Source organism: Microtus oregoni, unplaced genomic scaffold, assembly GCF_018167655.1.
Source record: "Microtus oregoni isolate MIOR12 unplaced genomic scaffold, Mior012 000000F_ref0000247, whole genome shotgun sequence".
In the NCBI taxonomy this organism is placed as follows: domain Eukaryota; kingdom Metazoa; phylum Chordata; class Mammalia; order Rodentia; family Cricetidae; genus Microtus; species Microtus oregoni.
In genome coordinates, this window is record NW_024543059.1 from 14213067 (window position 1) to 14284534 (window position 71468).

Sequence of the window (71468 nt, forward strand, 5' to 3'; positions counted from 1 at the left end):
CACAGGGCTTAAATTTCTCTTTCCTCTGTAATTCTTTTCCCTATGCCTTCCTCTAGGTGAGAACTTCCAGGTAAGGTACATTTTTTAAAAATACTGTTTATTTTATGACTATGGGTATTTTGTCTACACACAAATATCTTAGTACCACATGCATGCCTGGTGCTGTGGAACATCTGGAACTGGAGTTACAGATAGCTGTGAGCCACCATGTGGGTGATAAGAATTGAACCCAGGCCTTCTAAGGGCACAGCCAGTGTTCCCAACCACAGAGCCATTTCTCCAGCACCCGGGCTACATTCTTCTTGGAAGCCTATTTTGCCCAGAATTAGTGTAAGAAGATGTACAAGGGGGCTGGAGAGATGGCTCAGAGTGGATAACAGCACTTGCTGCTCTTGCAGAGGACTAGCGTCAGTTACCAACACTTATAGACAAGTGGCTCACAACCTTGCCTGTAACTCCAGTTCCAGGAGATTTGAGATTCTAGCACCCTTTTCTGGCCTTTATGGTAACTGCAAGCATGTGGTGCATATACAAACAAGCAGGTTTTAAACATTAAGCATGTAAAAAAAGAAACGTCTTAAAAAAAGAATAGCTAATACTTTTTTTTCCCTAAATTTAAGGATACATATTGGGGTTGAAAAGTTGAAAAGGTTGTTATGCACGCTTCTCCAGTAAGCAATTTCCTGAAGCCAGTTTGAGCTGACTCAGCTGGAGACCACCACCAACTACTATTTTTCTTTTCTTTCGTTTTGTTTTGTTTCTTGAGACAGAGTCTCACTGTGTAGCCTTAGTAAGCCCGGAACCCATTATGTAGACGAGGCTGGCCTCTAACTCATAGAGATCCAACTGCCTCTGCCTCCTGACTGACTGCTGAGATTAAAGTCGTGTGACACTGTGCCAGGCTACCTCCTGTTTTTCAGTTCTGTTTTCCCTGTCCGTGGGTCAGTCCGTTCCAGAGTTGACTTTATTGTAAAAGCAGTAGCACCTGGGTGGAAGGGGACCCAAAGCTGAGATTTAAGTGCTCCCATGGCTAAGCTAATAGACTCTCAACCTTGTTCATAAATTCTTAGCCCTAACGTAATAACTCTCACCCACACAGGGGCTCTTTACTTCTTAAGACTGCAAGCTGTAAGAACAGATAGTAAAAACGCAGGACCAGAGCCGGGCGATGGTGGCGCACGCCTTTAATCCCAGCACTCGGGAGGCAGAGGCAGGCGGATCTCTGTGAGTTCGAGACCAGCCTGGTCTACAGAGCGAGTTCCAGGCTCCAAAGTCACAGAGAAACCCTGTCTCGAAAAAAAAACAAAACAAAACAAAAAACAAACAAACAAACAAAAAAAAAAACCACGCAGGACCAAAGTTAGTAATGGAAGTTGCCGGATACTCTGATTACAACTTTGTGGGAATTGAAGCGTCATGAGGGACGGTCATGACGGAGGTACCCCCGGGGACTTGCCCCAGGTTACTTGGTTGGCTCATGACCAGGAAAAGGAAGATTACTCTGCTGCACACACACCGTGCATTCTGGAACGTTTTGGTGGCAAACGCAGGCCCTGCAGATCCGAGTGTGTTGGGAGCTACTATATCAGGGATATCTTCTCCAGGCCCAGTGAGCAACAAGACCTGCCTCCATCACCAAGAACGCACCCAGCGGAGTGGGCAGGAGCAGCCGGACCCTGACAATCGGCCTGGCCACGGCCACTCGGCGGAGCGGGGCCAGCCCGGAGCCTCTTCCTCCGGGACCACAGTACATCCTCACGTGACCCTCAACCCCGCGGAGCTCGGAAGCTCGACCGCACAGACCAATGCCAGAGAACCTGGCAAGCCGAGCCAGGAGCCCCAGGCTTCAGCAAGTACTACATTTTCCAAAGGCGTCCACACCCAGACTGACAGCAGCATTGACCAATAAAGTATGAGGACGCCTCAACGCCTATTTGCTTGAGGCGAATCATTGGCGACAGGCGGGACCTTCCTACAGCCTTGAGGCGGGAGGGTGCGAAGGGAGGGGCGGTTATAGCGGGAGGAGGATCTTGCCAAACCCGCCTTTAGGCGGGAGGGGGTCTCGCCAAATCGGGGCGCTGAGCACCCTGGGCCTTTGCAAAGTTGTCACTCACGCCAGGGGCAGAGGTGTTTATCCTCATCTAGTGTACCGGTGAATAACCAGTATGGAGCTCTAAGTCCAGGTGACACTTTCGACCACGTAACTTGGTTCCTGTCAGGCGAAGCTGCATCGCACGGCCCACTTCCTTCTTTCCTGCATGCCCAGGCTTGGCTGGTTCAAAGAGCATCCTCAACACTAACTCATCAGTAGCCAGCTGTGGGGAATCTACTTGGGGCGAGCACGGGTGGAAAATGCTGCTCTGAACGACCCAGTCCCCGCAGAGCAGCGAGCCTCGTGCCGATGCAGGTGTGCTCAAAGTCCATGTGTGGGAGTACTACAGAGAGGCTGCGAGAGCCCAGAAGGGAAAAGGTGGGACGCCTCAAGGAAATGGGGCAGGAAGGCGTTTAGCACTTAATTTTTTTATCTTGGGTTTTTGAGGCTGCCATGGGTATCTGTAATCCCAGCACTCAGGGGGAGGCAGGAGAATGGAGACTTCTGGTCAGTCTGGGCTACCCAGTAAGCCCCTGCTTCTAAAATAAAAAATTATTGTTGTGTTTTTCAGTTTTGATGTTAAGGACCAAACCTAGTACCTGACCGATGCTAATCACATGCCCTGACGCTGGGCTTTATTCCTGGTCCCTTGCCCTATTTACCAGGTGAAAATTCTAAAACTCCAGGTGTGACTCAGCATGGGAAGGTCAGCTGTGGAGAGGTGAGAACAGACAGGTGGGAACCCAGGCCAGCACACAGCTAGCTTCCAAACTATCCCCTGGAGCTCCAGAGTTGCCTTAGGGACCGGAACTGTTTAACAAAGGCCTAGGCCAGGAGACAGTTTGACTGCCCACCTCTCCTTGGACAGGTTTTATATCACCAAACTGAAGGACTGGGCACATTGTCTACTGGAGTGAGACCTTTCACCCAGTAGCGTTTCTCCCAGCGCTGCTTCAAGCAGGTGTTACACGCGTTACACACCCAGAGTTTAGGCGCTTGCGGGCCGCTGAGAGGACTCCAAGGACAAGTGGGCTCTGGGGCCACTGCCTGGGGTATGAAATGTGGAAAACCAAAGGGAACTGATTTCTGTCTCTCCATCGGTCCCTCACAAAGTTTTATATCCATTTCCTCCGTGGCTTTGGGTGATTTTGTCTGGAGTGAAAAAATGAAAAACAAACTTTTTAAAGCCTAATAGAACCCTCCATGTAGACATTCCCATGGCCATCTGAGAGACAGAGGGTGGAACAAGGCAGCAGTTCCTGGGGAGCTTCCTGGTTATGAGGTAGAGACCTCCGCCCCAAACGGGATAAAGGGCCAGGACAAATGATTTGCTACATGGAAGGACTAACCAGTTATGATTGTGACAGCCCTGCTACTGACTAGGGGAAAGAGGAAAAGAGGAAAGGGGAAAGAGGAAAATGTGTTGTTTTTATTAGATATCTGTTCTTTCATCCATTCGTTATTCTTAGTGCGTCTTGTGCTTTGTTTTGCTTGAGACTTAAAAAAAATTCTGTGGGGGGCAGGGAATGAGTGCAAGGATGCAGAACAGAAGTCAGGACAGCTTCTGGGAGCCAACACTCTGCTTTTTCTGTAGGACTCAGGAGCTGAAGTCAGGTCGTCAGGCTTGGTGGCCATCTCCTTTACCCACTGAGCCGTTCCCTGCCTGTGACATTTCTGTCATGTAGCACAGATTAACCTAAAAGTTGGCATGTGGCTAGGGTGGTCTTCATCTCCTAATGCTGAGGTCATGGCTTTGAGTCACCATTCCCTTCCTTATGGCCTTCATAATAATGTGAATGCCCAGTGTATGTAATCCAGCACCAGAAAAGATGAGGCAGATCTACAAAACTGAGGCTAGCCTGGGCTATTCTCCCAGACCCTGCCTCATAGAAACAGAAATAAAAATGAACGTTTACAAGAAACTATTACAAGGTAGCTAAGTGACCCCAGGGGTGTGATTAGCAGGTGCTAGTAACGGACTTACCAGGCACCCCAAGTCTTCACTGTCCTGGAGTGAGGTACTTACCTCAGAAAGTTGTCAGGGAACGAGAGATCAGTAGGAGCTTACACAGACACTCGTCTGTCACTGCCCTGCACCCTTTGGTCATGCTAAGATATTATAGTATGTCTCAAACCATCATTACAGACTGACTCGACTGTAAAATAGTAAAATCAGAAGTGTGCAATACAACCTCTGTCTAGAGCCAGGTCTGATGAGCTTCCCACGCTCTACCCACAGGTGCAGAGTGGCACATCGGAGAGCTGCAGCTGCGCTGTGTCTGGATCTGGGTGCCAGGTACAGAGGTGTGTGCAGCTTGTGAAACTGGAATAAGTGGGTGCCACCTATAGAGGTGTGTGCAGCTTGTGAAACTGGAATAAGTGGGTGCCACCTATAGAGGTGTGTGCAGCTTGTGAAACTGGAATGAGCTATACGCTTTAATGTACTCATCTGCCATATTTCAGTAACATCTTCAAAATAAGGGAACTGTCTCAGGATATAATTATATTCTGGCTTACTGTGTGAGAGTGGCTTGGCATGGTGGCACAAAAAAACTGTAGTCTCAGTACTTGGGACGCAGAGGCAGGAGGATCACTGTTAAGTATGAGGCCAGACATAGCTGCATAGCAAGACCCTTCTGTGAGGGCTGTTCTTGGTTATCGACTTGACTATATCTGGAATTAACTAAAAAACCCAAAAATGGCTGGGCATACCTGTGTGGGATTTTTGCTTAAATCATATGATGTAGGAAGATCCATTTCTAGCCTGGATCTTTGAGGTGGGAAGATGTACTTTTAATCCAGATCTTTTGAGGTGGGAAGACCCCTCTAATTGGAGCTACCGCTTCTGCTGGAAGAGCGGCTTTTCTCTTTGCCTGCTCCCTCTCACCCTTGCCAGCAAGTCCATTCCTGCACTGGCCTTAGAGCCCACTTCTTCAGGATTCCAGCACATTCCGAAGACCATCTGAGACATGCAGCCTAAACTACTGGATTCTTGGACGTTCCACTCATAGGCCGCACTGTTGGTTAGTCGGACCACAGCCTCAGAGTCATTCTAATAAATCTCCTTTATATCGAGAGCTTCACTCGGTAAGTTCTGGATACTCTAGAGAACCCCTGTCTCAAATTTTAAAAAACCAAAAATAAGCGTAAAAGTAATATATAATCTCTTAAGTTTCACTTTTTATCCAAACAGGAGTGTGGCAGTGTGTGTGGGGGGGGGCGGATCCAGATTTCAAACTACAGAATCAGCTTCAATAAAGATGATGGTGGGCAGCAGAGTGCTTGCTGCTCTTCCAGAGGACCCAAGTTTGGTTGTCAACATGCGCACGGGGGCAGCTCACCACTACTTGTTAACACCTCCAGCTCCAGGGGATCTGACACCCTCTTCTGGCCTCCTCAGACACCTGCACATATGTGGTACACACACACACACACACACACACACACACACACCCTTAAAGAGGCTCTAGAGATGGCTCAGCCCTTGCTGTTCTTTCAGAAGGTCTGGGTTTGTGAGCCATATGGATGGCTCACAAGTGTCCATAACTACAGGTCCAGGAGATCTGAACCCTCTGCTGGCCTCTAAGGGCACTGCACAAACATGGTGCACAGACGTACATGCAGGGGGAATATTTATACACATAAAATACAACTAAATAATGTAAAAGAAAGAAACCTTTAAAATAAGAGATACCTGGTTTCCAACTGACTTTTGACTATATGTGACATTTCAAATATATTAGTTGCTTCACGGGGATGTTTGTTGATTTCTACAGATATTGTCAGCTGTGTGATTTATACAGGTAAGTACTGACCGGCTCTGACATGGTCATCATCTTATCAAAGGACAATCTAAGGAACCCAATCCATTTTCTAAATTTGGGGCTCCATCTGCCTCTTGAATTTGCAAATATCTCTATGAAGAGAGCCAACTAGGAAGTGGTTATAGAGTTGGTATCGCATGCTGAGCTGGGTCCTGAAAAGAGTTTGTAATCCTAGGACAGGTATGAACATTTAAAAACAAGACAGAAAAGAAAAAACAGTCACAGATTCCTTTGATAATGAAACTCTGAGGTTGGCTACGTTGGTGCATGCTTGTAACCCAGCACTTGGGAAATTAAGCCACGAGACTCAGAAGTTCAAGATCATCCTTGGCTACACCTGGAGTTTAAGACCAGCATGGGCTACGTGGGAATGCTCCCTTCCTGGCAGGCAGCTCTTGCACCTCCCTGGACAGATTCAAGTATCTGTTATTTGACACCTCATAGGAGTTTATAGTTTCCCCTACTATCTAGCACAGTGATGGTAAATAGCATTCAATGATTGCTTACCAAACAGGCAAAGGGACAGAATCACTGATGGCTCCTACAACCTACTTGGTTTCAGTCTACCACCATCACTGCTGAGAACATCCTCATTGTCTGATTCCTAATAGATGGTCTCAAGACCATCTCACTCCCCAGTGTGCAGGTCAAATCTTGAGTGACAGGTAGTTGGCTGGCCTGGATCTGTATAGCTCAGACTGGCTTCAAACTTGTGATCTTTCTACCTCTGCCTTCCAAGTGCTGGGTTTATAAGATCAAGTCACCGCGCCTGGCTTGGGTGACAAACATGATGTCTGGCTCACACATAGCCGCGGTGGGTATCTAATCCAATGGTAGGTTCTTTGAGACCGCTAGCTCTTTCTTCCTCAAAGTCTCGGGCCACTTTCAGCCTGGGGCAGGAGATAGGTGTGATATGGAAGTGAGGTACAGGTTTGCAAACAGTGGAGGTCAAGTTCTTTTTCTTTTTTTCTGAAACTGGGTCTCACTATGTAATTCTGGCTGTCCTAGAACTCATTATGTAGATCAGGCTGGTCTTGAACTCAGAGATCTGCCTGCCTCTGCCTCCTGAGTGCTGGTACTAAAGGCGTGCACCACTATGCCTGGTCAAGTTCAAGCTTTTAACACACATTAAAAGATAAGACTCAAGAGCTGGGCATAGTAATCCAGGCAAGTAATCCCAGCACTCAAGAGGACACTGCAGGAGGCTTACAAATTCTAGGCCAGACTGAACTAGATAATTCAGCTCTATTTAAAGGAATAAAAAAAGGCAGAGTCAGGGAAAGAATGGGACTCCACTTGGCAATATGCAACATGCATTTTTTTTTTTTTTTGAGACAGGGTTTCTCTGGAGCTTTCGAGCCTGTCCTGGAACTAGCTCTTGTAGACCAGGCTGGCGTTGAACTCACAGAGATGTGCCTGCCTCTGCCTCCTGAGTGCCGCACCATTACCGCCTGGATCAACATCCATCTTTTAAAAAATGTCCTTGATGCCTCTTATGTAAGAGGTGCTGGCTTCACATCTCTCAGAAATGCTGTACCCAGTCTCTGTTTCCTCATCACAACTCCCTTCTCCAGTTAACACCCCTGTCCTCACTTTTCACAGGTTGGGATCCTAAGAATAAAGCCCTGTGGTAGCAGCTTTAAGTGTGAACTAACTGTGAATTGCAGGGCAAACTCCTGATTCATAATCAATCTTCACCAGGGGTTCTCTCTTTTTGAAGGACTTATTTTTATGTGTATGGATGTTTGCCTGCACGTATGTATGTGCACCGTGTACATATAATGCCCATGGGGAATCAGAAGATGGCATCAGATCCCCCAGAACTGGAGTGTCACGTGGTTGTGGGTCACTGGGCAGGTGCTGGAATTGAACCAGGGTCCTCTGGAAGAGCAGCAGGAGATCTTAACCACTGAGACATCTTGTTGCCTCCACCATATTTCTGATACCCTCAAAACACACAGTTCCTTAAAAAGAATGCCCTTGGTACACAAAGCCTGCAGGGCCGTATTCTAGTCCACATACATGAAGCCAGAAGTATGCTGGAGCAGGAGAGACTGCTCAGGTGGTAAAGCTTTCACATGTTGTGAAAGCATGAGGACCACAGTTCAATCCCGGCACACATGCTGAAAGCCATGTGTGGTGCACACGCCCGTAACCCTGGCACTGGGAGGCAGTTCCTGGGGCTGTCCTGCCAGGAGCTTAGCCTAAGCAGTGTCCCAGATCCTAGTGAGAAACTGTCTTAAAAAAAACAAGGTGGACAGCTTCTTAGGGATGACACTGGAGGCTAAGCCACTGGTCTCCACAAGGACCTGCACACACATCAACATACACTTACACACACACACACAAAATGAAAGCTGTAAGGGGCTGAGCTGTAACTCAGTAGTGATGGTCTGGTATGCATAAACTGAACGCGGAGGCACACACTGGTAATTCCAGCACTCAGGAGGTGGCAGCAGGAGGATCAAGGTCATCCTCAAATACATCATAATTTCAAGGTCAGCCTGAGCTAAATGGGACCCTGTCTCTAAAAACTGTGTATGTGTATGTAAACTATGGCCAGGGAGCAGACAAGTACACAAGTACACAGAGTGACTCAGAGATGCTTATGTGGGTCACAGCACACAGCCGGAGGTCAGGTGTCAAGCTCCAAACACAAACTCTAAGTGTCTGAGTGTGCGCCCACAGCCAATTTGACATAGGACTGTGCAGACACAAAAGCAGGCACACGAATCTAAGTGGACACATTTCCTGGCAGTCACTGTCCCTCTTACCCGCTGGGACATCAGTTCCAGGCCATACTTGCCCAAACTGTGTTCTGGACACTTTCTGAAACTATGCCCGTACACAGATGATTCTGAATTGGACAGCCATCGTCCTGACCTGACACAAAGCCAGTAGGAGGGGAGCCTGACAAGGGGAGGGGAGCCTGCAATGCTGGCAGCTTAGGGTAAAGGCACCTACAAGGACAAGGTGATAGCCAACAATCAGAAGCACACAATAGGGTCCAGTATTTCCTGCAGGGCTCAGCTTGGATGCAGACAAACTGTCATCCCATATGGAGAACTAGCTCCCCATTTCAAGGGAACAGAAGCACAGAGGAAAGTAAAGGGGGGCAATCAAATCATGAAATATAAAGACCCCACCTACAACCTTCCGCTCCCATACTCCATTCTGGAACTGCACAGGACTCTAACATAACAAATACCTAGAAATGAGGACAAACGGTAAGGTTCTGGCAAGAACTCCCACCGGGCATTTAGGAAAAACGGCTTTTAAAAGGGACAACATTGAGGGCACTGGGGAAAGCTCAGAGTCAGCTCCAGCATCCTCCACTTTCCTGCACTTCAGTAAATTTTCTCTTTCAGGTGAGTCCTCTGGTGTGTAATGAAGTTGGAGCTATTGCTGAAGCCCTTGCCACAGTCGGGGCATTTGTAGGGCTTCTCTCCGGTGTGAATTCGCTGGTGTATAATGAGCACGGAATTCCAGCTGAAGCCTTTCCCGCACTCAGGACACCTGTACGGCTTATCTCCCAAGTGGGCTCTTTGGTGCATCACCAGAATGGAGCCCCGGCTGAAGCGCTTGCCGCACATGGGGCACGTATAGGGCTTCTCACCCGTGTGCGTCCGCTGGTGCACCACCAGCTGCGAGCGCTGGCTGAAGCCCTTCCCGCAGTCGCCGCATTTGTAGGGCTTCTCCCCGGTGTGGATGCGCTGGTGCTTGATGAGGTTGGAACTCCAGCTGAAGCTCTCCCCGCACGTAAGGCACTCATAGGGCTTCTCGCCCGTGTGCACGCCCTGGTGCGCGATCAGGCTGGAGCTCTGGCTGAAGCTCTTCGCACACACCCCACACTTGTAGGGCTTTTCCACCATGTGCGTTCGCCGGTGCGTGGCCAGGTTGGAGCTGCGGCTGAAGCTTTTGCCGCACTCGCTGCACCGATAGGGTTTTTCTCCTGTGTGCGTTCTCCGGTGGGTGATGAGCGCGGAGCTCTGGCTGAACCTCTGGCCGCAGTCGGTGCATTTGTACGGTTTCTCTCCGGTGTGGATTCTCTGGTGTCGGATCAGGTTGGAGTTGTAACTGAAGCTTTCACCGCATTCCTTACACGCATAGGGTTTCTCTCCGGTGTGGATTCCCTGGTGAGTATTAAGGCTGGACCGGTTGCCAAAGCTCTTCCCACACTCGGGGCACGAGTACGGCTTTTCGCCCGTGTGCGTGCGCTGGTGTGCGATGAGGTTGGGGCTCCGGCTGAAGCTCTTGCCACACTCGGCACACTGGAAAGGCTTCTCGCCCGTGTGGATCCTCTGGTGGGTGATCAGGTTTGCACTCCGGCTAAAGCTCTTCCCGCAGTCCCTGCATTTGTAAGGCTTCTCTCCGGTGTGTGTAGTTTGGTGCCTGCTGAAGTTTGAACCATCGCTGAAGCTCTTCCCGCATTCTTCACACTTATAGTATTTCTCCCCTGTGTGGGTCCGCTCGTGGGTGATGAGGTGGGATTTCCGGCTGAAAGTTTTCCCGCACTGAGGGCATTCATAAGGCTTCTCACCCAGGTAGGTGCCCTGGAGGCCTATGAGCTGGCCAACTTCCCTTCCTCGGGAAGGTACGTCCCTGTGGTCCTCGCTGGGGGCATTTCCCTGGGCGCCCCCAGAACCATAGTCCCTCTCAAAATCGCTCTCCCCATCGGATTGCTGACCACCTTCCCCTCTGGGTATTTTCAAGAACATCCCCTGTGATTCCACATCCTCAAACATGTCTTGACTTGAGTTTTCTCCGTTCTCACTCTGTATCTCAAAGTCTGAAATAAAGGAAAACACACAATATCCGGTCAGTTTTCCATGATAATGAGAAAAAGAAGCCAAAGAAGAAAGTTAAAGGGCAGGGGCAGCAGACTGGCTCAACGGTGCTGGCCGCCAAGTCTGATGAGCTGAGTTTTGATATCTGGGACCCACACCGTGGAAGGAGGACCAACTCCAGCAAGTTGTCCTCCAGCCTCCACACATAACACAACACACATGCACCCTTTTAAATGAAAGTAAAGAGGGCTGGGAGATGGCTTAGTTGGTAGTAAAATGGCCATGTGAGGTCTAGCCACATTTCTATTATTCAGACTAATAAACAGCTACTTAAGGTGAGGTGACCAACCCTGTGACTGAGAGCCTATATGTGCAAATTCCCACACTCAGGCATGCCTCTGTTAGGTGGCATCTGGGTGCTAGCTCTGCTTTTATTTCACTTTCCAAGAAAGCTGGAAGAAAGAGCAAAGATTTTACTCTGTTGTTCTTATTGTTCTTTTGAGATGACAAAGTCCATAAGTGGCCAAGATAGGGCTAAGGCAGAGGATGACTTTGAACTCTGATCTCCCTGCTTCCACCTCTTCAGACGTGCTGGAGATTATAGATCTGCCTGGTGGTTTGTATAGTGCCAGGGATAGAATCCCAGGGCCTCCTGCATTATATCTAAATCTATACCTATCTATCTGTCTGTCTGTCTGTCTGTCTAGATATACCCATGTAAAGGGAGGGGAGAGTCTACTCTGCAAAGTTGTCCTCTGACCTTCATACATGTTATAACATACACAAATAATAAAAATAAATAATAAAAAATTGTAAATGTATGTGCGTGCCTGACAAGTTTATGCATACTATGTACACTGAGGTGCCTGTGGAGCCCAGAAGAGGGTATCAGATCCTCTAAAACTAGAGTTACAGGGAGTTGTGAGCCACGCCATGCGGGTGCTGGAAATTGAACCCCAGTCTCTACAAAAGCAGCAAATGCTCTTAATCACTGAGTCATCTCTCCAGTGCCACTTCTTTCTTTCTTTTCTGTTTTGTCTTGATTTTAGAGACAGGGTTTCTCTGTAGCCCTTGCTCTCCTGAATGCCCTCTGTAGACTAGGCTGGCCTTGAACTCACAGAGATCCTCTGCCTCCCAAGTGCTAGGATTAAAGGCCTGCACCAAGCTCAGCCCCCTTATTTATTTATTTATTTATTTAGGTTTTTCTTTTTTTTCCCCGTTTATTTATTTATTAAAGATTTCTGTCTCTTCCCTGCCACCTCCTCCCATTTCCCTCCCCCTCCCCCAATCAAGTTCCCCTCTCTTGTCAGCCCACAGAGCTATCAGGGTTCCCTGCCCAGTGGGAAGTCCAAGGACCACCCACCTCCATCCAGGTCTAGTAAGGTGAGCATCCAAACTGCCTAGGCTCCCACAAAGCCAGTACGTGCAGTAGGATCAAAAACCCACTGCCATTATTCTTGAGTTCTCAGTAGTCCTCATTGTCCGCTATGTTCAGCGATTTATTTAGGTTTTTCAAGACAGGATTTCTCAATGTAGCTTTGGCTGTCCTGGAACTTGTCCTGGTCCTGTAGACCAGGCTGGCCTCGAACCCACAGAGATCTACCTGCCTCCGTCTCCAGAGTGCCAGGATCAAAGGGGTAAGCCACCACTGCTCAGCTCTGATAGTATTTTTTAGAAAGACAATAGTTAGTGGCTTGGGCACAACTCAGAGCTAGGGCATTAGCTTAATACACACAACTCTAGGCTTAAGCCCTAGCACTAAAGAGATCACACTGAGGTAGGAGCCAGCTCTTTGTGGGTAGTAAGGAAAAAGACCCACGGTGAAAACTACAGTGACCACATATATTGCAATGGAAACAGACGTGAGGGTAAAACCTACGAGACTGGGCACCCTGAGGAAGTGAGAACAGGATTAAAAGGAAGCAGGTGACAGGGACTTCAGGAAGCTCGGGCAGAAAGTCACCTCCTCAACGTTCAGACTCACTTCAGTACCACAGTGTTTGGGAACCGGGATAAGCAGGGCTGGCTTCTTTGGTTCAGAGAGGCCGTGTGTGTGCACATGTGTGTGTGCACATGTGTGCGTGCATGTGTGTGTGCATGCATGTGTGTATGCATGCATGTGCGTGTGCATGCATGTGCGTGTGCATGCATGTGTGTGTGCATGTGTGTGTGTGTGTGGCTAAAACAATCATGCAGGAAGTTGTTCACACAGAGCATGAAGCCGCTTCTGTAAAGCAGAGAAGTCTTTCATTCACACACAGAGCAGGGCCTTAAGACTGAGAAAAGTGGCATTTACCAATAAAAACAGTAAATGAAGGCACTGGCTCAGGGAAGGAAGAGAAAGGAGACTGTGGGAAGAGACAGAGGGACAGGTGAAGGGGAAGCAGGACAGGGGCAAGGGGGTGAAGTAGAGCTGGAACGGAAAAGGCACAGGAGAAAAAGCAAAAGGAGAAAGGAATCAACACATTGGAAACGAAGCTATGGAAAGATCCAAGTGCACGATAGAACCTTAGTGAAAGAAGAACCAGTAAACATGTTCTTTGAGTTCTCAAGAAGAAGCTAGAACAAATGAACACAACCAATTCTTTTTTTTTTTTCCAGCAGAGTTTGCTGGAGATGGCACCCAGGGCCTCGCACATGCGAGGTGAGTTCTCCACAATGCACTAAGGCCCCCACCCCACAACAAATTCTGAAACATTTCATCTATAGGAGGTGGGAGAATGAGCACTTAGTGCTAGGAGACCTTGGACTCAACTCCAGCAGGAGCCTCTAAAAGAAGGAAAAGAGGAGTGGAGTCACAAGGAGAGAAGTCATGAATTCTAAATAACTTTTTCTTTCTTTCTTTTTTTTTTTTTTTTTTTTTTTTAGGTTTTTGAGGTAAGATCTTTCTACAGACCCCTTAGCTGTCCTGGAACTTATCATGTAGATAGGCTGGCCTCGAACTCAGAGATCCGCCTGCCTCTGCCTCCCAAGTGCTGGGATTAAAGGCATGTGCCACCACATCTGGCTATGTTCTGCCTCAACCTAGCTGCCTGAAAACAGCAATGAATTCAGTTATCTGTTTAAATGACCACCATGCATTTCACTGTGTAGGGTTAGATCTGCTTAAGAGTTTCATATGGTATATATTTCAAAGATTCAAGTGAACTCAAAATCATTTTGTTTTGTTGAGATTTTTATATTTTTAATTTTGTGCATTGTGTGGGGATATACATGTGAGAACAGGCGTCCAGGAAGCTTGCTAGAGGCATGGGATTCTCTTGGAATTAGAGTTACAGGTTTTTGATACCTGGTGCTGAACCAAACTGGTCCTCTGGAGCAGAGCCGTATGCCCTCGTGACTGCTAACCCATCTCTTCAACCCTAAGAGCTGAGCTGTAACAGTCCAGCTCTCGGAACAGTGCTCAGTACCTTCCAAGGTAACAAAGAGGAATACGAGCTGGCCGAGGTTTGGAAGAGTTCTTACCCAGCAGGCACAAAGCCTGAATCTGAGCTCCAGCACCTATAATCCTGGCAGGGTGGCTCACACCTGAGCCAGCACTCAAGAGGGAGTCAAAGGATCAGGAGTCCAAGGTCATCCTTGGCCACAGACACAGTGAGGCTATCTTTAAAAGAGAAAGGAAGGTAGCAAGATGGCTCAGGGGGTTGCTGCCAAGCCTGATGACCTAAGTTTGTTGCCCAGAACCCACCCATGTGGTAGGAGAGAAACAGCTCCTGAAAGCTTTCCACATGTGCATCATATGTGCGCACACACATGCAGACATGAGGCAATGTGTAAGTATGTGCTTATAGTCATTGAGGGAACAGTTAGCCACACAGCAAACTTTGAGTAGATAATGTCTTGGCTGTTGCCACTGAACATCAGACGATGCTAAGAATGGCTGGAGAGCTAAGCTCTGATTCTTTGGCTCATCTATTGGACAGGAACAAGTAAATGCAATGATCCCTGTTCCTCACTAATGCAGGATAGGCTGCTGCTTCTTCAAGGTGCAGAGGAGCCACCAGAGATATGGTTAATATATATTTTGCTTCAGCGGGGCTGGAGTGAGAATGGCTGTGTGCATTTCTTCCAAGCTCCCTGATGATATTAACACCATTATTCAAGAACTATCCTTTGAGTAAAAAAGCTACACTGCACATTACAGAACCACCAATGGAGCCTCCAAAACCTCTGCCTGGGAACTCAGCTGCTCTCAGCGGTAGAGGACATGCTTAGCATGTGGAAGTCTCTGAGTCCAATCTCCAGTACCCTTGGCATGGACTCCATGTCCCCAGGTGGCTCCAACATCTGTCAAAGTCAGGATCATCCACAGGGCGTGTAAGACCCCCAAAGGGCTAGTCCCACCCTTAAAGTTTCTCATTTATTGGTTGTGGAGTGGGATTTACACTTTTAACGGGTTTGACACTGCTGGACCAGGGGACAAACACGGCACTGATGGTCTGAAGACCTTGCCTGGAACTCAGTATGTAGCCCACTCTGCCCTTGAATTTGTGATCCTCCCATCTCAGCCTCCCCAGTGTGGGGATTATAGGTGTGTGCTGCCAGGTGTGACCAATATCAAGAATGTATCAATCTCGAGACTAATAATTTGCATTTCCTTCCCCGTGATATCTATCAGCATGATTTAGGGTGATGGGATACCATGAGGCCAATTCATCTGTCAAGAGAGCATTATCTCGGGCTGGAGAGATGGCTCAGCAGTCAAGAGCACTGGGTGCTCTTCCAGAGGACCCAAGTTCAATTCCCAGCACCCATATGGCAGCTTCTAACTGCCTGTAACTCCAGTCTCGAGGGATTCAACACCTTCACACAGACATACATGCACACAAAATATGAATGCATGAATGCACATGAAATAAAAATAGAGAGAGAGAGAGAGAGAGAGAGAGAGAGAGAGAGAGGATTATCTCCCCTTCCAATCTGATGAGACAACTACATTGGCCCAGAGTTGGGTGGGGAATGTAGTCATGGCATGAGTTCACTGGTCTCCTCGATCCTACAGGTCTTTCTCTGTCTCATCATCTCACAGAAAGATGGGTGAATTCTGGGACAGCAGTTAGAGCAGTTAAAAGACAAACTGTTGCCGGGCGGTGGTGGCGCACGCCTTTAATCCCAGCACTCGGGAGGCAGAGGCAGGCAGATCTCTGTGAGTTCGAGACCAGCCTGGTCTACAAGAGCTAGTTCCAGGACAGGCTCCAAAACCACAGAGAAACCCTGTCTCGAAAAAACAAAAAAGACAAACTGTTCCCAATTTATACCAAGAATGATTAGAACCAAAAATTGGGCCATAGATTTGATGACTTCTAACCTCAGGTATAAACCACATGGAATAGTTTAACTGCCAACTATTGGAATGTGAAATGTTTGGCCAATTTTGGGAGGGGACTAGGTGCTAGTGAAAGACTTAGAGGCACCTTAGCACTACTACACCCCCCTTCCTGGGAACCAGGGCCCTGGTAACCAACCACGCGTGCACGAGAGCTTTGAGTACTTTCCATCTCCATTGTAGTCTTTTTTTCTATAGACCCGGACCCTGGAACTGGGGTGAGACGACCTTGTAACCGTCATAACATTGATCAAGGTTCCTCCTTGTAACCATGACATTGATCAAGGCTCCTCCTTGTAACTGTTACAACATTGATTAAGTAGAGTTAGCTGACCGTTAAATGAACTAGTCAAAATAGTAGACAAATGATTTTTGGGCTTTCCCTTTGATTTTGTACTACCCCTCCCTGATTTTGTGTTTTTTTCCTTTAAAAAAGCTTGTAATAGACAAAGCAGTCGTCCTTCTCCTCTCGAGGCTGGGGGACCTCTGCCGCGGCAGAATAAAAATTCCTCTTGCTATTGCATCAACCGAGTTGTGAGTGTCTCTTGGGGCGACCTCCTCCTTGGTGGGGCTTTAGGGCCCAACACTAGGTCCCACAAAGAACCCCAAGTTCCTATGTAGTTCAAACTGACCTCTAACCTTGAACTCTGCTCTGCCTGAATGCTAAGGTTTCAGAAGTGTGCCACCAAATCTAGCTCCCTAGAACTGGAGTTACAAAGGGGTGTGAGCCATCTGATGTGGGTGCTGGGAACCAAACTTAGGCCTTCAGCAAGAGCAATAGTGCTTTTAACCACTGAGACATCTTTTCAACCAAAAGACAGATCTTTTATTTTCTTTTAATTTATTTTTATTTCACATGCATTAGTGTTTTGCTTGCATGTATGTGTGAGGATGTAATATCCCTTGGAACAGGAGTTATAGACAGTTGTGAACTACCATCCAGTGCTAGGAACTGAATCCAGGTCCTCTGGAAGAGCAGTCAGTGTTCGTAACCACTGAGCCATCTCTCCAGCCCCCAAAAGACAAATATTTTATTTTATTTATTTATTTTTTTTGCTTTTTCGAGACAGGGTTTCTCTGTGGTTTTGGAGCCTGTCCTGGAACTAGCTCTTGTAGACCAGGCTGGTCTCGAACTCACAGAGATCTGCCTGCCTCTGCCTCCCAAGTGCTGGGATTAAAGGCATGCGCCACCACCGCCCGGCTAAGACAAATATTTTAAAAATATTTATTTATTTATTATGTATACAATATTCTGTCTGTGTGTATGTCTGCAGGCCAGAAGAGGGCACCAGACCTCATTACAGATGGTTGTGAGCCACCATGTGGTTGCTGGGAATTGAACTCAGGACCGTTGGAAAAGCAGGCAATGCTCTTAACCACTGAGCCATCTCTTCAGCCCCTAAGACAAATATCTTAAAAGCAGGTTGTTTTTTGTTTTTTTGTTTTTTTTCTGGAAAACCCGAGTCTCATTCACCAAAGCCTTTGAAGGGGGAAACACAAACACACAAAGGCAGTGGCGGCACAGGCCTTGATCCCAGCACTGGGGTGACTACATTCAAGGCCACTCTGGTCTACAGAGAGAGTTCCAGGACAGCCAGGGCTACACAGAGAAACCCTGTCTCAAAAAGCACCGCCCCCAAAACACATTCTGTTTTTTACATCAATAATCTGTAACCAGTTAGAGAAGTTAACTTCTGCTTTGTATGAGTGGTCTTTGGATAGGTCCTCAGTAGGCTGAGACATGCATCAAACAAGGACAGTGTGGTCACTCAGCAAGCCCCAAGTCACTTGAGAGATAGTCTCCCCCAGGAGCAATGATCAGCCTGTGACCTTTATGTTATGAGCATTTGCCTGCATGTGCATATGTGCGCCATGTGCATACCTGTGTCCCAGAGAGGACAGGAGGGTACCAGAGCCCCGGGAACTGGAGTTATGGATGTTCGTAAACTGTCATCTGGGTGTTGGCAACTAAACTCGGTCCTCTGCAGGAGCAGTAAGGTGTCTCCTCAGCCTTGTACTCTGAGGTTTGATCATTCAGCCTCGTTTTCCATCAAGGGACACTGTAACCCACAACAGCCAGCTCTTCAGCTTGAGAGGTTTTCACTGTCTTCCCCAACCAATGTGGATTCTCCATAACTCTCCAACTCCAACCTTGTCTGCTCAAGGAAATGTCGTCTCACACCTGCGGCTGGTCTAGAGGGCACCAGATGAAAGGGTGACCCAACAAATGATACTTAGGCCACATAGGGACCATGTCCTTGAGTCTCTCTGATTTGAGAAGTGGGAAAAACACTCCAAAACTCATAAAGATGCTGCTTTAAAATATCTTTATTGATACATGTTACATACTCACTGGGTTTGCTGAGCCTGAATGAGGGGGCTTCTGGGAATGAAAACAGTGTAGGCTAAGGGAGCTCCTTCATGAAGCTAAGCTGCCTGGCTTGTCCATTGGCCTGAGCATTTCCCTAACAGATGTCCTACCAATCTTCCTTCGAAGAGTCCGAAGTATCCCTGGCTATGCTTTGCCAGACTTGAACTTGACCCAATTTTGTTTTACAGAATTGAAGCTTAGGGGTTGGAAAGGTAGCTCAGTGGTTAAGAGCTCAGATAGCTCTCACAGTAGACTTGAATTGGATTCCCAGCACCCATGTCAGGAGGCTCACAACCACCTATAACTCCTCTAGAGTAACTCCATGGGCAACTGCTCTCATCTATCACACCTCTGTACAAACACTTGCATATATAAGTGAAAATAAAAACACATCTTTATAATCAAAGCTTAACCAGGTGGTAGTGGTGCACACCTTTAATCCCAGCACTCAGGAGGCAGAGGCAGGTGGATCTCTGAGTTTGAGGCCAGCCTGGTCTACAGAGTGAGTTCCAGGACAGCCAGGGTTACAAAGAGAAACCCAGTCTTTCTTTTAAAAAAAAAAATATTTATTTATTTATTATGTATTCTGTCTGTGTGTATGCTTGCAGGCCAGAAGAGGGCACCAGACCCCATTATAGATGGTTGTGAGCCACCATGTGGTTGCTGGGAATTGAACTTTTGGAAGAGGAGGCAATGCTCTTAACCACTGAGCCATCTCTCCAGCCCCCGAGAAACCCAGTCTTGAAAAAAAAAAAGTTTCCTATATTCATTCCAACAGTACTGACTGAGTTCTTACAGTGAGAGGGAACCAGGAAGAGGAAGAAGAAGAGAGGACAAGGTCACTGGCCTTTGGGAATTTTGTTAAGTTCCTAAAAGAAATAAGAAGAGCATATAAATAATAACAATAAAAAGATTGGTAAAAAGTCAAGACTGAGGCAGGAGAATGATGAGTTCAAGGTCAGCCCTGGTTAGACACAAGATACAGCAAGGCCTCATCTCAAAACAGAAAGCCAGCAAATAACAAAAATTCAAAGAGACTGCAAATGTCCTGAAGAAGGAGGAGGTCACTTGGTTAGGCGGGCGAGGGCGGAAGCCTGGGGAGTTTCAAGCAGACGGCTCTGGGACATGTGGAGGAGCTTTGGGTGAGGGGTAAGAGGCTAGAAGGAGGTTTAGTCTAGAGGCGAGGACTGCAAAAATTCAGCCAAGAAATCCAAAAGTCTGATTTAGGAGTGGAACAGGATTAAAACACCCACAGGAGACACGGACAAGCAGAGACGAGCTTTACATGTAAACTATTACTAGAGCTATGGCTTTAACTGAAATTACAGGACACTTTAGCCGTGAACACCCAGAGGTGCCTCTTAGTCAAATATTAAACAATGACTAACCAGGCCTTGAAATGCCCTTTCCTGGGTAAATACACCCTAAGACCTTCATCTTAACAAACAGAATAGAGGCCGGCTGGTACAGGGTCCAGGGTAGGGCAAATGTTCGAGAAGGAATGAAGGAAAGTGTAAAGATTCCTGTGAGCAACTATGAGGAAGAAGGGCACACATGTTCTCCATGTTCTCAAATGAAGACCAACAGAGATAATCTTTTTTTTTTTTCCAAGACACGGTTTCTCTGTGTAACCTGGGCTGCCCTCAAATTTATAGAGATCTGCCTGCCTCTGCCTCGGGAGTGCTGGGATCAAAGGTGAGCACAACAGAGATAATCTTAAGGCAGAAGTCAGGGGTGACACCCTGCTTCCTCGGGGGGAACCCCCATCCTAGATGAGCAGTGAAAAGTGAAGACACCATGAAGTCGACAGCAAGTGCTGCGATCACGTGAGATACAGGCCGAGAAATGGCACCAATTGTGATGTCCCTAGGTAAATAACCCCCAGACAGACCCCTCCTCAGCCCAAACTTGCACAACCCACAGTCTCTTCCTCTGGACCCCATCACTGCACATCCCACAGTCTCTCCTCCTCCTCATGACCCCATCACTGCACACCCCACAGTCTCCCCCTCCTCCTGACCCCATCACTGCACATCCCACAGTCTCCCCCTCCTCCTGACCCCATCACTGCACATCCCACAGTCTCCCCCTCCTCTGGACCCCATCACTGCACACCCCACAGTCTCCCCCTCCTCCTGACCCCATCACTGCACATCCCACAGTCTCCCCCTCCTCCTGACCCCATCACTGCACACCCCACAGTCTCCCCCTCCTCCTGACCCCATCACTGCACACCCCACAGTCTCTCCCTCCTCCTGACCCCATCACTGCACACCCCACAGTCTCCCCCTCTTCCTCCTGACCCCATCACTGCACACCCCACAGTCTCCCCCTCCTCTGGACCCCATCACTGCACACCCCACAGTCTCCCCCTCCTCTGGACCCCATCACTGCACACCCCACAGTCTCCCCCTCCTCTGGACCCCATCACTGCACACCCCACAGTCTCCCCCTCCTCTGGACCCCATCACTGCACACCCCACACTCTCCCCCTCCTCCTGACCCCATCCCTGCACATCCCATGAACAGGCTGCTTCCTGGCTGCTCTCTAGCCCACCCCAATCTAATCAAACCTACATCCTGTTGCCAAACTCAGCTTCCTCTCATGTTCCATAGGCCCTGGTTCAAGAACCTGCGAAGGCCAATGACGTTTAATTCAAACTCCATCTGTCTTCCCTTCCCCCAAACTCCCACCACTTCCTAAAAACACACTTTCCAATCAGCAAGCCTGCCTCCCTGTCACCTGAAGAAACCTTCCTCGGCTCTCCCACTTCAGAGCCTTGGCTGAACACAGCTCCTCTCAGCTGTCATAGCTTCCTCCTCGCCCTGTGACTTTCCAAATTCTACTCTGTTCTGCAACCTCCTACGCATGGTCCACGGCTTCTGATCTGGCCTGTCCTCTATCTACTCCTTTCTAAAGTCAAGTACTTCACGAGCACAAAGCAGCCACACCCTACGGGTGCTGACATGGTCCTAGGGGAAAGGCAGAAGTGAAGTAAATACTGGGTAGCCAAATGAGCACAGTTTACAGTACAGAGCCAAATGCAAACACAATAGCTAAATGGACAAAGGATCCAGAATTTATTACTAACACAGCAGATAGAAACCCCTGTAAAGACCTTGTCTGGAATTACCTTTTGTTCTTTCTTTCTCCAGATGATAGCTATTCTATATACAGAGACCTAGCTTGCAATCCTCCTGCCTCAATTCTGAATACTAGGATAACAGGTGGGCCCCTCCATGCCTGACCAAAAACTAACTTTTAAGGGTCTAACGATAACGTCATACAACAGAAAGTCCAGACAGTTTACTTGTTGTTTATCATGGTTTCATTCAATGACCACTTTGGAAAAAAATGCATTTTTTTTTCTAATTGTTGGAACTATGTGAATGCTTACAGACAACCGAAAGGACCAAGGGGTGGATCACAGACGTCACTTTTGTGCTTACCTGCAAACCAACAGAAACTTTCTAGTCTTCTTAAGGGAAGAATGTCTTATTCTTGAGGCATAGGCAGGCCAGATCTCTGTAAATCTGAAGCCAGCCTGGTTTACACAGGGAGTTCAGGCCAGACGGGGCTACATAATGAGACCCTATCTTAAAAATAAAACAAGCAAAAAAAACCAAAAAAACAAAAAAAACTACCACTTTCTGTCCATACAAGGGAAATTAAAAATCACGAGCACAAAACTAGCTTCCAGATAACCTCTGTCACTCTAGGCAAGCATTTTGTTTACCACTGAACTTTATTCCAGACCACCCCAAGATCTCAATCAGCTTCCCAACCTCCCACAAAAAGAAGTCAAAGTTCTGCTTAGTATGCAAATGAAGCTCCAAGAACAGCCCTCCAAGCCCCTCACACTGAATTCTGGAGCTACCACTGCACACAGTGAGGGTATTAAAAAAGCTAAGATCTTGCTGAATGCCACAGACAGCAGGGAGAGACAAGCGCCATCCCCTACTTTGTGTGAAGACCAGTTGCGCCTGCTCAAACATTACACCGCTCCACCTCGGGAGGCTCCCGCCCCCTCCCTATGAGGTTCTGCGTCTTACCCCTGTTCCGAAAAGTCTGGGTCAAGTCTTCCACCAGGGCCACAGCCTCCTCGCTGCTCTCAGGCCGATGCTCCTGCAGCCAGGCCTGAATTTCCCTTGGCAGCACGGTTAGCATCTGCTCCTTAGTGTGTACCTCTGGCCTCAGCCAGCGCCGACAGAGCTCCCGAAATCGGACAAGCGCACCCTGAGGTCCTCCGGATGCACCCTCCTCCGGAGGGCTGCCCTTTCCAGCACTCTGGGGAAAGGGCTCAGACTCAGGGCCATCCTCCTGCAGCACGGCTTCCTGCACCCAGGAATCATCCTCCAGAATCATGGTGGTGACCTCTGCCTGCTCATCTTCCTCTTCTTGAGGTACCTGAACCAAAGGGCTGAGGGGAGTGGTCACTGCTGGCTCTTCGGCTGCCATTGTCCAGCTTCCTGGATGACCAAGCTTCAAGCCTTACACCTGTCTCCAGGCAGGCTCTCAGAGAAGGCAACTCCTTTTCCACGCTCAACCAAAAACACTGCTGAGAAACAAGACAGAGAACCAGAATCACTAAAGGACGCTATCCTACGACCACCCTAACTCACAGCAGCAGCCTTACATTCAAAACCAACAGAGGCTTGCTACCTTACTCCTGAAAACTGAGACTTTCGCTGCAAAAAAAATACCGCATACACATATACACACAGATAATAACACAGCACCGTTCTTCACAGAAGGCCAAAGAATGAGAGGTAGGAGAGCAATGTTCCGGGTGAGGGAAACAGAACTAGTATATCCGGCCCTAAGTCAGTTCAGACGAAGTCAACAGACGTCAGTCATTCAACCTCAGTGACCACTTAATAAATAACACTCATCCTTATCACATGGGACATCTTACTGATTAGCAATAGAGCATATGTCAATGTGTTCCCCACTTCCCGAGGAAAAGGCATTCCTGCTATATTTCAAAGGAAGTGGTCAGGGAACAGGTTCCAGGAATCTCAGGGATTCTGGAATCTGTTAATGCTCAAGCCCCTAGAGAAAATGGTGTATTATATACTTTCAGTAATCTCTAGACAACATATACAAGCGTAAATACTATGTAAACAGTTGTTACACTGTACAGCTCGGGAATAATAACAAGAAAAAGTCCCTACAGGTTCAGTTCAGACATTGTTTTTGTTTCTAAAGCAAGGTCTCACTACACAGCCAGATGGCCTTGAACTCCTGATTTTCCTGCCCTGCCTCCTGAGTACTGAGATGAGTGCACCATCACCTAGGATTTACCAAATTAAAAACTATTTAAATAGTATGAAAGCAATGCTATTTATTTTTTAAAAATCATTATACCAGCCTGGCGGTGGTGGTGCACGCCTTTAATACTGGCACTCAGGAGGCAGACATAGGCGGATCTGTGAGTTCCAGGCCAGCCTGGTCTATAGAGCAAGTTCCAGGACAGCTAGGGTTGTTACACAGAGAAACCCTGCCTCGAAAAACCAAAAAAAGAATAAAAAAGAAAAAAAATCATTACACCATAGATTCAGATAACATGCCTTCCCACCCTCATGAAAATAACAAAAGTAAAAACCGAACAGCAATAAAAGCAATAAAAAAAATAAAAATTGCTTCTAGTGTCAATTTGTCCAAATGACTACATGAGAAACAAATACATCGGAATTGTTCCCTGGCAGCACCGGCACACTGAACCCTAGACAGCCCATTCGCTAAAGCGGGAGCCGACACGCCCCCTCGGAACCTCAGTTTCCCCATCCGGACAAGGAGGAGGCTCGGCGGGATGTGGTCGAGCATCCTTTCCCAGTGCAAAGCTGCGTTCCTGGGCTGCGTGTGCGCGGGGCTCTGGTGAGAGCAGAACTCCGCGGGCCTGGAGGAACCGAGGTGCAGAGCTGAGCCCCGAGCCGCCAGGCGCGGACACCCACGCCCCTCCCCCAAGCTGCCTCAGCTGGCTCCAGGCCCGTTACTCGCGCGTCTCTCTGACTGTTCCCCGAGGGGCGCGCGGCTCCAGACCTGCCTCTCACGCTGGCCTCTTCGGGGACCAGATCCTGTTCCCTCAGTCGCTCCGCAGCGCAAAAGCGCCCCTCGGTCCGGCCCGGCCCCTCTGGAGTCACCTCAGCTCAAGCCCGTGGGGTACGGAGAACAATGGACGGGAGAGGCCCGCCCACCCCCTCACCCATTGGCTGCTCAGGACAGTACCTGGAAACTCTGCTCCGCTACTGGTGGAGGCAGCGTCCAGCTGGGCAGTGGGCGGGAAGCTGGGCCCGAGGCATTATGGGAAACGTAGTCTGCTCTGATACAAGTCAAACAGTACCAGAGCTCACAGAGGGTTTGATAGCGGTAGGCAAAGCCTCAGGATGGGAGGCAGAGAAAAATCCGCGGACTAGAGTCAGCTTTCTAGTGTCGCCCAAGGCTTTTTACCTGAGACAAATAGTTTCAATTCTCTAAAGCCTGCGTGCGTTTGTCAATAAAAAAAAAATGGAAGCTGGGTGGATTTATCAGTCTTTTTCGGCGGAAAATTGTGTGGCAAATGATATTGTTGAGCCTCCGACTGTCAAAGGCCGACTCTGAGCAGGGAAGAAATCTGCGCAGGTACAGTTCCTCAGGCCCAAGCCCGCAGTTCTCCCCGCGGTTTGCAGCTACGCAGAGGTACTGGTGTAGCACACCCCTTTGTTTTCACACGTGATATTCCTGCGTCTGCGTGAAAGCCCCGCCCTGCTCGCTCTGCTTTGGCGCTCTGCTCTTCCACAGCCTCCTCCTTGGAGCATGCCTTAGTGTAAGGGAGGAGGTCAACTCTGGGGAGGGAATGACCCCCAACCTCACTAAAGCAGGACGTAAAGAACAATAGGGGATAGTGGTCTCTTCAGAGGCAGCCCAGGGTCCCCCAAGAGGGTGTAAAGAACAATAGATAGTGGTGGTCTACTAGTTAGCCCAGCTTAAACTGGCCTCAGGGGCTTTCTGGATAAGGGATCATGCCTAGAGTTCTGCTACCTCTTCCTCTAGGAACTTTGCAACGTTAAGGGTCCTTAAACCTCTAAACATATTCTTTTTTTTGTTGTTGTTGTTGGTGGTGGTGGTGTTTCAGAGACAGGGTTTCCCTGTGTAACAGTCCTAGCTGTCCTGGAACTAGCTCTTGTAGACCAGGCAGGCCTTAAACTCACAGGGATTCACCTCCCGAGTGCTGGGGTTAAAGGGGTGCGCCACCACCGCCTGGCCAAACCTCTAGTCATATTCTTACAGCTTAAATGTTTATTTTTAGAATGAGTAAAACGAGCTTAGCCACTTTTTTTTGGGGGGGGGGGTTCAAGACAGGGTTTCTATCCAAAGCCCGCTGACTTCCTCTAGTCTGAGAGGGAATGGAATGAGCTCACGTGCTTGCAGTTCCAGTCATGCCCCCTTATGGCTCTGCACTAATTCTGATTTGCTTGTCCTAATTGTCTATAATTTCTTAGCTCTAATTCTGTCTCAATTCCAATTCTCTGTAACAAATCTCTGTTCCAATTCATTCTTGTTCTAATTACTCTACGTTCATTCTTCTCCTTCTGTTTCTATTTTCCTACATTCTTTATCCGTCTGCATTCTTCACTCTTTCAGTAATTTCTTCTGCTGTTACAAATTCCCATATATATATATATATATATATATATATATTTCCCATATATATAATATATATTAGCGACTTGTTAGTAAGAAAAAAAATTGCAAGGAAAATTCTGAGGGCCACAGGCATTCTTTGAAGAACCCTAGCAACACTTACCAGCTAGTTTGTAGCCAACCACAGCCACTGCTGTGAGGAGGTCCTGGCCATCTCTTAAAGGGGTTACAAAGGGAAGAAACTAGTCTGAGGCGAAGAATACGTCTACTATTTTACATTTCTTAAGAGTGATTAGTAATATCTGGACATGGTTAGTTAGGTGCTATTGATCTCTTGAAGGACTGTGCTCTAACAAGGACAGACACCTGCAGTACTGCCCTAATTCGTCATAAATCTTTGAGGGACCTAGATTAGCAAAGCCAGACACCTGCAGTTTGCTCTGTGAAAGCTCCTCCTGTGATCACCCCGCAAGGACTTCTATATGGCCAAACCATCCTGTTGGGGAGTTCATTACAGAGAGCAGGCTTCTAAGTTTGTTGTTGTTGTTTTGTTTTGTTTTTAAAGATTTATTTATTTATTATGTTTACAGTGTTCTGTATGCTTGCTGTCCAGAAGAGGGCACCAGATCTCATTACAGATGGCTGTGAGCCACTGTGTGGTTGCTGGGAATTGAACTCAGGACCTCTGGAAGAGCAGCCAGTGCTCTTAACCTCTGAGCCATCTCTCCAGCCCATTGTTTTGTTTTTTTATTGCAAGGTTTGACTGTCTTATTTTATTTGCCAGAATACACAGTTTGGGGAGAAAGTCATCCTCCTAACAGAACACAGGAAAACTTTGCCCGAAGTAAGAGAAAGACCCTGCCGGGGAGCATGCCATCACACAAGAGAATCTGCAGTTAGAGACGGCCGGCCATTCAAAAGGCAGTACTTTTCAGGGGTCATGCCTATGTGAGTTTATCCTCCATCAGATGTGTCAATCTCTGGTAATTAGGTCTTCTAAATGTCAGCTAATTTACTACATAACCTTGCGGATGCCATGAAGTTTCCCTTTGTAACAGCTCTGAATATCCTGGAACTAGCTCTGTAGACCAGGCTGGCCTTAAATTCACAGAGATCCACCTGCCTCTGCCTCCCGAGTGCTGGGATTAAAGCAGCGCCACCTTGCCTGGCACATGCCACTTTTTTTAAGCACCCTCTTTTGGGGGGGCAGGGAGAGGATAACAGATAAAGGACAAATCTAAACCCCACGTCTGCCAGGAAGCAGCCATTCCTACTCTGCTCCAGTTGATTTTTCCCAAAGAGCTTACTTTCACTTCCTTCCTTGCTCTAGTTAAAACTCTTTACTGCAGGGCTGGAAAGATGGCACAGTGGTTAAGACAACTTGATGCCCTTAAAGAGGACCCGAGTTCCGTCTTCAACACCCACATTGCAGTTCACAACATGTGTAGGTCTGGTTCCAGGGGGTCCAAAAGCCCTCTTCTGACCATCCCAGCATACACACACACGCACACACACACACACACACACACACACACACACACTACATTACATGCATGCAAGCAAAATACTAATATGTGCAAAAATAAAAGTCTTTATTTTTTTGGTTTTTCGAGACAGGTTTTCTCTGTGTTTTTGGAGCCTGTCGTGGAACTAGCTTTTGTAGACCAGGCTGGTCTCGAACTCACAGAGATCCGCCTGCCTCTGCCTCCCGAGTGCTGGGATTAAAGGCATGCGCCACCACCGCCCGGCAAAAATAAAACTTGATTGCTTTACTCCTGTGTCCTTTACACCTATGTCTGAATTTTTCTCTTTTGGAACCACAAGACAAGACTGTTGGTGGTGTAGAGAGCAGAGGAAAACGTGGAGTTCTCCATCACACTACCATGACCTGCCTAGATTGTCCCTACCCCTAACAGCTGTATAAAGTTTCCATTGTAGTACTTACGATATCACAGGCTTGTTTGTGTCCTCATTAGATGTAGCTTTCCGTGTTTCCCTTGGTTCACAGCAGCACCTCCGTGTTGTAGGGTGTTTGTACATTGTGTGAAGATGTATTTGCTGTGACTGGTGTAATAAGAAGCTGAATGGCGAAAAGCTAGGCAGGGGGTATAGGTGGGATTTTTCAGGGAGAGAAAGGAAGAGGAGGCGAATTTAGACACACAGGAGAGGCCAGGAGACCTGGAAAGGGAACAGGAGGTGCAAGATGCAGAGGTAATGCCCACATGATAGAGTGTAGATTAATATAAATGGATTAATGTAAGTTATAAGAGCTAGTTGAAAAACAAGCCTAAGCTATCAGTCGAGCTTTCATAATTAACAAGAAGTCTCCATGTCATTGTTTGGGAGTTGGCAGGTGGGAAAGAGAAAGACTCACTGCAAATAGCGTCCAACATGGGGCTCATTTGTAGTAAGTCTTTCTCGTTCCCACTAGCCACTGCTGAGAAACGTCTAAGTTCTTAAAACATTTTAAATGTCATATGCCATAGGTCTTTGAAGTGTTGAAGATTATCCAACTGAAATATATCTCTGTATATCTAGAAAAGCTAACTAAACTGACTACAGTTTGATATTATAGATTATATCTATTAATCTGTCATTTTAAATTATACATTACATTTTACATGAGCTGTATTAGCATAATACCTTAAACAAAAGTAGAAATATACATATAACAAAACTGACCTTACATAAACCAAAATTTATACTGAATGCAAAGTATTCATCTTTATATTATATTCCCCTCCTTTTTTAGAAATTGACTCTGACCATTAATCACTTATAATCAACTGCTTTAAAAAAAAAAAGCGCTGGGCGGTGGAGGCGCACGCCTTTAATCCCAGCACTTGGGAGGCAGAGGCAGGCGGATCTTTGTGAGTTCGAGACCAGCCTGGTCTACAAGAGCTAGTTCCAGAACAGGCTCCAAAATCACAGAGAAACCCTGTCTCGAAAAAAAAAAAAAAGAAAGAAAAAAAGAAAAAAAAAGCTTCTGATTGTGAAGGTGTAAGTCGCAAACCACTCTGTTGTAATAGGAGCAGCGGGGCTGTGATGTGGGAGTGTCATATATCAATCTGTTGATTTCATTGTTTAAGCAATAAAGAAACTGCTAGGCCCATTTGATAGGCCCACCCTTAGGTGGGTGGAGTAAACAGAACAGAACGCTGGGAGGAAGAGGAAGTGAGCTCAGACTCCACAGCTCTCCTCTTGGGAGTAGACGCCTCAGAGAGACGCCATGCTCCTGGCTCCTGGGCAGATGCACGCAATGAAGCTCCGACCCAGGATGGACGTGGGCTAGAATCTTCCCGGTAAGCGCACCTAGCTGTGCTACATAGAATATTAGAAATGGGCTAGTCCAGGTGTGAAAATTAGCCGAGAAGAGGCTAGATAGAAATGGGCCAAGCAGTTATTAAAAGAATACAGTGTCCGTGTAATTATTTCGGGTCATAAGCTAGCTGAGCAGGCAGCTGGGGTGCTGGGGACGCAGCCCCGCTGCCCCTATTACTACAGGGCTGCGTCCCCAGCACCCCGGCCGCCCGCACAGCTAGCTTTACCTGAAATAATTACACGGAAACTATATTCTTTTAAACACTGCTTGGCCCATAAGCTCTAGCCCTTACTGACTAATTCTGATATCCCGATCAACCCATTTCTAATAAACTGTGTAGCACCCGTCTTACCGGGAAAGATTCAGCATGTCTGACCTGGCAGCTTGCTTCATTGCGTGCGTCTGCTTCAGAGAGCAGAGCTATGCGTCTGCCCGGGAGAGGGGAGCATGGCCTCTGAGCTCACTTCCTCTTCCTCCCAGCATTCTGTTCTGTTTACTCCTCCCACCTATGTTTTAACCTATGAGGGCCAAGCAGTTTCTTTATTATAATTAACCAATGACCTTCCTCCATCATGATTGAAAAATATTTGGCTTTTTAAAAGGTTTACTTTGTTTTTAATTATTTGTCTCTGTGTGGGTGTGTATGAGTTTGCGTGCCCACAGAGGCCAGAGGCACTGGATCCTCTGGAACTGGAATCACAGAATATGAAGGGCCCCACGTGGGTGCTGGGAATCAAACCTGGATCCTCTGCAAGAACAAGCCTGCTTTGTAATCACTAAGCCATCTCTCCAGTCCAAAATCTGATTCTTGGTACCAAGCAGCAACCTTCCCCAGTTTATTACCAGCAAAGGCAATGTCTGTTTTCCAGGACATAGACACAGGACTGAGAACATATAGGGCAGATGGTGGACTTAAAACTGACTGCCTTGGGCTGTCTTTCAGACCTGAGTATATCCAGAAGCTCAGGACATATTTCGTCAAATCTCTCTTGAAGACCTCTATTGTCATAGCACTCCAGAGGGACAGGGTATAGCTCCTCCGTTAGCTTGTTCAGTTTGGCTGTGTGGTGAAGGAGTTGCTTCAGGAGGGGCAGAGACAGTTTATTATTGGAAAAATTGATCCTAAGGAGCTGGGAGCATTGACTCAGGGCAGGCATAAAAGCACTAAATGCAGAATCCTCCAGCCAACATTTCTCCAAATCCAGAGTTTGCAAGGTGTCTTTGACTCTCTCGAGGAGCTTTCCAAGTGGTTCAAACCATTCTCCAAGAATTGTGTGACTAAGGGTGAGATGCCTGAGCCCAGAAAGGTTTGGGCACTGGGGCAGGTAATCCAGGTCTCTCTGTATGAGGTGACAGAAAGTTATGGACAGGGTCTCCAAGGGCTTCTTCAGGCAACCGAGCCACTCTTCCAGGCTGCCAACTAGAACATAAATATCATCTACATAGAGATGCTGGAGGCAGTGCAATTTGGAGAACTGTGAGAACAATGAGTTCATCCACTCGTCTTCCAGATCTTCAGCCTCACCGATCCCAAAAGTATTCACGATGCTTTCCAGCATGAGTGTGTGAAGGTTTCTCATCTGTCCCAGGTATGGTCCAAAAAGAGTCATGTCTTCTAAACATAAATCTCTTACGTTCAGCTCACGTATACAGTGGAGATCTACTGACCGCAAGATGTCGATGGCATTGGACAAACATGGTTCCAAAATCTCAAGCTTTCGACAGCATAAATGAACAGAACCTTTTCTCTGCTGGGCCCATTGCCACAAGTACATGGCACACTCGTCGAGCTGGCTGTTCACAAGTTTGAGGTCAGTTACTATGTTCAAATAGTTCTTCAGCCCTGAGTAAGGACACGTCTCCTCTGGCTTCTTCTTCTGTCTCATGTCGTGATGACAGCAGTCCTTTTTATACGTCCCAGCCCATATGCTCCAGAAATCAGAGTCCACATCTGTCAAATCCAGCACTCTGATTTTCCCCCTTCTGGGGCAAGCCTCCTCTGACATCAGCACATCTAGTCCATCAAGCAGAGCCTTCAAAGTCTCCAGGTGTGGGGTCTTCATCATGGCTCCTACAGGAAGGCATGTGAATGGCCAGGCAGGTACCATGGCCCGCAGAATGTTGGTCTGATTGTTCCTGAAGGCCACCTCAAACATTTCTGGGATCAGCGACCGGGGCAGGCCCGCCACAGCAGCAAACATGGCCAAGGCCTCCTCCTTCTTCAGTAGGCTCTCTATCACTAGCTGCTTGAGTGTTGGTGGGGTTTGGCTTCCCATTGTGACTGGTTTTCAGGAATAATGATCCTGAGTTGGACACTGGTGAGAGGCCTCCAAATCCAGGCAGGGAAACGTTGTGGCTCCTCTGAGACTCTGAGGGCTTCTCTGGCTGTTCTCTTTATAGCCCTTTCCACTGACCCCGCCCCTTTGTAGTCACACCCTCCCAGATTAAGTCAGTAATTTGATTCTACACCTGAGTCTAATCTTCTTACATCATTTGGGAGTTAGATCAGATATAAGCACAGGAAAAAACTTAGACTATAACTAAGATTAATTTATTCATTAAAGCCAGGCAGAAGTGGTACACACCTTCAATCCTGTCCCTTCAGAGGCAGAAGCAGGCAGATCCCTGAGTTCAAGGCTAGCCTGGTCTATAGAGTGAGTTCTAGGACAGCAGGGGCTACACAGAGAATCTCTCTTTCTTTTTTTCTTCCTTCCTTTCTTCTTTTTTTTTCTTTCCGTTTTTTCCCCCTGAGACAGCGCTTTTCTGTAGCTTTGGAGCCTGTCCTAGAACGAGCTCTTGTAGACCATGCTTGCTTCAAACTCACAGAGATCCGCTTGCCTCTGCCTCCTGAGTGCCGGGACTAAAGGCGTGTACCACCACTGCCCAGCTGAGAATCTGTTCCTTAAAAAATATAAACAAACAAATAAATAATTCATCTGTTGACCCAGTACAGAAATACTGAGCTGTTAATTTTGTTTCTATTTATCTGGCATTTGAACTTTTTGAGACGGGATTTCACCATCCACCAAAGGTTAGCTTGGCACTCATTGTTTTGCCCAAAATGGCCTCCATCTGTCAACAATAGTTCTGCCTCGCGCTGCCTTGTGTTACGGTGTGAGAGCTGCCACACCTGTCTGAGATTTCTTTTTACCTGAACAGCACAGTTCTGAGACTCAGGCTGGCCTTGAACTCAAGAGATCCACCTGCTTCTACCTCCCCAGTGCTGGGATTAAAGTCATGTGCCACTCTGCCCGGCTGCAGGTCTTTTTTTCTTTCTTTAATTCTGATATTTTTCTGGTTATTTTTTAAATAATTTTTTGTTTCATTTTACATTTCCACCACTCTTCTATCCCCCTCTCACTTCTCCAAAATCTGAATTTTTATCCAGTCAATTTCACTCATCCTGTCTTTTCATAGATTCTGAGTTTTTTGTTAGAAAGACCTCCACATGGGGGCTGGAGAGATGGCTCAGAGGGTAAGAGCACTGGCTGCTCTTCCAGAGGTCCTGAGTTCAATTCCCAGCAACCACATGGTGGCTCACAACCATCTGTAATGAGATCTGGTGCCCTCCTCTGGCGTGTGGGCATACAAGGAGGCAGAATGTTGTATACATAATAAATAAAAATTAAAAAAAAAAAGAAAGACCTCCACACCACTCCAAAGATCATTTGAATTCACCATTTTCCCCTAACTAACCTCATCAATCCAAACACAAAAGATAGGTTGGAGAGCTAACTCAGCGGTTAAGAGCTCTGTCTGTAACTCCAGTCCCAGGGGACCCAGGGACCTCATCAGGGAACAGGTGGTGACGCACGCCTTTAATCCCAGCACTCGGGAGCGAGAGGCAGGTGGATCTCTTTGAGTTCAAGGCCAGCCTGGTCTACAAGAGCTAGTTCCAGGACAGGCTCCAAAGCTACAGAGAAATCCTGTCTCGAAAAACCGAAATAAAATAAAATAATAGAATAAAAAAAACCCAACAACAAAAAGATGTCCAAGTACCATTCAGATCTGTTAGTAGGTGTGAGGCTGAGTCTTATTACCAAAAGCTCCTCCCTGATAGCATCTTAACGTAGTAACCCTAAACTGAACACGTGCAGACACCACCACCTCCAGGCCTGCCTGGGAAGTCTACACTAAATTCCTGGATGCGATTGCCAGCCGCCACTCTTCCTGCGGTGCTGTCAGTGTGCCTGGAGAGGAGAGCGAAAAGAACACTGCCAGTGATGGCTTCAGGGAATGGCCTTATGTCAACAAAGATTGGTCTCTTTGTCTGTCCATCCTCACCACCAGTGGAAATTCCCACAGCGGAAAGATTTCATGAGTCACTGTGCACAGCTGGAACTTTCCAGAAGCCCGAGAATCCCAAACCTTCTGCTGACCAGAAGACTGGAGCTAGTTTGTCAGAGATTTCCTACAGCCAATCATGGCAATCCTGTGACTCAGGCTCCGGGAAGCTAGTCTTGGCCTACATCAACCCTCCCAGGTGAAATGAAGAAGCCACGTGTGAGGCCAACTCCTGGCCTAATGATGCTGTCAAGTAGGGGCCTGCTGCCCAAGCGAGCCTCTGAGAGCGCCATGGGACAGAAAGGTTGAGACAGGAGAGATAGTTAGGGGAATTATGGGTACATGGGAAGGAAAAAGAATCTTTCACCCAGAAGTTTGGTTCAAGCCTCTCACCAGCTGAAAATCAAGAATTCTGACACAATTGCATTTGCTTAAGGCTTCTTCTCACCTAGCCACATACCTGTACTTTTCTGGAAATATTTTCTTAATTGCATTTTTATTCGTTTATCTTCTGTGTATGTATGTGTGCATGCTTGTGCGTGTGTATGCATGTGTGCATGCTTATTCATGTGTGCTTGCACATGCATGTAAGCCACTGTGCAAATGCAGAGGTCAGATGACAACTTGCAGGAGTTGGCTCTCTCCTGCCAGGCAGGTCGCAGGGAAGAGACTCAGGACATTAGGCTTGGCAATAGGCGCCTTTGTTGGCTGAGATGGTGCCCAATTTTCTAGATATCAGACAAGAAACCCCTTTTGCAGAAGAAGAGATGTCCTAAACCCTTTGCGCAACCCTAGTTTAACCTTATCAGATTTTAATCCCATCCAAGACACTTCTAGGTCCATCCTATAACTTACTTACCAAAAACATAGAGGAAGATTGGCATAGTGATGCACGCCTCTAATCTCCGCACTTGGAGGCAGAGGCAGGTGGGTCTCTGTGAGTCTAAGGCCAATCTGATCTACATGGTGAGTTCCAGGCCAGCCAGAGTTACACACAGTGAGATCCTGTTTTAGTTAGGGTTTCTGTTGCTATGAAGAGACACATGACCACAGCAATAATTTTTTTTGGGGGGGGGATTGGTTTTGATTTTTGGAGACAGGGTTTTTCTGTAGACCAGGCTGTACTCCAGCTCACAGAGATCTGCCTAACTATGCCTCCCAAGAACTGCGATTAAAGACTTGCACCGCCATTGTCCGGCTGTCCACAGCAACGCTTATAAAGGAAAACATTTAGTTGGGTGGCTTACAGATTCAGAGGTTTCATCCATTATCATAATGGTGGGACATGGCAGCGTGCAGGCAGGCACAGTGCTGGAGAAGGAGTGGAGAGTGGAGCTCTCCATCTTGATCCTATAGCCAACAGGAAGTGATCTGAGTGTAGCTTGAGCAAAGGATACCTCAAAGCCCACCCCCACAGTGACACACTACTTCCAACAAAACCACACCTCCTCCAACAAAACCACACCTCCCTATGAATTTAGGAGGGCCAGTTACATTCACACTACCACAGATCCTGTCTAAAAACGAAACAAATTTAAACTACATACATATACATAGAGAGAGGGACTGGAGAGATGGTTCAGTGGTTAAGGGTACTTGATACTCTTGCTGAGGACCTAGGTTCAGTTACCAGCTCTCATCAAGGGGCTCACAAGCATCTAATTCCAGTTTCAGGGGACCTGGTACCCTCCTCTGGGCTCCAAAGGCACCAGGCACACATGTGGTAGTACACATACATACATACATACATACATACATACATACAGACAGACAAATGCACACCTTAACATGAAAAAGAAAAGGCCAGGCATGTTGGTGTGCACTTTCAGTGTAAGCATTCAGAGGCCGAGACAGGTCTCTGAGTTCGAGGTCAGCCTGGGTGACTTAGTTCTACAACTGGCCGTGCTGCACAGTGAGAGCTATCTCAATTAATAAAGCACCGAACAGGAAAACAGCAAGGATAGGACACAGTAAGATTTTATCCTGCAAGAGGCAGCATCTGTAAATAGAGGGATTAAGCCAGTGAAGATTTCTGCAGAGGAGCGGGCAGGAACGCTGGAAGTTGGAACTTTTGTTAGACCCCAAACAGCTCCAAATAAACCGCCACTCCGCTTCGTACTGGCTTATCCTGAAATTATTTTCTGCATCAAAGAGAAGGATCCGGTTTTAACTTGAGTCCAGGTCGCTAAAAAGTCAGGCTATTGTCGACACCAGAGGACAGCTGTGTCTTCATATTTGCTTCTGTTGACAAGACCATGCTGTCTCTGCTCCACCAAGAATTGATTAAAACCCTTACAGAACTGAGACTGGAGGCCGGGCGGTGGTGCGCACGCCTTTAATCCCAGCACTCGGGAGGCAGAGGCAGGCGGATCTCTGTGAGTTCGAGGCCAGCCTGGTCTACAAGAGCTAGTTCCAGGACAGGCTCCAAAACCACAGAGAAACCCTGTCTTGAAAAACCAAAAAAAAAGAAAAAAAGAAAAAAGAAAAAAAAAAAGAACTGAGACTGGAGAGATGGCTCAGTGGGTAAGAGCACACTGTGCTTTTTTTTTTTTTTTTTTTTTTTTTTGGTTCTGCTATAGGCCTAGGTTGCTAAATGCAACTTGTAAAATGCTGGGGAATATTGCTGTAAGGTGTGTTACTTTTGTTTATGTGGCATTTGTTGAACTCCATGAAGCAGTGCTACATTGCCTGTCTAAAACACCTGATGGTCTATAGAATGGCCAATAGCGAGGCAGGAGCAAAGACAGATAGGGCTGGCAGACAGAGAGGATAAATAGAAGGAGAACAAGGAGAAGGAGCAAGACACCAAGGAGAGAAAGACATTGGGGGCTAACCATCCAGCTACACAGCAAGCCACAGAGAAAGAAGTAAAGAAAGGTATACAGAAATTGAGAAAGATAAAAGTCCAGAGACATAAGGTAGTCAGGAAATTTAAGTTAAGAAAATCTGGTAAGGGCTGGAGAGATGGCTCAGTGGTTTAGAGCATTGCTTGTTCTTCCAAAGGTCCTGAGTTCAATTCCCGGCAACCACATGGTGGCTCACAACCATCTGTAATGAGGTCTAGTGCCTGCAGACATACACACAGACAGAATATTGTATACATAATAATAAATAAATAAATAAATAAATATTTTTTTTTTAAAAAAAAGAAAATCTGATAAGAAACAAGCCAAGCCAAGGCCGGGCATTCGTAACTAAGAATAAGTCTTTCTGTGTGATTTGTTTGGGAGCTGGGTGGTGGGCCCCTCAAAAAGCCAAAAGGGTAGAACATCACACAACAGTAAGAGACCATTTAAACGCACACTGTACAGGAAGTAGTAAGACCAGCCCACGGAGAAAGAAAACCAAACAAAACACTTAGAAAGGGACCGGAAGATAGGATGGGGAAATACTGATCTCAAGAAAGGAAGAGTGAGATTTAGTCCAAGGTCCATTGGCCTCCTGTACAGGAAGACAAAAGGGCGGAGAACTTTAGACAGCTTGTGAACACGGCGGGAATAGCCTTCCAGGAGACAGTTTCAGTGAGACATCTCAACTTTATCCCAGTGTATAGGGGATAGATATACAGTATCAGGGTGGTAGCTGGGACAAACCCAAATTTGCAGCAGGTGGCAGGCTCCTATCATAGAGCTGGAGGAGTGGCAGCTCATGCCTATCTATGCCCATGTGGGCAGCAGGGGAAGAGCATCTGTGAGGAACTGTGTCAAGGGTCATCCTTGAGATAAGTCAGGCATCTGGGCCTAGAGACATTTCCAGGTAAAGCCAAGTAGGGAGCAGGAAGCCCCCACTAGGGGGAAGAAGAGGGAGTCCACCATATTGTGCCCAGCCCAGGGGGAGCTGCTAGGCTATGGTAGGTTGTAACCTGTGAGGTCCTCCCAACAAGGAAGTGTCAGTGCACAGCTGTGAAATTAGTATCACGTGACATATGGAGGGAAAACTAGAGCAGGCAATTTGGTTTTCTGATTGTTTGTTTTTGAGCCAGGGTCTTCCTAGCCTGGCTTTACCTGGAGCTCGCTTTGTAAACCAGGATGGCTTGCGGCTTGTGACAAGCCTCCTGCCTCTGCTCCCAGACACCAGGTCTACATGTGAAGCGGTCTAGCAGGCCCAACAAGGCAAACACTGCAGACAGGTTTTGTCCCTTCTTCTCCCTTGCTAAAACCATTACATTCCTAAAGCTGCTCCACGAGGTCCAGTCCCTTGTCAGCCACTGACAAAACACCAAGTCCCAGCAACCAGAACTCACTTTTTGGCTAATATGTCCAATCAGGGTTTGCCAACTCACCCTGACACAGCTCCCCTCCCCTTAAAACCTCCTCCTGTGGAGACACCCTCTCTTACTCTCTTGTTTGCTAGTACTTACTGTTGTTGCTGCTGTCTTTGCAGCCTCCCCCCACTCCCTTGCCCCTCTGGGGTAATAAGTCTCCTTTGTGCTAAGAATTTAGTGTCTGGGTGTGTCCCGTATGGACTCAAAGGGGCCCACCTCCCTTACAACACTTGTAAGGATTTTGGGGGGGTCTTTCAAAAATGGACTTTTCTGTCCCCTATGGTCATATGCTTACTTGCTTTTTACTTATGTTTTGCATTGAGTGTGACAGTGAGGCGGTTTGGGCCCTGAGGACCTTGTGTTATTCCTCAGGGGAAGCTGGCTTTTCTCTTAGCTGTCCTGTGCTTAGTTGGCCAGGGCTTCTCTGGGACTGGGGTCTAGGCTCTGTTCCAGTCCTTTCCTGCCAAGAGGGGGGAGGAGAATGGATTTGCAACCTTTGGCTGGTTCCCATGCCCTATTCTGAATTTCTCTATTCAAAGATATTTGTGGGAAGCCACAAGAGTGCTCTAGACTGAACAAAATGACTCAGAGGCAGCCTCATTGTGGGGTGGTCCTTGCCAAGACATAGGGACTTGAGTGGCACCAGAGAGAGTTCAGGCAGGGTGTATCTCAGAAGGGATTCATCTCCATAACCTATGATGTTCCCTAAGGAATCACAAAATAATTTTTTTTTTTGAGACAGGGTTTCTCCGTAGCTTTTGGTTCCTGTCCTGGAACTAGCTCTTCTAGACCAGGCTGGCCTCAAACTCACAGAGATCCGCCTGCCTCTGCCTCCTGAGTGCTGGGATTAAAGGTGTGCGCCACCACCGCCCGGCATCACAAACTAATTATAAAGATAGGATTGCAATAAAAAGAAGGAAAAATACTGCAACCCAAAAGAACCTATTTCAGATGGGCAGTGGTGGCCCACACCTTTAATTCCCAGCACTTGGGAGGCAGAAGCAGGTGGATCTCTGTGAGTTCGAGACCAGCTTGGTCTACAAGAGCTAGTTCCAGGACAGGCTCTAAAGCTACAGAGAAACCCTGTCTCAAAAAACAAAAAAACAAAACAAAAAAAAAACAAAAAAAAGAACCTGTTGTTTCTGGACTTTCAGAGAAAAACACTCCACAGAGTAGCAAGCTTAGGACTTCATCTGAGGGATTTACAGGGAAGGACAAGCACATGCTTTTGTTGATGGTAGCGCTCTTCATTCTCTCAGGATGGAATTCTCTCAGGATGTTCTTCACAGCTTATAAAAACCCACAAAGTCTTGCACCCATCGCTACTGGAGGTTACATACCGTTTCTTAAGTAAATGATAAAGAGTCCTCTGGACAGTTCTAAGCAATAAATCCAGGTTAATTGTCACATAGCAAAGAGGACCACTTTCCGTTAACGCCCTAATTAACGGCTGCAAACCACAGCTGCAAAGGGAGTCCTTCTGTTATCTAATCTGCGGAGGTAGTCTTAAAAAACTAAACTGTTAAGGAGACCAAAAGAAATAAGGAAATTGTGTGCTATATCCTATACTTTTAAGTGTATAAAACATCTTAAACATTTTGTGGTTAGTGATGGTAAAGGTCAGGCTTTCTTGAACTGAAGACTTCGTTTGCAAAGCAGAGATTGCAGCTCCAAGCTGCGCTGAGCCCCTGCCTCTACTGGTCTTGCTAGCTGCAAGACAGGGGGCGGAGCACAAGCAGGGACCAGCCCACTCTCCCATGCACAGTGACATTAAAAACGTTTTTAATCTTAAAACATATTTTTCCGTCCTGTGTGTAAACCTTAACCATAGAAAGGGGAATTTGTGACTCTTTCTTGGGGCTATGAAGTTATTTATTTATTTATTTATTTATTTATTTATTTATTTATTTATAGCTAGTCCTGGCCAGTCAAGGAATCTTATCCCTTGGTGCCTGAACAAAGGCCATAAAACTGAGGTTAGCCAGACAGTGGTGGCACACGCCTAGAGACAGGTTGATCTCTGTGAGTTCGAGGCCAGCCTGGTCTACAAGAGCTAGTTCCAGGTCAAGCTCCAAAGTTACAAAGAAATTCTGTCTCGAAAAAACAAACAAACAAAAAATACAAAACAAAAAAAACCCCAAAACAAACAAAAAAACAGGTTAGAATTTGTGCAAAGAGTTGTGAGAGTTCTTCACACTCTTTGCCTTGGCTCAACAAACCACACAGCTGGCTACATGTCCTTGTAAATAATATCGTCTTTTTCTGTGAGTAGTTTATCTTGAAATCAATGAGTAGGACCCCTAGACAGATCTAAGGCTATTTTGAAATTTCCGATCAGTTGATAGCATATGGCAATCTTGGCAGCTGGAGAAATTACAGCTGTTTACTTAAACTCTGCTCAAAGACAGCTCTTAGTGGAGACTCCAACGTGGGCAGCATCTCTTTGTATTTATCTTATGCATGAAAACTCTGCCTAGGCGAACATTATTATTATCAGTTAGACAATAAAACTAAGGAAGGGCCATCTTCTTGACAATCCACAGATAAAAATGCCCAGTAGATCAGGAATGAATTCATAAAAGACACACACAACATATACAGACTGTGGGAAATTCCCCACAGCCACCAGGGGAAGAATTCAGTCTGGCGCACGTGTGAAATCACAGGCAGAAGCAGCAGGTATCCTGGAGACTGTATCTTGTAGACTTTGGAAAACGAAATTATTTTCTGGTGGGTTGACATCTCAAATGTCAGTTGTAATGCCCTGGTTTTATGTTAACATGGCTCCCAGCAGAAAAAATGTAACACACACAGAGGGAAAGAGGCTGTCTAGTTTATGAGAAAAAAGGTGTCCCTAAACTAGTGGGCTGGCTATTGAGAAGAAAAAGAAAGTCTTATAACCTTCATCAAAAATAATGAACTTGTCACAAACAAAAGCAATTTCCAAGTGAGATCCTTAACCATAAGCCGTTCTTATCACAAGTCCCACAGCTAGCTAGGAAATGTACTGAGTCAAACAGCTTGGAAAATTGAAACTGCCTCAGGGAATTAATTGTCTGGTGCCAAAGATTACTTTTAATGGACTTCACTATTATACTATTACGTATTTGATTACACACACACACCTTGAAATTTTTCTTGAAAAAACAAAAACAAAAACAAAAAGCGGGCAGCCATAGTGGCACAGCTCTTTAATCCAGCACCTGAAAGGCAAAGGCAGGCAGATCTTTATGAGTTAGAGACCAGCAGCCCGGGATTACATAATGAGATTCTATTTAAAATAAATAAATTAATAAAAATAAAAGTAATAAATTCAGAAATTGGGACTAATCGGTGTTGGTGGCACAGGTCTTTAATCCCAGCACTAAGGAGGCAGAGGCAGATGAATCTCTGTGAGTTTGAGACCAACCTGGTCTAAAAAGGTAGTTCCAGGACAGCCAGGGCTACACAGCAAAACCCTGTCTCGAAAAACCAAAAATCAACCAACCAACCAAACAAACAAACAAAAACCCTTATTTACTGTGTATGTTCATTTGCTTTTGTGAGTATGTGTGCCACATGTGTGTAGGAGCCCAAGAAGGCCAGAAGAGGGCAGAAGAGCCTTCGGAATTGGAGTTACTGGTAGTTCATGGAAGCTAAAAGCTGAACCCAGTTCTCTGTAAGAGTGGTGAAGCACTCTTAATCACTGAACTATCTCTTCAGTCCACTTCTTTTTTGTTTGTTTGCTTTTTGAGATGGTTTCTCTGTGTAGCCCTAGCTGTCCTGGCACTCACTCTGTAGACCAGGCTGGCCTTGAACTTGCAGAGATCCACCGGTTTCTGCCTCCTGAGTGCAGGGTTAAAGGCGTGCCCCTCCCCCCTGGCCAGTCCCACTTCTTTATTTTTCTCAACAGGGGCCTAATGTAGCTCAGGCTGGACCTGAGTACTGACCCTACTGCCTCTATCTCCCAAGTGCTAGAATCCTAATTACACACACACCACCATGCTCAGAAGTAAAAAACAAAAAAGAAAAAAGTGCAATAATTTCTAGTAGGATTGGTGGGAACTAACTCCCCCATACCCTGTTGGTGGCAGCAGTGATCCTCAGAAGATGATCTAGCCCTTCTCTTGCTAGGAGTCTGTCTTACATTCAGAATCATAAAAATGCAGACAGGCATGAGAATGTTTATCACAGCAGCACCCGCAACAACAACGAATTGAAATAGTCTAAGGGTTTAGATGGAGATCTATTTACAAGATACAGCTGGACTTTGTACCCCAGAATTCTATCCAGCCATTCTTGTAGCCTTGAATTTATTATTATTATTAGCATGTATCTATGTGAGAGGATACATGCAATACCACGTGTGTGGAGGTCAGAGGATGTCTTTCAGAAATTGGTTTTCTTCTCCCAGTCATCAGGCTTGGTGGCAAGGGTTTTTGCCAATTGAACCATCTCCTCCACCCAATCCAAAATAAATGAAACGAGAAACTAACTTTATCCTTCAAGGACTGGATTAGTCAATTAACTTTATTAAAGCTGTCCCTGCTCCAGGTTTTTTAGAGCCGCGGACCCAAGTAATTCCCCAGAGAGACCTTGGGTCTGTCACACCTACTGAAGGAAAGAAAACCTACTACTCTCCAAGCGGTAGACTGTTTCTGTCATTACTCTTGACCACCACTAGGTGTCACTCTCTGATGGCCCTGCAAATTCTCCCCAGAAGATCCCACTTTCTACCAGCTACCAGAGTCCCTTTCGTGGTCCAGACATCGAACAACTTTCATTTCCAGATGTTTTCCATCCACAAATAGAATTTTATCGATTTGACTTTTCTTCCGGACCAAAGAGATACAAAATACAAAGATCGACGACCCTCAAGGGTTGACTGGTCCGTTTCTGAGACACGGTCTCTTGTGCCCCAGGATGGTCTGGAACCTGGGTATGTACCTGAGGATGACCTTCGTTTTGATCTTCCCGCGAACGAGGATTGTAGGTGGGTCACCAAGCCTGTAAGCCCCACCGTGATTTCTTATTTTATTTTTGAGTTTGGACAGTCTTACTCTGTAAGCCCAGGCTAGCTTCCAGTTTGTAATGATCCTCTTGTCCATCAAGCCAGACACTCAGTCCAAATGCGATTTCTAGTACCATGTTGGCATCCCTGTTTTATTTGTCCCCCATACAAAATATTGGTTACTGGTCCCCACTTTCCCTGACAATAAACTTGATAGCCAACAAAGGAAACACCCCCCCCCCAACAGCTAATTCTGTTTATTTCCCAGAGGACTGGGACCCTGTGGGAGTCAGTCTCCAGAGATTTTGGGGAGGGGGGGCGCTCTAGTAGAATAGTAGAAATACAACCCACAAAGTTTATGTCTTCAGCTACAAATAGCTAAAGGGAACATACATTTTTATATGGCTATAAATATCACATACAAAAGTCCATATCATGATTTGATTTATTCTTTTCTGTTTTTAAAGTTCAGGCAATTGAGACCTGGTTGTTGTAAATGCCAGACATACACTTAACCACTGAGCAACACTCAACTCCTGATTCTGTGTGTGCACATGTGTGTGTGTTTGTGTGTATATGTGTTTATGTGTATGTGTGTGCTTATGTGTGTACATGTGTATGTGTGTACATATGTGTTTGTGTGTGTGTTTATGTGTATGTGTGTTTATGTATATGTGTGTATGTGTGTGCTTGTGTGTGTTTGTGTGTGTGTTTATGTGTATGTGTGTGCTTATGTGTGTACTTGTGTATGTGTATATGTGTGTTTGTGTGTGTGCGTGTGCGTGTGTGTGTGCACACATGCAATGGAGAGTGTGTAGAAGTCAGAGGACAATTTTCAGAAGTGAGTTCTTTACATCCACAACGTGGGTCCTAGGGATGGAACTCAGGTTACTGGACTTGGCAGCAGGAACCTTTACCGGCTGAACCATCACACCAGTCCTACTTTGTCAATTTCTATTACCTTGCCAGATTGATCTTTTGTTTGGTTTGGCTTTGTTTTTGAGATAAGATGTCATTCTGTACTTCAAGCTGGACTTAAACTCATTATGAAGCCCAAACTGGCTTCAAACTTTCAATCCTCCTGCCTCAGCCTCCTAAGTGATTGGATTAATAAGACCCATATCTCCACACCTGACTCTTACAGGTTATTCATATCTTCATATTTCCTGAATATTTCCTATGGAAGAAGTAGTATTGGAATTATTGAGTCAAAACCACCTGTAAGTCCTTTTCTGCATGCTGCACGACACTAGAGAGCTTGCAGGATTGTGGACAAACAGCTTATAGGATGGTGCTTACCTTCCTGCAGTGGGGGAACAGCAAGAATCCCAGTGCCTGAGGCAGAAGGAAAGTCTCACCATGTAGCCCAGGTTAGCCTTAAACCCTCTGTAATTCAGGCTAACCTCATGGCCGTAATCAATACTCTTGCCTCCACTACTCAGTGGTTAAATTAGAGGCGAGTTCTGCAGTACCCATCTAATGTATTCATTTATTTAGGTCCCCCCATCTACTTTTATATATTAACTTTCTGCTAATTTAAATCCGTGTGGGGTACAGCATCAAACAGGTTCTGGACCAAGTGGCCTGTGCCGGAAGGTTGCTTTGGAATTTGACACAAACCAGACCAATGATTCCACAGACCTGAGTTACTTTGGTTTTGTTTGGTTTGCTTCCAGGAGTCACCTTTGTTGTTGTTGTTGCTTTTTAGACAGGGTTTCATTATGTAGGTCTAGCTGGGCTGGCATTCAATAAGTAGACTAGACTGGACTCAAACGGGAGGTTCACCTGCCTCTGCCTCCCTAGCGCTGGGCTAGAGAAAAACCTCAGTCGCTAAAGGCTAAGGCTCACAACTCAGAGCGCAGGGCTGTTTTTGGCTTTATATATATAAGCATATATGTACGATTTGGTTTCTTCTCGGGCATAAACAGCACCAGAAGCTGAGTCAGGAGGAGTCTGGGTTTCAGGCCAGCCTCAGGTACATTGTGAGACAGTGTCTCACAGTAGAATAAAACAAACAGCTAAAATTGCCTTGGGAAAGAAGGGGCTGGACTTTTACCGTCAAGCACGAGGATCTGAGTTGGGATCCAGCACCTGTGTAAAAACCTAGCTATAGTGATACACCTGCAGTCCCGGCATGCAGGTTAGACAAGCAGACCCCTGGGACCTGCTGGTCAGTCAGTCTCACCAGTTTTGAGGTCTGGGTTCAGTGAGAAACCCTGTCTCAAAAGATAGGATGGTGGTGGCACGTGCCTTTAACCCAGCACTTGGGAGACAGAGGCAGGTGAATCTCTGTGAGTTGGAAGCCAGCTGGGTCTACAAGAGCTAGTTCCAGGACAGGCACCAAAGCTACAGAAGCTACACAGAGAAACACTGCCTCGAAGGAAAAAAAAAAAGGAAAGAAAAGAAAAAGAGTTAGATGGAGAGCAATAGACGTTTGACCTCTGTGCAAGCGTGCGTGCGTGAGTGCATGTGTGCATGCGCATGCGCACATGCACAAGCATGAGTATCTGAATACACAAAACAAAGAAAGTCATACACATTCCAAGTTTCCAACTAGACAAGGTGCGGCCTTTCTATTTCCACGAATTCTAGTTTCTATTCTGTTCCCCCTACACACCTTTCCCCTAGCCTCTTTTGAGCAGCCAGGGTGCAGTTGGAAGATTCCCTGTGTTCAGGCACTAAGTTCCAAACCAACAACCGGGATGTCTGTGGAAGTAATATCCCAGTGACATAGACACTCTTATGCACATATTAGGACATTGGACACGTCTCCAGGAGGAAGAGGCAGGAAAAGAATCTGCCTTGGGTTGGGTATCCTAAGGCACTGGTCCCTGCACGTCTTTCCCTTGTAATTCTCCTCCTCACTCCCCAGGCCAGTCAGCGGGGAGGAAAGAGACAGGAACTAGATGGAGCTGTCTATGCTGGTCACAGCTCTCTGGCTGAGCACACAGAGCTTGTCAACCAGCCTGAAAACTGCAGAAGTAGAGGGTGGGGAATCCCCTGCTTGGAGAACGAAACTGGTGGCTTAGAAGGGGAAACAGGGAAATCTGGCCGACTGGCAGGAGCAAAGCTGAAGAACAAACTTTGAAGTTCAGCGGTGAAGTGAAGGGAAAAGAGAACACGGAAGACTGTGGCAAGCACAGGGTGTCCCCAGGTGTTGTAAGGGCAAGGGACAGCTGTTCTGAGGCTAAAGCTCGCTCAAGTTAAGGTGATTAACATCCCAATCTCCCCACAGTACTGAAATTCTATCAGTCAGTCTTCACAGCTTCTCTTTGGGAGTTTTCTTTTTTCCTCTTTTCTTTCTTTTTATTTATTTTTTAAAATATGAGAAACTATTATTTTGTTTGTTTATTTTTTGAGACAGGGTTTCTCTGTGTAGCTTTGGAGCTTGTCCTGGAACTAGCTCTTGTAGACCAGGCTGGCCTTGAACTCACAGAGATCTGCCTGCCTCTGCCTCCCGAGTGCCGGGATTAAAGGCGTGCGCCACCATCGCCCAGCTTTTTGGGGAGTTTTCATCCACATTTTGTATGTATGAGGGAACACATATTATTTATTAAATATTTTAGGTCCCTCATAGCTAGAAGCCTTTCCTCGGATGTGATAGAGATGAGGGTGCCACCGTGTTAACCCATGATGATCAAGGACAAAGCCTCTGAAAATGTAAGCCGCCACAATGAAATGCTTTTCCTTTATAAGAATCGAGTCATGGTGTCTTTGCCCAGCAATAGAAACCCTAACTGAGTCAGAACTTGGTACCAGAAGTGGGGTGTTGCTGCAAAAGGCCTGACCATGCTGTTGTTTGGAGGAATTTGGACTTGGGAGTTCAGGTTAGGAAAGAGTGGAATGCTTTAAGCGCTATGTAACGGACCATATCAGTAGGAGCAGGAAGGACATGGCACCAACACTGCCTGGCAGCCCTAAGTTTCTTTTTTCATTTGTTTGTTTTTGTTTTTTGTTTTTGGTTTTTTGAGACAGGGTTTCTTTGTAGCTTTGGTGCCAGTCCTGGAACTAGCTCTTGTAGACCAGGCTGGCCTAGAACTCACAGAGATCTGTCTGCCTCTGCCTCCTGAGTGCTGGGATTAAAGGCGTGTGCCACCACCGCCCGGCTATATTGTATATTTTTAAGAATGTTCATCTCTGTTTTTAGCTATAATGATACTAAAGCCTTAAATGCCAAACTTTATCCTGCTCCAGACACTTTAGCCTACCTTGATGCCTCAAAAACACTAATAAAAAGTAGGCAGGCAGTGATGGCACACGCCTTTAACCCCAGCGCTCAGAGGCAGGCAGATTTCTCTGAGTTTGAGGCCAGCCTGGTCTACAGAGCAAGTTCCAGGACAGCCAAGGATACACAGAGAAACTCTGTCTCAGAAAACAAACAAACAAACAAAACCCAGAAAATACTTAGGATTTTCACTCATGTAGTCCTAGTTAGAGCAAGGAGCTTGAAAAAATTCTGCTTGTTTATTTTTGTTTTTAGAGCAGTAGTGGTCAAACTATATTTAAAATGTTTGTATTTATCTATACACCCATATATACACAAGATGTATCTCAAAGCACAGACATAAGTTATCCTTTTACTCTTTGGAATTAAGAGTTTAGTATCTCAAGGGAGGACATTTGTCTAGAAGGAGAAACATATCTTGCAGTAGAGATGAGTGAGTGATCATCTTTTTCTCCTTCCTTCCTTCCTTCCTTCCTTCCTTTTTTTTTTTTTTTTTGTTGTTGGTGTAACAGTCCTAGCTGTCCCAGGACTCAGTTTGTAGACTAGGCTGACCTCAAACTCACAGAGAGCCTCTGCCTCCCAGGTGCTGGGATTAAAGGGGTGTGCCATCACACTCTACTTAAAATCAGATTTAATTTTTTTTTAAGATTTATTTATTTATTATGTATACAGTGTTCTGTCTGCATGTATGTTTTAGGCCAGAAGAGGGCGCCAGATCTCATTACAGATGGTTGTGAGCCATCATGTGGTTGCTGGGAATTGAACCCAGAGCGTCTGGAAGAGCAGCCAGTGCTCTTAACCTCTGTGCCATCTCTCCATTCCCTTATCGCTATTTCTTTAAGCTGTGAATAAGGTTTAGTAACACAAGAGGTCAAAAGGGGAAGTTTGTCCCACAGACTGAAGGTAATTAATTCCCCCTCTTTTAATAATCTCTCTCTCAATAACTGAGGGAAGAGAGATTTTTTTTTGGTTGGATTTGGTTTTAATTGTATCCCAGACTGCATTCTAGCAGGTAATTTAGAGGTCACAACTTGTGCTAAGTCAGGTCTGGACATCTTTCCACACACAAGCCAAAAAAAACAAAACCCAAATTCAAAGTAAAAAGCAGAAAAAAAGATTTATTCAATGTGTTCGTTCACACTAGAAAGTGGGGACAAAGGCCCAGCAATCCCCTGTAGTCCACCTGAGGGTCCTGAGGTAAGAAAAGTTAAATAGAGGGCCAAGGGTATGCACACCCAAGCAGTCCTGGTGGAGAGACAGTTATACCACCAGCGTCATCATCTGGGTTTTAGGCTCATCCTGTGAGGTGGGTTTGAGAGGTCCCTACAGCTATCTGAAATCTCTTTCAGAAAGACAAGTTTACTCTGCGGCTGGCCTCCTTTCCTTTTCCCAGGAGGAGATTCCTGGGGACTCCATTATCCTTAGGGCGCACCTGACAGCCAGATGGAGAGACCCGGGAGTCTCTTTATTTTTTTTTTTAAAGATTTATTTATTTATTAAGCATACAATGTACAATGCACCAGGTCTCATTACAGATGGCTGTGAGCCACCATGTGGTTGCTGGGAATTGAACTCAGGACCTCTGGAAGAGCAGCCAGTGCTCTTACCCTCTGAGCCATCTCTCCAGCCCCCTGGGAGTCTCTTTAGAATCTTATCTGCCGGACTGTACAGGATTGAGGGCATTGGGTTTTACAAAGACGTTCCCCTGAAGCGCCTTGCACCACGTGTGATCCACGTGATAGGCGGTGTTGGAGTGCGGATGTGAGGGAGGCGGGCAGAGAGATGAAAGGAATAGAGGCAAGAGAGGGAAGAAGAGGAGAAAAGGAGCGAGCTGTGCCTGGCGGGCCCTTTTAAGGGGTGTACACATGTCCCGTAGCTGACGGTTGAAAGGCACCAGGTGACAGGCGATGACGTAACCACTCTGGCGGCAGAGGCAGGCTGCTGAGGTGGCAGAAATTGATACCTAGACTCGTCTGTTCTAAGCTCCTGGTGGGGTATGCCAGTCAGACCCTGTAACAGATAGGGACTGAAGGATGCTGGGAGAACCCGGCAGCCAGGTCTGCTTTGATATGATAGCTAGGCCCCTCAGTCATCTGTTCCAGGGTCTGAGAGGCAACAGTGAGCTTGGGGTCTGATTGAGAAACCCTGCTTCAAAAAAATAAGGGAAGAAGAGATGCAGGAAGACTCCTGACATCAACCCATGCATGTGCAGACACACCTGATCATATGTGTGCAGACACACCTGAACATGTGTGTGCAGACATGCCTGAACATGAATGTGTACATGCACAAAGAGAAAAAGACAAGGTAGTGCTGTCAAGATTGCTCTGCAGGTATGGGCACATGCCACCAACCCTAGACCCACATGATGGAAGGAAAGAACATTTGTGTCTCTCAAAACAAAACAAAAACCAGCCCCTCCCCACCCCACCATCAGCTGTTTAGAGAGAATTGTTTTCATAAGCTGTTTATATCAAAGATTTTAACATGTTATTGCCATTTCAGTTCTTTTTATTTTTTTTAAATATTTATTTATTATGTATACAATATTGTCTGTGTGTGTATCTGCAGGCCAGAAGAGGGCACCAGACCCCATTACAGATGGTTGTGAGCCACCATGTGGTTGCTGGGAATTGAACTCAGGACCTTTGGAAGAGCAGACAATGCTCTTAACCACTGAGCCATCTCTCCAGCCCCTCAGTTCTTTTTAAATTCTTTTATGTGCTAAAATTATTTTTTGGCATGCTCAGTTAAAATGCATTCATGGAGCTGGAGAGGTGGCTCAGCAGTTAAGAGCACTTGCTGCTTTTCCAAAGGACCCAGGTTCAATTCCCAGCAACCACATGGTAGCTAACTCCTACTCCAGAGGATTCAACACCCTCATGCACACATATCTGCCGGCAAAACACGAATGCACATAAAAGGCATTTACTCACATATGAGTACATGCACGCACACACAAACAACAATAAAATATAAGAAGGGGGCGGAGATCCATAACAAGGAAAAACCAGAGAATCCAATTCCCATTTTGTTTTTTTTTTTTTTTTTTTTTTTTTTTGGTTTTTCGAGACAGGGTTTCTCTGCGGTTTTGGAACCTGTCCTGGAACTAGCTCTTGTAGACCAGGCTGGTCTAGAACTCACAGAGATCCGCCTGCCTCTGCCTCCCAAGTGCTGGGATTAAAGGCGTGCGCCACCACCGCCCGGCTATATATATTACCTAAGTAAACCAATTCCCATTTTGATTATAGCAACTTCTTACAACTAACAGGACAGTGTATTGTTTCTTCCGGGAATTGCTGCTTTAAATGTGTGCTAAGGTCAAGTCTGGGCTGTGAAACAAAAGTTCTTTCATGTACTCACGATGACTAATGGCTTAGAGAAGGCAGAACTGAAGGCTAAAGATTAACAGCACATCGGCCTGACAAAAGAGATGGAGCCCAGAGCCTGTGCACAGGAGCCGGGCTGCTCCAGTCTAGACTGGTCGGGATCCGTCATTATGTTCCTAAATAAGTTGTTGAAGCGAATTACTAAGTAATATTCATAACATGAGTCTACTCTCATTTTCAATTTTTTTTTGTTTGTTTTTCAAGACAGGGTTTCTCTGTGGCTTTGGAGCCTGTCCTGGAACTAGCTCTTGTAGACCAGGCTAGTCTCGAACTCACAGAGATCCGCCTGCCTCTGCCTCCCGAGTTACTCTCATTTTCAAATGTGTATATTTAATCCAATGCTATAGCTTTGTGTCTACTTTGATATCTTAAATTTCCAAGCTCCAAAATAGAGATTTAAGGGCCTCAGTCCCCCACCCAGGTTATATCATTTGGTTTTTATTGTTCTCAGTTCCCCCACTCAAAAGTCCGGGGAATTTATTTTGAATCATTCCCTATGACTGTAATGTAAAAGGTTCTTTGTAAATATACTGCTGTTGACCAGGCATGGTGGCACCCATCTTTAATCCCAGTACTCTGGAGGCAGAGGAAGGCAAGAGGAGCTCTGTGAGTTCAAGGGCAGCCTGGTCCACATACCAGGCAGGCTAGCGGGGCTACAGAGTGAGACTCTCTCTCAAACAATAGCAAGAACTAGGATATTCCTTCCTTAGAGCCCCCACTGTCAGTTCCTTCTCATGTTCTCCTAATGAATGTGTATCCACACACACAAAACCAAAACCAGACAGGCAGACTGGGAAGATATCTCACTGGAGAGGCACTTGACATGCAAAGGTGTGGGTGAAGTTTCAACCTGTGCAACCCATATAAACCGTGCACAGGCTTGCCGGCCTCCTGTAATCCCAGCACTTGGGAGGCAGAGGGTAAACTTTCTAGGTAGAGCAGCTGGGATTTGCTGGAGAGACCAGGTTCAACTGGAGACCCTGCCTTAACAGAGAGTGACTGAGGAGGGTACGAGATGTAAGGCGGCCCTTCACGGCCAGACAGTGCTTCCACACAAATGTAAACATGAAAAGAAAGAAAGAGAAGAACCCAGCAGTGGTGGCGCACGCCTTTAAATCCCAGGATTTGGGAGGCAGAGCCAGACAGATCTCTGTGAGTTTGAGGCCAGCCTCATCTAAAGATCGAGTTCCAGGACAACCAAAACCGAGAGAGAGAGAGAGAGAGAGAGAGAGAGAGAGAGAGAGAGAGAGAGACAGAAAGAAAGAGAGAGACGAGAGAGAGACAGAGAGAGAAATTACTGAAAGTGAAAGTGTCCAGCCAAGACTGGAGGTAATACAGCACTTGGCCAAGCACAAGAAACCTTGGGTTTGGTCCTGAATATTTGAGGGAGGGGAGGATGAATAACGTGAGGTTTATCTGTGTTGTTGCTTGTAAGGAAACTCACCTGGTCACTTGTGTAACATTAAATTTGAGAAACACCACATCCTTGGCTATGACTGCAGGGTCTTTCTTCCCTTCCCTCACAGGGAAAAACTCTCCCCTTCTGGGAACCCCCAGCCCTGTCACATTTCTCTAAGCAAGAACCACATCCCCCGTGTCCCATCCCCCATCTCCAGCCACTTCCTCCTCCTAGTCCTCCGCCAGGGCGTGGTCCCCCTGGCAGTGCCACCACTTGTGACTGGGTACAAAAGGAATGCTCTTCCTCAGGTTCTGGCTTGCATGGTGTCACCTGCCAGAGCTACTCCAGCCTCTGTTCTTTGCTGTCGGTGGGATGGCAGAAGGAAGCGGCCAGACAGCGGACTATCCTGATATTGGACCTCTCTCTGCTTCCCAGGCCTTCCAGCTACCAAAACTTCCCTCTTGGCTCCCCAGCTTTTTCTTCCCCCCAAACCGGATGTGAAGTTTATAATTGAATACAATTTGGTGTGGTATAGGACCCAGTGCACCGCCACACCCACCATTTCTCAGGGGGTGATTGGGAATATTTATTTATATTTATGACTTCTAGCCATCAGGAATGAGCCACCTCTCAGCTGCCATTATCTTCAAATTCATCAGCATTAAATGCGGTGAAGCCTCGCTTCTTTGAGATGTGGATCATCTTGTGGCCGGGGACCCTGAACTTGGCAGGGTCTCAGTCACATGTTCCTTATTCTGCAGCTTGGTGAGGATGGACATGATGACTTGGCCAATACAAACCCTGGCCACTGTGCCCAGGGGCTTCCCAAAGGCTGTCCACTCTGAAGGCCAGGCTGGAGCCTGTCAGCCCCACACAGGACATCTTGCTGATGCAGAAAGAGAAAAGGGAACGTCCGCATTGGAATGTGAAAGCCATTTTCCCACAACTCTTCACGATGTATTTGTTGGCACAAACACAGGTGGGTGGACTCAGGGGCTTTGAAGGAGAGTTGCTTACAAGCACCTGACACCATGTGGTCATATCATAGGAACTCATCAGCTTTTACCTTCTTCAGTTCCAAGTCAGAGGTTCACATCTTGGCATGGGGAAGGCCTCGGCAGAAGCGAGATGTGGATCCTGCTTGTTCTTGTGGTGTTTGTAAACCAGATCACTCAAGACTTTGGAGCACGTGAAAGCCACCACGTGAAAGCCACCCTGTGAAGAGAACCCGGGGCCCGCCCTCTGCAGAGACAATACCCCTGCAGCTCTACTCCGCCCTTTTTTTTTTTTTTTTTCCGAGACAGGGTTTCTCTGTGGCTTTGGAGCCTGTCCTGGAACTAGCTCTGTAGACCAGGCTGGTCTCGAACTCACAGAGATCCGCCTGCCTCTGCCTCCCGAGTGCTGGGATTAAAGGCATGCACCACCATCGCCCGGTTTACTCCGCCCCTTTAAACAGCTCAGAACGCAAACAAAATTTAGGAATCCCTTAGAGGCACACACCTGTTATCCCAGCACTCAAAACTGAGGCAGGAGGATTGTGAGTACCAGGCCAGCATGGGCTACACCCTGTCTCACAACGAACAAAAACCCACAAGACTATACACAAGCAAGTTTGTGGCGAGCCAAGGACAACCTCAGCTGTCATCCTCAGGAAGTGGTCTGTCCCCGTGAGAGGCTCTCTGCTGGCCGGGAGCTCATCAATGAACTCTGGGCATGGGGGCAGGGTGACTAAAAGCCAGCCCCTGGTGCCCTGCATCTACAAGTGGGTTCTGTGGCATTACACTCAGCAAGGTAAGCTCGTTGCCAATGGCGGCGCCAACTCCTGAGCACCGACTCCTGAGCCCCAAGCTTTCTCTTTGTTTCTTGGTTTTGCGATGACATGGTGGTAGTGGTGTCTCCTGCAGCCCAGAAGGGCCCCCAAAGTTATATCCAGAAGATGATGACCTTAAACTCCTGATCCTCCTACCTCTATTTCCCTGGCTTACTCCACTCTGCTTTGCCCTCTGTACAACTGTTCCTATTGCAGAGGTTCTCAACCTTCCTAATGCCATCCATGACCCTTTAATACAGTTCCTCATGGTGCGGTGACCCCGCAATCATAAAATTATTTTCGTTGCTACTTCGTAACCGTAATTTGGCTACTGTTATGAATCGTAATGTAAATATCTGTGTTTTCCAATAACCTTAGGCAACCACTGTGAAAAGATTGTTTGACCCCCCGCAAGGGGTCACGCAACCAACCCTCAGGTTGAGAATCGCTGTTCTATTACAAAAAGAGATGCGACAGGGGAGGGGGAGAAGGGTGGGAGGAGGGGGAGAAGGGTGGGAGGAGGGGGAAGGAAATGGGAGGCTGGGAGGAGGTGGAAACTTGTTTTTTTTTTTTCTCCTTTTCTCAATAAAAAAAAAATGGAAAAAAAAAGAGATGCGACAATAGGGAGTTTTTGGTTCTCTTTTGTTCTTTTCCTAAATGAAGTATTTTTCCCATTTTTACTCACTTGTATTTATATTTTTATAAATATTATTATGTATTTATAAAAGTAAAATGTTCTTTTGGAAGCAATGAGAAACTTCCATGGGGAAGGGCTGTGGGTTCAGCCCGAGTCTTGAAATAGAGAATTGGTTGTCCTCTAAAAAGTCAATGTATGAGGTCACAGCATCGTCATCACAGGGCTCGCGGAGCACAGAGGAGTCTTTTATAAGCGACGTGGAGTTCAAGGGCAGGAAAGAAAGTTGGTTTTCGGCTCTTGGCAGGAGGTGGTGGGAAGCACCATAGAAATCTCCCCTCCCACCAGACAAAGGGTCCCTAACTCTGTTATCTGTAAACAGAAGCCTCCGTCTCCCTTCTTCTACTCCCTGACTCCAGGATCTTATTAAATTGTTCAAACTACCCTCAGACTTCTGAGCCCACCAACAATGCCTTCACCCTGGGGCCCCTGGGTCTATGTACCACCCAGACTCAGAGGGACAACCCCTACGAGCCCTAACTCCCCCACCCTCCTCCTTTGTGTGTGTTTGTATGTGTGGTATATGACAGTGTGTGGGTGGGCTTGCTCCTGCGGGGCCTGTGGAGGCCAGCAGCTGACATTTGATGTTTGAATGTCTACCGCAGTGGCTCACCACTCCATTCGCCCACCCCCACCCCTCCCACCCTCCCATCTCCCTCCCCTGCACAGGGTTTCTCTGTGTAGCTTTGGAACTTGTCCTGGAACTAGCTCTTGTAGACCAGGCTGGCCCCAAACTCACAGAGATCAGCCTGCCTCTGCCTTGTACTTTTTTCTCTCGCTTTTTTTGAAAAATAAATTTATTTACTTTTACTTAGGTGTGTGTGTGTGCCACATGTATACCTGTGCCTTTGAAGGCTAGAAGAGTGTGTTGGATCCCCTAGAGCTGGACTTACAGGAATTCTGAACTGCCTGATATGGAGGCTAGAACGGAACCCCCGTCCTCTGGAAGAGCAGTAAGTACTCTTACACGCTGAGCCTTCTCTCCAGCCCCATCATCATCACCTTGCTTTTTTAAGACAGGATCTCTCACTGAACCTGGAGTTCACTGATTCCTCTAGGTCTGTTGACCAGTGAGTCCCACCTTCCAGCACCGGGGAAACGAGCATTGTTGCCACCCCTGGTTTTACACAGGGGCTGGGGATCTGAACTCAGATCCTTAGGGTTGCACGGTAAGCGCTTTACCCACAAGCTGTCTTTGGAAGAGCAGTCAGGGGTCTTCACCTCTGAGCCATCTCCAACCCTTAGGGGATGTATGGAAGAAAACTTTCCATGATTATACTACTGTAATAATCTCTGTATGTACACTCTTCCAACACATGCACACACACACACACACACACACACACAACACACACACACACTTAAGCCTGAGCATTGGATGTTTTGTTTTGAATTTTACCCAGAAAGAAAAATTGGGCCTGGCCAGACGGCTCAGCAGGTGACTGCACTAGCCTAGCAAGCCCATTGACTTGAGTTTCACACCCAGAACACTCGTGGAGGAAAGAGAGCACCGACTCCTGTAAACTGTTTCCTCCCTCTCTCCCTCTCTCTGTCTCTCTCTCTTTCACAGACATACACACACAAAATAAAGAAATAATTTTCTATTTATAAAAAGAAGAAAGTACACAGGAGGCCTGGTCTGTAGAGCTAGTTCCGGAACAGCCAGGGCTACATAGAGAAACCCTGTCTCTCTGCATGACATATCTGTCTGTCTCTAATCAGCTGCGGTCTCCCACCTGCCAAGGGGACCCTCTGAGGCCTCTGGGGACCCCACTGAGGCTTTGGGTGACCCACTGCTGCCCTTCCGAGGCCGCAGGTGGCCTGCTGCTGCCCCTCGTGAGACTGTTGCCCTCAGGGGGCCGGTCCCCCACCGCCACGTGTTTATAAACAATAACATTGGTGCCTGACTCGGCCAGGCTCTCTCCACACGCTCCCTCCTGCTGAGGGGCAGGCTGGCTGAGGACTTGGAAGGACCTTGGACTCGGACCACTTGCCAACATCCTGTGCCTGCTCCATCACTACAAATGGGAAGGTTCCCTTCTCCAAGTCAGCTTTCGCTCACATTCACCTCTGGGTGCTTCCCATAGCTCAAAATGTGAGCGGACCACTTGGAAGTGGTCCTGTCACCGACTTTTTGTTTTTGACCACTTGGAAATGGTCCTCTTGCTGCCAACTCTGCTGTTCAGGTCACTAGGAGAAGTCCCCCCCCGCCCCCCCCAATTCCTGAGCCAACAAGGTCTTGAAATTGGCCAGCCTAATTTTCAACCCTCGTACTATTCCAGAAATGTCCAGTTAGTTGCCTTGAGTTTTGGTCATTGTGGAACAAACCCTCAAAAACTATCCATCCAACCTCCCCTGGTATGTCTTTTACAGACTCGAAACCCTCTGCCTTGCCGGGCGATGGTGGCGCACGCCTTTAATCCCAGCACTCGGGAGGCAGAGGCAGGCGGATCTCTGTGAGTTCGAGACCAGCCTGGTCTACAGAGCTAGTTCCAGGACAGGTCCAAAGCCACAGCGAAACCCTGTCTCGAAAAACCAAAAAAATAAAATAAAATAAAATAAAATAAACCCTCTGCCTTACTTACAGATTTGTAACCTTCCCCGCCTTTGCACTAACAAATGGCCTACGTACCCTTGGATAACAGCCCCTAAAGTGTGAGCTTTCTAATTTCCACCAGCAAACAGAACTCTGGTGTCCCGCCGGCCCTGCTTTTCCTTTCCCTGGGCAGCCCCATCCCCACCTGCCTCTAAGCGCTCTTTTTCTTGCTCATATTCCTTCTCTCTCCCCTACTCCTTCTGTTCTATCCCTGCCGCCGCTGCCGCTGGTCCCACAGAAGCCGGCAAGATTAGTCGGATCCACGAGGCAGCTGTTTCCGGTTCCAGCCCTTGCTCCCCGCCGTGGCTGGTGGTGTGGCGGCTCTGTGACACGGTGGCTCACAGTGCTAACTTTCCTCTCTCCTTGATGTATTAAAGAATATGTGAATGGTGTGGCCTCGCGGATGTAATTCTGTTTTAAATGTATGTTCTAAACGACCTCTATGTCTCTCTTGTTATTTATGTCTGTTTAAAATTCCCGCGGCTCTAAAAAAATGTGGTTTCTCCATACAACATGTGACCACTGCCATTTTGACTAATGTCAGGTGACCTCGCCACCATCTTGACTAAAGGCAGGTTAGGTGACCAATTCCCACCATCTTTACTGAGGTATTCTTTGCCTAGTCTCTAGGTTTACTTATGGTTTTTTTTGTCTTTAAATTCCTCTTACTGACTCTGTTACATGTGTGTTTTACACAGTGGCATGCTTTTGGTAAGGCCCACTAAAAGCACCCACTTCACCCAACTCCCATTTAATGTGTGTGTGCATACATGTGACTTAAGATAACTATGTATAAACATAAGTTGGCTTTAACTCTGTGTGTAGATGTGTATAAAACTTGGGTTTAACTGGGTATAAATGTACGTATATTTGCTGTTAAATGTTATAATTGTCTGTTCATTGTATCTTATTCCAGACTAAGAAAGCAATAAGTATCATATTTTAAATTGGTATGTACTTTTAAGTCTCTTACAAAAATACTGTATATATACTTCAACCCTGCTTTAAAATCTACTAAGCCGTTCTCCACTATTGTCAGTTCTTCTATTGCAAACAGTTTTTTCTTCCTTGTCTTTTACAAGAATAAATCTTACCTGTTAAGAGCCAGTATAGTCAAGCTTGGACCCAGATCTCCAGGCAGATCCTAGGCTGCAGACATAACTCACCTATACTCAATAAACAGCCCTCAACTGCTCAGAGATCTGGGGACTATGGCATTTAAAAGTTTATTAAAAGACTTTTCATAATGGAGAGACAGTTTGGCTCCTAGCAGCAGCACATTATTTCCTCCAAAGGAGACAGATGACAAATGGGCACAGAACAATGTCCATCTGCAATTCGCTTCATCGGGTGAAAGCGCTAACCACTGGGAAAAACTGCCTTTCATATAAACCGAAGATCTCCACACAGTGGACAGAATCACTGGAATTAACAGCCTAGATGCTCAGGTCAAGGTAGGCTTGTCTTCCTACAGATTTTCTAACATAGGATCTTCTGGAGTCTGGCAGGCCCTGCTTCTAACAATAAAAGCCAAATATGACCCTCAGCAACCATGGAGAACCCTGAGGATAAGCTCTAGGTAGACAATTGAGTAAGTTCTCTGTCGTTTTTAAATTAATAACTCAAGTAAAATTTTATCCTTCTCAAAGATCTCTGGTGCAGTTTGACAGCTGAGAGGTTTTGTCAGTTTAAAAGGACAGCCTCACCAAACAAATTTCATAATCTTAAGATATATAAGTGCAAGTATTAAAATGTGTACCTGCACGTCATAAAGGTGTGAGGACAAATACAAGCTATCAAATTTCTCTCTCACATGGCCTTTCCTAGTCTTAAAGATACTGTGCAAAAACATCTGTCACAGTCATTCTGACATAAATATGCTGCTGTTTATACAATATATATGTCTAAAACTTATGTTTTTACAAGCTCAAACAGTTCTTGTGAGTTCCAGGGAGCCGAATTGAAGGATTCACCTTAAATAGGTCAGATACACCCCTCTTAATTCCCTGGTCCTGAAATTTTTTTTCTTCCTACACTTAAATTCGTCCTCTGTCCTACCAACACCTTGCTAGGTCAAAGAGACATGAGACAGTTCCACACCACGAATCATGGATAGGAGTCAAGCCACCAGCTACCAGGATGTGACCAACACCCAGCTATCTTAGGCCCCTCCAAGAAAGACTTCAGCACCCACAAATAAGCAGAAAGCAGTTTTGAGAATCCACCGTCCCAATTCCTTCAACCTGCTATGCCTAACTCCCCACCTTTTTATTGTAAGAAAAAGATGGGAATGTAATTTGCTGGCCTAGTCTGTCACCTGGGTACCCTTCCCTTTAAGAGACAAGCCCTGCCCACTACTAACCCCCCCCCCCCCCTTCTGCCATTGCACCTCCTCTCTGTCTTCTGGAGAGACAGCTTTTGTCTCTCTCTCTTTTTTTCTGCCTCTCTTTTCTCCCCCTTCTTCCCCTATTCCCCTTCCTTTCCCTCTCTATAACCCACTAAATAAACCCTATATCCAAACTCTCTCTGCATGGTGTATCTATCTGACTGTTTCCTGCCAAGGCTTCAGGCCACCTGCCAGGGGACCCACTGAAGCTTCCGGTGACCCGCTGCCCCTCGTGGGACTGGTCCACCACCATATCTTTATAAATGATAACATTAAGCTTCTTGGCTTTTTTTTTTTGTTTTGTTTTTCGAGACAGGGTTTCTCTGTGGCTTTGGAGCCTGTCCTGGAACTAGCTCTGTAGACCAGGCTGGTCTCGAACTCACAGAGATCCACCTGCCTCTGCCTCCAGAGTGCTGGGATTAAAGGCATGTGCCACCATCGCCCAGCTTCCCTTGGCTTATTTTTTTAATTTTTGTTTTGTTAGCAACCTCATTGTGTCTGAATTCAGAACTTGCAAGAGAGTAGTAACACAAATTTAACAAAATGGAAATTCTTTCCCAGTGACTTGCTGTTCAGGCATTAGTCACCAGCTGTCTCATCCCCGTGACGAGGCAAAATGATCCTAATGGATGCCTGTGGTTTAGCCTGGATGGATCTCGGGAGCTCTTTGTACAGAGATGAACGTAGGGAGCTTGTTTGGTCCTTCCCCATCCTCAGCAGCTTCCTCCTCCTCTTTTGTTTGCCTTGGTTGTCTCTCCGCCTCCCCCTCCCTCCCACCGTGTGTGTGTGTGTGTGTGTGTGTGTGTGTTTCTGTACAAATCTCTCACTGAACTTGGAGCTTATGAATCAGCCACACTGGCTGGCCCCGAGCCCCAGGGCTTAGTGTCTGAGTCCAGTGCTGGGATTACTAGTGTGTGTCTGGCTGAGGACTGAACTCTGCTTCCCCTATTACTGAAGCAATTGCACCCCCCCCCACACACACACTTTTCCCCCAGAATGGTCTCAAGAGCCCAGGCTAGCCTTGAACTCCTGATCCTCTTGCCTTTACCTCCCAGGTGCAGAGGCACAGGTATATCAACTACTCCACTTCTTCTGACTTTACCTTCCCGAGATCTGGCCATGTGCCTTGCACACCAGCGTCCTCGTTCCTTGGACACACTAAGGCTATGTGTACCTTGAGGTCTTGGTACTGTTCTTTCTGTCCAGAATGTTCCTCCCTGGATCTTTTCCTAGGCAGGTTTAGCCTGAACTCCCCTCTTTACCCAGATGTTTCCTGGCCATTGCTTCTGCATTTGCCCTCCTTCCCCAGCGGTCACCATCACAGCTTCTCTGTCCACTAAAGTCCCGTTCTTATTTCCCATTTATTCATTTTTGATAGATACCATGAAAGGGAAACTCCACCTGTCATTTCCATTCTGCCATATGGATGCTAAAGAAATGCTTAGTTAGCTGGGCGGTGTTGTGCACACCTTTCATCCCAGCACTCGGGAGGCAAAGGCAGGCGGATCTCCGTGAGGTCAAGGCCAGCCTGGTCTACAAAGAGAGTTCCAAGACAGCCAGTGCTATGCAGAGAAACCCTATCACCAGAAAACAAACAAACAACAAAGCTTATTGGATGAATGAATGGATAAAGTTAGGGAGCTCGCTGCGAGTGAAATGTAGCTAGAAAGGCGGCTAAGGGCCACATTAGGATGGTGTTTAGTTGCTAACCATGGAGCTTGGATGGTCTCTGAAGAATGGGGTGTTGCCAACAGTTACCCAGGATCCAAGAGGCATGGTCGGCACTTGGCAACTATGTAAATCGTGGTACGTTGAGAAAAGTTGGAGGCCTTAAGACAGTGCCTGGCAGAAAAGTCTTCAGTGGTGATGGCAAGTCTGAGGGACACCACAACAGCATGACACAGTCAGGCTATTCTAGACTTTCCTGCCTTTCCCTTTCTGTGCTTATTCTCAGAGCTTTTGTGTCCAGGTTCTTTCTGTTTGTTTTTTGAGACAGGGTTTCTCTGTATAACCTGAGAACTAGCCTTGAACTCACCGAGATCCGCCTGCTGCTGCCTCCCGAATGCTGTGATTAAAGGCGTGCGCCACCACCACCTGGCTTTAAAATTGTTTTTTTGTTGTTGTTGGTGTTGGTCTCAAACTCTGTGTAGTCCAAGATGACCTTAATTCCTAATTTCACTGCTTCTGCTTCCCAAGTGATGAGATTTTGCACTATTTGGTTGAGACAGGTCTCTTACAGCCTGACTAGCCTCAAACTTGTGGCAACCCTCCTGCCTCAGTCCCCTGAATGCTGGGATTACAGTATGACTCATCACACCAGGTTCTACTCACCCCTTCTGCCAATGGTGAGGCTGGAAATCCAAGCTCGCCTATGCTATGTACATTAATCTTTTTTTTTTTTTTAAAGCAGACTGGATGTGAGATTTATTACCGAACATGATTTGGTAGGGCACAGGAGAGCACCGTGAAAGCCCTCAGGAGTGTAGGGCTCGCCACTTGTCCCGGGGACCATGATTAGGGGATATAGTTGACCTCATGGCCATCAGGAATGAGTTGCTTCTCAGCATCCATGTCTTCAAATTCATCTGCATTAAACTTAGTAAAAGCCCCCATTTCTTTGAGATGTGGATCTTCTGGCAGCCAGGGAACTTGAACTTGGCTCTACGAAGAGCCTCAATCACATGTTCTTTATTCTGTAGCTTAGTGCAGATGGACATGATGACCTGGCCAATGTGAACCCTGGCCACTGTGCCCTGGGGCTTCCCAGGAGCCTACATTGGAGACAGCATTGAGATCAGAGACTTGAATAAGTGCCAGAAAATTGTCTCCAAGGTCCCTTAGGGCAACCCGTACAGGTATCAGGCTGCGTACACTACCAAGGAGGCTGCTGTTTGCAACCATTGCAACCATAGGGAAAGGGACCTGGTCAGCTTAATTAGTTGCAAATGTACATTAGTCTTTATAAACACACATAAGTGAATGCATTTCTGTATATTTTCCTGCTTCCACAGGAATCCTTCAGAACATGGCCTGGGGCCAACAAGATGGCTCAGCAGGTATGAGTGCTTGCTACCAAGACTGACACCCTGAGTTCTATGTAGTGAAAGGGGATAACTGATCTCCAGAAATTGTCCTCTGACCTTTGTGCACGTGTGTGCACATGCGTGTGTGTGCGCACACACATACATACACACACACACACATACACACAAATGTAAGAAAAAATTTAAAAGACACAATCTTGTTGATCCTTCTGGAATTTTAGACCTGTAAGTCAAGCTGCATGCTAGGTCCAAAATTCTAGTCAGTCTCTACTCCCAAAGCATTCCTATGGCTTTTCTCTCTCTCTTTGGAGCACCCTCTGCTCAGCTTGGCTCTCTTCCTCTCCCTTGTTTCCTTTATATTACGAGTTCAAATTTTGTAGTAGCTGCCTCTACACTGTGTGTGTATGTGTGTGTTTAAAGCATTGTGAAAACATCTTCTGTTTGATGAAATTAAAAAAAAATGCAGATGTGCCTAAAGCCAAAGAATGGAAATAGAGCGTCCACGTCTTCCCCTCCCCCAGCCTAGCTCCCTAGATCTCAGCTCTGTAAGTCTGGCAAGCCAGGTCTTGTTTCCAGCTCTCACCATTCCCACGGCCATCATCTGAGTCACAGCAACAGTTTTCCCTCTGCTTTTCTTTCCTTTCCCTTTCACCCCGCACCGGCAAAGCCTTCCGCACACCAAGTCCTACCCGGACCCCTAGAGGTGTGAGAACAGGAGAAATGAAGAGATCCCCCTTCCAAAGCTGCTTGACTTTGGGCAAATTATTTGACCTCCCTTATTTCCTTGTGTGTAAAATAAGGGTAGTCACAGTCCCTTCCTTATGGGGGGTTGGGCGGTGATTAATAGGACGATACACATAGCTCTGAAACACAGTCTGCTCCATAAACATCAGTGAGGACACTGCCAGTGTGACAGTCTTTCCCTTGGGTGAGTTACTGACCTCAGTGAACCAATCTAGGTGAAGAAGCTGGGTGTGGTGGCTTATGCCCCAGAGGCAGGGAGATTTCCATCTATTTGAAGCCCACCTGGACTCTCAAAAAAAGAAAAAGAAAAAGAAAAAAAGAAGGGGACCTGGAGAGATGGCTCAGCAGTTAAGAGCACTGGCTGCTCTTCTTGAGGACCTGGATTCCCAGGAGTCAGTGGGTAACCATCTGTAACCCCCGTTTCAGGGACTCCGCATGGTCGGTGGAGAGACATATATGCAGGTAAACACTCACATGCATAAAATAAAAATTGTGAACAAGAAAATCTAGGTCAGGAGAGATAGGCAAACTTTTTTTTTTTTTTAAGGCAAAGGAGCCAGGTGATGGTGCACATGCTTAAGTCCAGCACTCAGGAGGCAGAGGCAGGCAGACCTCTATGAGTTCAAGGCCAGCTTGGTCTACAGAGTAAGTTTCAGGACAGCTAAGGCAAAGGAACAATGTAAGTAGAATTAATTAAATGGCAGGGCTGGTAAGATGGTTCAGTGGGTAAAAGTGCTTGTCACCAAGTGTGGTGACTCATGTTGTATCCCTGACACCACCATGGTGGAAGGAGAGAACTAACACCTACACGTTGTTTTCTGGCCTCCACAGGTGCTCTGTGACATGGGCAAAGCCACACACACACACACACACACGCACGCACGCGCGCGCGCACGCACGCACGCACACACGTACGCTAAAACTGTAATGAAAAGAGAGGGTGATCCTCTGAAGGCCACACACCACAGTGACAAACAGGAAGACAGAGCATTCTTCCAAAGACTGGCCTTTCTTCTTGAACCCCGTAAAACTGAGCTATACCAGATGGTAAAGGAGTCGATCCAAGTTCCTGGGTCCTGAATCGACGCCCAAAACTTCTTGCCTCCCCACCTTTTCACTTTTCTGAGGTGCTGGGAATTGAATTCAGGACTCAAGCACAGTGACCTCACCCCCACTCTGTATCAGCTGGTTAAATAAATGCCCAGAAGGTTTGTAGGCTCAGCCGTCTATAACCCTCCAGACTTGGATGGCTGTCTGAGTGGGGAATGCATGTCCCTTATGCAGCAGCCCTCGTGTGAACATCATTTTCCCCCTTCAGAAAGCAACGCTTGTTTTCATAGGGTGTGAACATTTTTACAGCTCTGGCTGCTCCTGCCAAATCGTCTAAGCAAATCTGCCACTTTATAGTGTTATCAGCAGTAATAAATGGTTACTGCCTTCACCACGCCCTCCCCCTTGAGAAACAGCCTTGCTCGCTTACTGGAGAGGACTTTTCTGCACTGCTTTAATTCCTATTTCTTTGGGTACTTGTGAGGCTGAACATTCTTTCAGGGTAGCTACTTTCTTGTATTTGTCCCATCCTTGGTCACGTACAGGACAGGGAATCAGAAAGGTGACCATTTGATTTTGAAGAAGTCACTGGCTTTTATTTCCTCCTCTCCCTCCCTCCTGTGTAGTAATAAGGGCGGCGGGGCTGCGTTCTCAGCACCCCCGGCCGCCTGCCGGGCTAGCTTATGCCCGAAATAATTACATGGACACTGTATTCTTTTAAACACTGCTTGGCCCAATCTCTTCTAGGCTAATTCTCACATATTAATTTAGCCCATTTCTAATCATCTGTGTGTAGCACCCCAAGGTGCGCTTACCGGGGAGATTCTAGCCTAGTCCATCCTGGGTCGGAGCTTCATGGCGTGTGTCTGCCTGGGAGCAGGGCATGGCGTCTCTCTCAGGTGTCTGCTCCCTAGAGGAGAGCTGTCAAGTCTCTGAGCTCACTTCCTCTTCCTCCCAGTATCCTGTTCTGTTTTCTCCTCCCACCTATCTTCTAACCAATAAAATGGGCCAGGGCAGTTCCTTTATTAGCCAATGACCTTCCTCCATCATTTCCCCTTTTTCAGTTTAAACAAAAAAAAAAAAGGCTTTAACTTTAACATAGCAAAATTACATATAACAAAACAGTTATCAAGTAAAAGTTACAATAATCTTTATCATAACTAAGGAAAACTATAACTATAACTAACTATTCTTAACTCCATCAAAGACTCCAGAAAGATATAATATTACCTAAGTAAACAAGAACTAAGAAACTTCAAACTCTAGAAATGACAAAGACATCTCGCTGCCTGGACAGTCACCCAAAGTTCTTTTGTACCGTTGGGGCATCCATCTTCAGCCTTCAGGCCCATGGTATCCAGCAGACATTTCCATAAAGCAGGAAAATTCAAAGTCACTTCAGTCACTATCTGTTGTGTCCTGCAGAATGTCTCGCAGACTCTTTCATGAATCAGGAACCCCGAAAGATCATCTCACCTTAGGCAAGTTCAGTTGTCCCCTCTCTGCGGGTTCTCTGTGTCCAGTTTATGCCATAGTCCAGGCAAGAGCAGTTTCTTGCCCAAATGGCTATCAAACTCCATAAGGTGCCTCTTCGATGCCCATCATACTCTTGAAGTACATTGGTGCTGCCAGGAGCAGAGTGTCTCATTGTCATGAAAAGTCCTCAGTTATTAAAACAATAAATGTCCTATTCTGTAATCTTTGAAAGACATGAAGAATGTCTATCTAAAATATATCTCTATATATCTAGAAAATCTAATTAACATGACTACAAGCTTCACTATTATGATTATCTTTCAACAACCTATATTTCCTAATTATACATTACATTTTAATAATGAACTACACAATCACAATACCTTAATAAAAATCAGAAACACTTATATATATAACAAAATTGACCTTAAGTCTCTATCAATAAAACAAAATCTATACTAATGTAAATTATTCATATCTATATCATATCCCCCTTAAAATGTAAAAGAACGTTTATAAACCATATTTGGGAATATGGGCGCAGTTTTTTCTCTCCAAACTGCTTCCTGCTGAATGGGGGCGTCGTTAATTAGGTCTTTCACGGTATAACCTGTGTGCTAGTTTCATCTCAGTTGGCAGTTGAGCGAAGCAATTTTTTGAAGGCGTGCACAGGAACCATTCAGGAGGACGTGGTCCATCATACCAAATCGGAATAGAAGAAATGAACAGGGTCTCATCCTCTGTGAAAACAAAATAAGAAACTCTTTTCCAAAGTATCATATCCTTAGATCCAAATTCAAGATATTTATGTTGGATTAGTTCAGCAGCATTTATAAACAAATATCTTTTAGCATCTGTTGCTCCTTCCTCAGCATTTAAATAATTTAAAGAGAGCATAATAGCATACAGTATCAAAATTCTCTGTGTATTTTCCATCTTTGTGCAGCTTTGTTTTAACCTCTATTTTGTTTATTTTTACTTAACTCTTTGCTTTTTGAGACAGGTTCTCTGTATCTTTGACCTGAAGTAACTCTGTAGACCAGGCTGTCTTTGAACTCTCAGAGATCCGCCTGTCTCTGCCTCCCAGGCATTGGGATTAAAGGTGTAAGCTACTACACCTTGAACTCACAGAGATCTGTTTGTCTCTGCCTTCTAGGCACTGGGATTAAAGGCGTGTGCTACCACACACAGTAACTCTCTTCCTTTTTTTTTTTTGTTACTTTAAGAACTTTAAATTTTAGTCTGCATATATTTTTAACACACTTCAAACCATTTAGAAATTTTCTCTGTCTTTGAATCTCTCTTTACTGTATATCTCTCTTTTTCTGACCACACGAGCCTTTAAATTACTGAGCTATATGGGTAGGATTAAAGGCGTGGCTTTGCCAGCTAGATCCAGTCCATTCCTTAGCTTTCCAGCCTCGTGGCTGAGGTACTGGCTGTAGCCAGCAAGCGAGCTTCAGCAGCCTGTGCTTGCAAACCGCACAAACCGCCTGCATAAAAGAGTCAGAGTTTGTCCTGGCAGTACAGCCCAGAAAGCCGGCATTTTTAAACGGCGCAGCTTTTTTCCTGCTATGGCTGAAAACCGAAAAGCATGCGTTCAGCTTTTCGTCAACACTATTTAAGTGTTTCATGGCAGGACCTCTTAATGAGCTGCAGGCTTTGCAGCTAAAGCTGAGTCAGGAAGCCTCTCTTAGATGAAAGCGCATGCTTGCCTCTAACAAGCAGAGCAGACCCGAGAACACAGCGAGTCTAGTTGCCATCAAACAAATCGTAGCACTTTACTCCAAATGCTCTATTCAAAAGCTCTGTCTCCCGCAGGAGCCAGACAGAGATCGCAATGGCGGCACAGCCCCAGGAAGTCGCACTTTAAAATGACACAGCGTTTTTTTTCTGCTACTGTTGCCGAATCAGGAAATCTCTCTACAGCACGCCACCAACAAACAGCAAAAATCTGTGTTAAACTCTCTCTCCCTTATTTTTAAGTCTTCTCAGGTTTTTTAAGTGGGTTTAGTCCATCACGTGGGGCACCAACTGTAGTAATAAGGGCGGCGGGGCTGCGTTCTCAGCACCCCCGGCCGCCTGCCCGGCTAGCTTATGCCCGAAATAATTACATGGACACTGTATTCTTTTAAACACTGCTTGGCCCAATCTCTTCTAGGCTAATTCTCACATATTAATTTAGCCCATTTCTAATCATCTGTGTGTAGCACCCCAAGGTGCGCTTACCGGGGAGATTCTAGCCTAGTCCATCCTGGGTCGGAGCTTCATGGCGTGTGTCTGCCTGGGAGCAGGGCATGGCGTCTCTCTCAGGTGTCTGCTCCCTAGAGGAGAGCTGTCAAGTCTCTGAGCTCACTTCCTCTTCCTCCCAGTATCCTGTTCTGTTTTCTCCTCCCACCTATCTTCTAACCAATAAAATGGGCCAGGGCAGTTCCTTTATTAGCCAATGACCTTCCTCCATCACTCCCGGATGTATCCTTTTTAAAAGCACCCAGAGCTATACATTGTACATCTACAGAAACATTAGAAAATACAACTGAGTAAACAAACAAGGTTAAAAATCACCTGTACCCGACCAGAGCCGGTGCTACCCATCTTCAATCCCAGAGGTGTTGTCAGCCGAACGCCAGCCTGGTCTGCACAGTGAGTTCCAGGCCAGACGGGACTGTAGAGTGAGACCCTGTTTCAAAACCCAAACTAACCAAACAAAAACAACAGGCAGAGGTGGATGGATGCCTGTGAGTTCCAGGACAGCAAAGCTGTATAGTAAGAACTTGTCTCAGCAAAACAGCCAACCACAACAAAAATGGCTCTACTGAGCCAGGTGGTGGTGGCGCACGCCTTTAATTCCAGTACTCGGGAGGCAGAGGCAGGAGGATCTCTGTAAGTTCGAGGCCAGCCTGGTTTACAAGAGCTAGTTCCAGGACAGGCTCCAAAGCAACAGGGAAACCCTGTCTCGAAAAACAAAAACAAAAAACAAAACAACCCCCCCCCAAAAAAAAATTACACAAAGACACAAACTAGGTTAGCAAACACATTGGTTGGGTGGTTCACTTAGATTTAATCCTAACTCAGGGTAGAGACTGTCTTGCCCCACTGATGTGTGCTCTACTTCATAATTGGATGCAATTGGCTAATTCATAATGGGCCCAAAGAGGGAGAGTGTGCTGGAGTCAGGTGTGCCAGGCTTTTCCTTTCGGACCACCAACCAGTTCTCACATCAGGACACAGACTTATTACTAGTTTTGAGTGCTCGGTCTAGTTTAGGCTCATTTCTGGCTAGCCCTTTCAACGTGAATTAACCTGTTTCTCTTTATCTACCTGTGGCCTTGGGGCTCATTACCCTTCTTCCTTCTGTCTGTCTTACTGTCACCGCTTCTCTGTGTCTGCCTGGCTTCTTTCCCTGGCTGGGTCCTTCGTTTTCTCCTCCTCCTCCTCTCGTTCTTCTCTTCTTTTGCTCCCCAGCCTGGATTTCTCCATGGGCAGGTGCCGTGGGCAGGCAAGGTGAAACAGAGGCAACACATCTTTACATAACTGAACAAACGCAGCAGAAACAAAAGTACCACATCTTTGCACAGTTAAAGTGATATTCTGCAGCGTAAACAAATGTAACACATCTTTGCCCGGTTAATATTCCACAACAGTCAAGTCTCGGGAATGCCTGTCATCTAGGAGCTAGGCAAACAGACAAGCATTTCACAAGATGGGGGCCATTTTTAGAATACTCACTCATGGTGGCCTAGTTCTCTTTGATAGGAAAGACTGTTTTTCACAATTTCCCCTCTTCAGCATACATTTTCAATCTTTTCTTCAGACTCAGCCACCATTTGATCATTTTCTGAAGCTCCTAGGAACAGTAAATCACTCTTAGGATAAGTGAGTGACTGGGGACTATTTAGTGAGACTGGTCTGGATGAGGCTCTGGATGAGGGTCCCTAACACAAGGAATTAGTTATTCTACCTGGCTTGTTTTTTTTTATTTAATTTATTTATTTATTAAAGATTTCTGTCTCTTCCCAGCCACCGCCTCCCATTTCCCTCCCCCTCCCCTAATTAAGTCCCCCCCACTCAGCCCGAAAAGCAATCAGGGTTCCCTGTCCTGTGGGAAGTCCAAGGAACCCCCCACCTCCATCCAGGTCTAGTAAGTTGAGCATCCAAACTGCCCAGGCTCCCACAAAGCCAGTGCGTGCAGTAGGATCAGAAACCCAGTGCCATTGTTCTTGAGTTCTCAGTAGTCCTCATTGTCCGTTATGTTCAGAGAGTCCGGTTTTATCCCAGGCTTTTCCAGACCCAGGCCAGCTGGTCTTGGTGAGTTCCCAGTAGAACATCCCCATTGTCTCAGTGTGTGGGTGCACCCCTCATGGTCCTGAGTTCCTTGCTCGTGCTCTCTCTCCTTCTGCTCCTGATTTGGACCTTGAGAATTCAGTCCTGTGCTCCAATGTGGGTCTCTGTCTCTGTCTCCTTTCATTGCTTGCTGAAGGTTAATATTCAGGAGGATGCCTATATGTTTTTCTTTGGGTTCTCCTTATTTAGCTTCTCTACGATCACTAATTATAGGCTCAATGTCCTTGGTTTATGGCTAGAAACCAAATATGAGTGAGTACATCCCATGTTCCTCTTTTTGTGTCTGGCTTACCTCACTCAGGATAGTGTTTTCTATTTCCATCCATTTGTATGCAAAATTCAAGAAGTCCTTGTTTCTTACTGCTGAATAATACTCTAATATGTATATATTCCATACTTTCTTCATCCATTCTTCCATTGAAGGGCATCTAGGTTGTTTCCAGGTTCTGGCTATGACAAACAATGCTGCTATGAACATAGTAGAGCATATACTTTTGTTGTATGATAAGGCCTCTCTTGGGTATATTCCCAAGAGTGGTATTGCGGGGTCCAGGGGTAAGTTGATCCCAAATCTACCTGGCTTGTTAACATGGTTTATGGTGAGCCCACCATCTTTTGACTAGGTGATTGACCTGGCCCAGCTAGAAGGTCAGGTGTCCTCCCAGGCTAGAGATTCTATTCAAGAGACTCTTGAATAGAAGGAATTTTCTCTAATGGGCTTTTACTATAGATGGAGACTGCTTGTTCATTTTCCAATTGCTCAGACCTAAATAATCACACAGACACTATATTAATTACAACACTTCTTGGCCTATTATTCTTATTAACTAACTCTTACATCTTAAATTAACCTATTTCTATTAATCTGTCTATCACCATGAGGCTGTGCCCTACCAGTAAGGTTTCAGGGCATCTGTCTCCTTCAGCAGCTACATGGCATCTCCTTGACTCCTCCTACTCTCTCTCTATATCTCTGTTTGGATTTCCAGTCTTGCTATATTCTGCCCTGCCATAGGCCCAAAGCAGCTTCTTTATTAACCAATGGTATTCACAGCATATAGATGGGAATCCCTCATCACTGTAATATTCCCCCTCTGAAGAGGTAAAATCATTTAGGAGCCAGATCAAAGGACAGAGCCCCCAGACACTTCTTCTCTGCCTTCCAGCAAGGATGAGGATGCTGTGTGGCAGAATTCCTGCTGGGCTACACCTTCGTGGGAAATGTTTTTTATTCTTCCCTAGTAGTGGGAATAACTCATTATCAATGTCCCTTCATGGGAGAAAAAAGGATTTAAAACAAACCCTACTTCTACTAAGAATTATTGTGGTCAGGGCTTAAAGTATTAAGTCGAATGTTTAAATTTCCCAAGATATTAATCATTCGTTGTATAGAAGATGTTCTCTTTTGTCTAAATAATGTTTAAATG

General features: G+C 46.4%; 1 protein-coding gene, 1 long non-coding RNA gene and 1 pseudogene across 3 annotated transcripts; 1 reads left to right on the forward strand and 2 right to left on the reverse strand.

Moving 5' to 3' along the window:
* Positions 1–6948: 6948 nt before the first annotated feature.
* On the reverse strand, positions 6949–24559 carry Zscan2 (zinc finger and SCAN domain containing 2). Of its 2 annotated transcripts, none has more exons than XM_041635194.1 (3): positions 24444–24559; positions 22454–22959; positions 6949–10705 (listed from the first exon to the last, which is right to left on the reverse strand). In XM_041635194.1, the coding sequence occupies exons 2-3, from the start codon at positions 22857–22859 to the stop codon at positions 9264–9266; spliced, it is 1848 nt and encodes a 615-aa protein (XP_041491128.1). In that variant the 5' UTR covers positions 22860–22959; positions 24444–24559; the 3' UTR covers positions 6949–9263. The 2 variants fall into 2 exon arrangements, with proteins under 2 accessions (XP_041491128.1, XP_041491894.1); XM_041635960.1 differs by having other exon boundaries at positions 22454–22956; positions 24444–24550.
* Positions 24560–24731: 172 nt separating this feature from the next.
* On the forward strand, positions 24732–57321 carry LOC121447900. The gene is made up of 4 exons (XR_005974314.1): positions 24732–25022; positions 26809–27007; positions 55217–55354; positions 57236–57321. It is a non-coding gene; the product is annotated as an uncharacterized LOC121447900 (long non-coding RNA).
* Positions 57322–62202: 4881 nt separating this feature from the next.
* LOC121454946 lies at positions 62203–62328 on the reverse strand (annotated as a pseudogene).
* Between the last annotated feature and the right edge of the window lie 9140 nt (positions 62329–71468).

What these genes read in the sequence shown, in the direction of transcription:
- Zscan2 (XM_041635194.1), bottom strand. Translation starts at nt 22,859, where the DNA reads ATGGCAGCCGAAGAGCCAGCAGTGACCACTCCCCTCAGCCCTTTGGTT. An exon ending in CCAGACTTTTCGGAACAGGG is followed by an intron (nt 10,706 to 22,453) that starts GTAAGACGCAGA and finishes CCTTTATTTCAG; the next exon opens with ACTTTGAGATACAGAGTGAG.